This window comes from Henckelia pumila, chromosome 2, assembly GCF_033568475.1.
Source record: "Henckelia pumila isolate YLH828 chromosome 2, ASM3356847v2, whole genome shotgun sequence".
Classification (NCBI taxonomy): domain Eukaryota; kingdom Viridiplantae; phylum Streptophyta; class Magnoliopsida; order Lamiales; family Gesneriaceae; genus Henckelia; species Henckelia pumila.
In genome coordinates this window covers 14817838-14889926 of record NC_133121.1, presented here as the reverse complement: position 1 = coordinate 14889926, position 72089 = coordinate 14817838, and the positions used below count along the sequence as shown (strand labels likewise).

The 72089-nt window shown below is 34.5% G+C and overlaps 6 protein-coding genes across 9 annotated transcripts; 4 read left to right on the top strand and 2 right to left on the bottom strand.

The window, feature by feature from the left end:
• Positions 1–5317: 5317 nt before the first annotated feature.
• LOC140882100 (protein SENESCENCE-ASSOCIATED GENE 21, mitochondrial-like) lies at positions 5318–6102 on the top strand. Its single transcript, XM_073287854.1, has 2 exons — positions 5318–5474; positions 5567–6102. The coding sequence occupies exons 1-2, from the start codon at positions 5413–5415 to the stop codon at positions 5784–5786; spliced, it is 282 nt and encodes a 93-aa protein (XP_073143955.1). The 5' UTR covers positions 5318–5412; the 3' UTR covers positions 5787–6102.
• A 6885-nt stretch (positions 6103–12987) lies between these two features.
• On the top strand, positions 12988–13675 carry LOC140882099 (protein SENESCENCE-ASSOCIATED GENE 21, mitochondrial-like). The gene is made up of 2 exons (XM_073287853.1): positions 12988–13142; positions 13244–13675. The coding sequence occupies exons 1-2, from the start codon at positions 13069–13071 to the stop codon at positions 13458–13460; spliced, it is 291 nt and encodes a 96-aa protein (XP_073143954.1). The 5' UTR covers positions 12988–13068; the 3' UTR covers positions 13461–13675.
• Positions 13676–21143: 7468 nt separating this feature from the next.
• LOC140877260 (uncharacterized protein At5g01610-like) lies at positions 21144–21584 on the bottom strand. Its single transcript, XM_073280801.1, has one exon. The coding sequence runs from the start codon at positions 21582–21584 to the stop codon at positions 21144–21146; it is 441 nt and encodes a 146-aa protein (XP_073136902.1).
• Positions 21585–27182: 5598 nt separating this feature from the next.
• On the top strand, positions 27183–29781 carry LOC140881661 (large ribosomal subunit protein eL19y-like). The gene is made up of 5 exons (XM_073287140.1): positions 27183–27354; positions 27807–27929; positions 28741–29054; positions 29415–29479; positions 29558–29781. Exons 1-5 carry the CDS (start codon positions 27243–27245, stop codon positions 29580–29582), a joined length of 639 nt encoding a protein of 212 aa, XP_073143241.1. The 5' UTR covers positions 27183–27242; the 3' UTR covers positions 29583–29781.
• A 2795-nt stretch (positions 29782–32576) lies between these two features.
• Positions 32577–36009, top strand: LOC140880474 (probable polygalacturonase). Of its 4 annotated transcripts, none has more exons than XM_073284957.1 (6): positions 32577–33178; positions 33826–34124; positions 34218–34338; positions 34447–34621; positions 34720–34790; positions 34988–36009. In XM_073284957.1, the coding sequence occupies exons 1-6, from the start codon at positions 33163–33165 to the stop codon at positions 35665–35667; spliced, it is 1362 nt and encodes a 453-aa protein (XP_073141058.1). In that variant the 5' UTR covers positions 32577–33162; the 3' UTR covers positions 35668–36009. The 4 variants fall into 4 exon arrangements, with proteins under 4 accessions (XP_073141058.1, XP_073141057.1, XP_073141060.1 ...); XM_073284956.1 differs by having other exon boundaries at positions 32579–33174; positions 33822–34124; XM_073284959.1 differs by having other exon boundaries at positions 32581–33174.
• Positions 36010–39464: 3455 nt separating this feature from the next.
• On the bottom strand, positions 39465–41053 carry LOC140880476 (probable galacturonosyltransferase-like 7). Its single transcript, XM_073284960.1, has one exon. It carries the CDS (start codon positions 40665–40667, stop codon positions 39600–39602), a length of 1068 nt encoding a protein of 355 aa, XP_073141061.1. The 5' UTR covers positions 40668–41053; the 3' UTR covers positions 39465–39599.
• Between the last annotated feature and the right edge of the window lie 31036 nt (positions 41054–72089).

The window sequence follows — 72089 nt, the reverse complement described above, 5'->3', positions numbered from 1 at the left end:
ACCAGGAGGATATCCATTAATATTGAAACATTTATCAACCGTATGACCAGGATAATGACATCCAGAACACAGAGGTCTGTCATTAGGATATCCATTTCTTCCTCCCCTGTTGTTTTGAAAACTTTTCACAGCAGCAACATGCGATTGTTGGGTTGATATTAATGATAAATCCGGACCAAAATTCATATTTTTTTGTATGGAACGCTGTCTTTCCTTTTGCAATACTAATGAGAAAACCTTTGATATTGCTGGAGTCGGTTCCATCATCAAGATTTGAGCTCGTATTTGAGCATAAGAATCGTTTAATCCCATCAAAAACTGCATAACACATTCCTGATCTTGATAGTTCATCCACTCTTTCATTGAACCACAATTGCACACAGACACCGGTTGAAAATCCTTAAGTTCATCCCACAAAATTCTCAATTTTGTATAATATGAATTAGCATCCATAGAGCCTTGTTGCAGACCATTCAATAGTTTCTTAATCTGGAATATTCGTGGAGCATTACTCTCATGAAATCGATTACGCAGATCTCCCCAAATTTCAGAGGCAGTAGACATATACAATAGACTATCCGCAATATCACGACTCACAGCATTCAATATCCATGAAATTACCATACTATTACAACGAATCTATGCCCCAAACAACAAATCATCGGAATTAGGTTTCAGCAACGAACCATCAACAAATACGAACTTATTTTTGGCTGTTAATGCGGTAGTCATCGATCGATTCCAAGAGTTATATATAATTGTTACCTGTAAGCAGGTGTGATACCAATTTCATACCTGGATGATCCCCATTCTGCAATTACAAAGGACTACCGGTGTCTTCAAAAGGTGCTCGCGCAATCAGATTCGGCGGAGCTTTATTATTGAGAGCTTGCTGTCCTCTCGCCATTGCAAATACAAATCAGAGTAGCAACCTAATTCTCTGATACCATATCAGAATTAATAGAGCGAAAAAGAAAACCAGAAATCTTCATTGAGATTCAAACGGAAGAGAATTCCAAAATGCAATACAACCAAGTGTGATTGAATGAATCAAAAGTTACAGAAGAAACCGCCAAAAAGCTATTTATACATATAAGCAAAACAAGAGAAATGCAACTATTACTTCCTAATGTATAAAGGTGTGTTTTTATTATTATGTACTTTAATAAAGTTATTAATATTATTACTTATTTCATCAACTCAGACATTTAAAGCAAATCTATATTTAATAATAAATATAGATTGATGGATATAGTTTCAACGTCTATAAATCATTTTGAAAAAAACGGAGGGGGAAAAACATGACTGCAATCCATTAAATACTTAGCCCACCAAAGAAAATGGTTTGGGCCGATCAATAAAGTTGACCCGACGGTTCTTTGGATCGCGATCCTACTCAATGTAAAGCTATATGATCTCGTTCTTATCCTATATTTCTTTTTCATTTTTCATTTTTTTTAAATCTTCCCAGTTATTTTATGAGGTTAAACATGCATAAGGAATAGGATTTAATGAAAAATTTGAAGAAATGATTTGAAATTGAAATCCTAATTAGCCCTTCCATTCAAACCCATTATCAATTCATATACCTACACAACACGACTTGGTTATTACGAGTACATAAGTTTATTGTGAGGCAATCTCATGATCTATATCTATAAAACGGGTTGACTCAAACAATATTTACGCAGTTAAAATTAATACTTTGAACATAAAAAAAACAATATTTTTTCATGAGTCGCGTTGGGTCAAAGGTATGTCTCACAAAATTTGGTCATGAAACGATCTCATAATAATTTTGTGTGATTTATTATATATAATATAATAGAAATCTTTTGTTCCAGATTCAATGGTCATAATAATTCATGTGATTTATTGTTATAGAATCGAAGTCTTACTTCCAATGAATCAATATGTACAATATCTCGTGAATGATTACTTCCAAAACATTATTGTATGCAAGGTAGCTGCGGAGAAAAGGAAAAGAAACTCACCAAGGCCTACACATTTATTTGGTACGTAAAGTAAAGGAAAAAAGAGCAAGTTGGTGTTCCCTTGGATGTTGTGCATGCAGATAAGAATGAATGTTTGGTAGACTCCATCAAAACAAACAAACACCGTCTCTTGATAACCTCAAAAGCCAGTCCCCCCCCCCCCCCCAATGTTTAATGGCTTTGAAGCCTAAGGCCAATCTCTAAATATCGCCTCCAATCATGCATGGATCCCTTCACCGGCGTGGGCTAGCCGTGTCTCCACGGAACTAGCCCTTCCAAGCCAGACATATTCACATGTCAGTTTGATCTGTTACGCTATTTTGATAAGTTAACAACTCATGATGCATTTTGAACGAGATGATTTCTTGAAACACATGAATTAAGATTTTATTTTGATGAAAAAATTCGAGTGTATTGATTTTAATGTGTTCCTTTGGCTCAAACTTAAACATAATACATTGCAAATTGCTAGCAAAAAAATATTGATTAATTTCAAATCTTTTACTTGAATTTTTTTTATTGTCTGATCACATCAGTTGGATAAAGTTTACGAGAGTTGTATAAATGGATTTGAAGTATCATCTCTCATTGAGACAGCTTTGGGATCGGAGTTATGTCAAATCCCACCATTTAACAAATTCATCCAATCCAAACACAAGATTTTGTAGTTGACACCCAACTGTGAACCGCATACATTTGTGTGTGAGATTCTTTTTGGCAGCCTCAATGAATGTGTTGCGCTTATGCATGCCTAAAAGCCACACATCCAACTTTACAAACATAAGGCTAACAATTCAAGTTTCTTGATTTTTCCCCGACACAGATGCATTAATTTCAGCAGGGTATCTATCTATAGTTTTTTGAAAATATATATATTATTGCGGTCCCAATTATATATATATATCTTTCTTCATTTTTTTAATTGTTTTTTTTACTCGAATATATATAGTTTTATATACATGCATAGTTAGATATATTTCTTCTATTCCTTTTCCTAATATTTTCATGTTTAATTTGAATTTAATTAATTAACTAACTATTAAAAAGATAACAAACCATTTATACAAATGCTCATTAAATATGGATAAAAATGAAAAGTTATTGGTATAATTGATATTTGCAATGAATTCCCTAATTTGTGTGAAAAACGAAGAAGACCTTCTTTAATCTTGTGTATGATTTTTAAATTGCATGGTACCACATGATTTCTAGGCCATCTAGAGAATATAAATATCCATCCATCTCGAAGTGAGTACATATAGTCGGACTAGTGTTCATTCGATGTATGCGAGGCCAATCTATATTTAATCAATGAATGCATGTGCACACAAATTAATTTAAAAAAAAAAAAAAAAAGTTGATTTGTGGGATTTCGGACAAAAATAACAATTTCTTTTCTTTTTTGCCTAGAAATGCCGTGGATCGGAATATTTCAGAAGCCGACAAGGGTCTCTAAACTTGTGAAAGAAAGCACAAATGAGACGCGGACCCACGGGGCGCCGCCTAAACTGATTTTTATTACGAGAAGTGGTGTGCATATGTCACAAGGGCCTCGCAATCTGCGGCACAAGCCAACAAACATCATGGGATTTACGCCACTAATGCATCTTCTTCGTATTCGGCACGGAAAATTTCATGTCACTCTCGTATTTTGTGAAGAAAAAATCTAAAGATATTTCTTAGAAACTTTCAAAAAAATTTAAAATTTTGTAAAAAAAAAATTTAGAAGTTAATATTCAAAGAGTAGGTCCATCACGTGTTTGAGCCTCAATTAAAGCCCATAGCCAAAAATTAATGTTCGAGTCTCATTGTAGGGAATAAGGTCGGCCCAAGAGAGCAGTGTTGAAGAAGAGGTGTGTTGGCTCCCAAGGGGTGAGGAAGAGTAATATCAAGTTGAACCTTAGTCATGGGGTCTCAAGAGTAAGTCAAAAGCTTTATGAAATGGAGATGTGAAATTAGATGTGAGAAGTGTAGAGGAAAGAAGTGGATGAAGGGCTCGCCTAAAGTGGGTAACCCTTAGGGTGGACGAGCCCTAAGAAGGTAAGCTTGGCTTTGTGTCTTGGCCTCTTGAGTTGTCTTTGGACGTCGAACCCTGAAAGAGAGGCGCGTAAACTACACGCTCGTGGTCTCTTATAAAATGTTCGTGGTCCCCAACCTTGCCTCCTATAAATACGGGTTTGCTCCATTCATTTGCATTACTTAACTTTCATTTTGAGGGGCGTCCAAGTTATTTTTTTTTTATTCGTTCACGTCTATAACTTGAGCGTCGAAGAGACTACGCCGGGGCACCCTCCCGGCCCCCTTCTACCACTGTTTGCATGATTTCAGGTTCATTTCTAGACTTGAAACTTTGGGCTTGAATTAGACTCGGGCCATCAAATTTTAGTGACTATCAAAAATGCTTCCTATAATTTTTTTCAAACACTATCTAAGTATATTTGAAGCCAACTCTACTCTTATTTTCTATCATCCACTCCACTGGGATTTGTTTAGTTTCTCCTTTTATGTTTACATCCCATTCAAAATGGTCTAATTGCAATCTTTATAATCGTCACAACAATCAATTCCCGATCCACCCATTACGCATAAAGATAAATTACATAAAAATAATGTCATCTAGAAATCGGATATATTCTATATGTAAATGGAGAATCTTTTAGTGATATTTCTAAATATATTGATAAAGTTTCTGTATATTCTTACACTCTTATTATCTCAATTAATTTGATATTTTTTTGTAACTTAATATAAGCTATATCATACTTATATTATAAAACACGTGATAAGGACTTCTGAGAAACTACTTTTGTTACATGGCGTAACATTATCAAATTTTCAAAAAAAAAAATCTTATTAAAAGCATGTTTTTATCTATATTTGTAGTTTTAAATTTTCAAATCACTGTATATATATAATAGTATTACAATTCATTAATTTAAACTTAACGAAAATCATCATATTTAGATAATTATTCTAACTATACAAACACATAACATGAAAGTGTTGGATTTATAATAATCTCGTTATCATCACATCCACAAATTAAACTCAAATATTATGATAAAAATATGATAAATCAAATTCACAATCACTTGTTTTTACAAAGGTACACAACATGCATTGTAAGTAGCCAATTGTACAACAAGTGACAGCTTGGTTTGACTCCTGCTCAATCAAATTGCCTTTTCGAGTCTCACAAGAACCCTGTTTTGACCCGGCCCATTATTATTATTTTTATTCTATTTAATTTAATTTTTAATTTATTTGAATTTGTTTCTCCTATAAATAACGCCGCCTCCTCCCTCGAAATGTCCATACAGCAACCCTAAACAAGTAGAAAAAAACAGAGACTCGTCGCCGCTCTAGAAACTTCCTCCATATTCAATAAGAAATTTAATCAAATATCTTTCGAATCTCAATGGCTCGCTCCTTCTCCACCGTTAAGAATGTCTCTGCTCTCCTCGCCAGCAAAATCTCACGGTAAATCTTTTTTTTTTCTTGACTCGATTTCGATGTACATATGCTTATGCGTATTTTCGAGATTGTTGAATGTGTCTTCGTGAATATCACAGGAGGGGATACGCTGCGGCGGGGGCGTCTCAGGGTACCGGCGTCTCCAACAGCGGGGCGAGCGCGAACGTGATGTTGAAGAAAGGATCCGAGGAACCGAGCAAGATCTCATGGGTGCCCGACCCGGTGACCGGATATTACCGACCCGAGAACCAGGCCAAGGAGGTGGACGCGGCGGAGTTGCGCGCGATCCTTATCAAGGACAAAACCAGACGAAAGTGAATCAGAGATCGAGTCTGCGTGCGTTAATTTTTTGGAAATCCGTGGTTTTTAGCGCGAGAGAAACATGCGAGCTCTGCTTCTGGTGGTGGAGGGAGGGAGGGGGTGTGAAGTGCAATTACTGTTCGTTGTTTGGTTAGGATGAAATAGGAAAAAGGGAATAAAAATCTAGTTTTTACAGGCTTACAGTTGAGTGAATCTCGTCTTACTTTTTCATTTTTATGGTAAATCTCTCTCTTCTTAGATATTTTTGATTTTATTTACATGATCAATTTATTTGTCTTTTCTTAACATATATACCAGATATATTTTAAATTTATCTTTAAATATAGTATCCAAAACCATCTATACAGTAGAAATTTGCGGGTGAAAATTCGACTTTACGACCGAACATGACCAGTTATTGTATGTTTTGTTAATATAAAGTTGCAAATAGAACACATATATGACATATATAAAGTGTTAATTAAATTATCACATGTTCTGGAACCACGTTTTTGCCGCACCGGCCTAGCCCACACGCTGTAAGCGCGTAAATTTTCGTTTCCGCCATCTCAACCCAAAATCAAATCCCCAGCGGTAAAAATCTAAACAAATAAAGAAACATGCACGTCATTTTTTTAATTTTATTTTTAGAATATTACGACCGAACAGACAGAAAGATTGAACCCAACGAAATACAGGGCATTATCTTTCTGAACTTACGCGGAAAATAGTATTTAGAGTTATTATTATATTGAGTTATTAATTTTGGAATTGAAACAATGAACTATTCACTTATGATAAATATTTTTATGTTTAATTTTGTATTAATATAATTTGGATTGGATTGGATTGAATTGTTGTTGAATATTGTAGATTATTATTAATCCACATGTGAGTCATTTTCACTTATCAAAATTGTGGATTTAAAAATTTGTATTTTTTCTTTAAAAAAAAGATAAAATTGATAAACTAGAGTTATAAAAAAAAAAAACCCTTCCTCCCAATTAATATTTAGAAATTAGTTAAATCAAACAAAATAAAAGTAAAGGAAAAGAGGACCGAAACGAGGGTATGTTAGGATTTATGTGGATTTTATTCACAAATATTGTTCAAGATTAAAGATGATAAATCTAATGAAATCATAGTTGAACGACGGGTCTTAAGATTTTGATAAAATTATTTGTTGTAATTAAATAATGAATGAGATTGGATTAATAAGTTCATCTTATGTTTATCAAGTCAATTACACACCCTACATATAGGGTTTTCATTTGATACCAAAACAATTCAATCGTCCAAAAGATGTTAAACAAAAGAAATGAAATATGACTGGTTAATTAATTTGGTGGCTCTCGAAGCGCCAAGCACTAACAACCGGTTAGCAAATAGTGGTGGCCAACAAAATCATACATACGCGGTGCAATTTTGCAAAGTAGAATTAGGAAAGCCAAATTATAAGGTGATTTTCTTTTGTATTTGAAAAAGACACACAACCTAATAATAGCTTTTAGTGCGTCCAGGTGTTGTGTTTTTCAAATCAAAATCCAAAACAACTATGAAAAAAGTACCGTTAGTGGTTGCCATTTGACATATTCATTGGTCTCGCCGAGTGCTTTCGTGGCAATTTGCTACTGTTAATACGCTTTATTTTGCGCCATTTGTCCTACAACTTTCTTCGTGAACAACTTTGCCACATGATATTAATTCTTGATATTTTTGCGTTAATTCATTTTTATGTAAATAATTTAAAATATTATATCAAAATTTTAAACTTTTAAGATGATTTCTTGAAAAAAAATAAAATTTTAAAAATAAAATAAATGTTTACGGATCATAACTTATTATTATGTACCTTTTGGTTCTGTTAAAGGGGCGCCAATCTACAAATTAACGATCCCAACCAGGCCTTTGAATTAACCTATAAGCATTCTTCGTGTTTTTTTAAGATAAAAAATGATTCCGTCACAAACAAACGTGTATGTGTCCATATATAAAAACAGGTTTTGGCTGATTAACAAATATATACTCTCTATCAAGGCACGCAATTAGTTCAACTAATTAATCCTATTAATCTTAATTCTTATCTAATCATGTGCAGTCAATTTCAATAAGTCAACTAATTTTCGATCAAGAAATTGCAAGTAGCCAACTCGCTGTTATAATTTTTAGGATGATCCACCTTGCTTATCAGTCATCACTTGTGTGTATATATAAACACACCTATAATATAATCTACTAGCTAGTAACCATCACACATAGTTACGTGCTCATGTAATCATAATTATTTGAAAAAATAAATATTTTTAGTTGGGCTATTGGTATGTCCATAAAAATATAGAATAAATATATATATATATATATATATATATATATAAAACACACCATAAACCGCTTCCTTTCACTATCTCAATTTTTTTAATTTAAATATTTCTCTCATTTTTCCTCTTTATTTTTGTATTACAATCATTTTATTTGATAATTTTAATTGAAATATAATTTTATTATAAAAAACGAATTATTTAGCATGCAATGCCTGAAACAAGACGCTAGTAGTACATATATATGTGTGTGTATGGACGGGCCATGTGGACGTAAAGAGAAATTTTGGGTAACTAACGATCAGAATGTCCTTGTCGTACAAACCGTCAGACACCTATAGTAATTTACTTTTGTTAGATTGTGAAGCATCTGGCTAGGCTAGCTACTCCCCCAAAAGAGTTTTCCTGGTATTAAATCCCAACCGCAGAATCAAAATAATCAACTAGAACGAAGTTATCAAGGACTGGAATTTCGATATGAGACTGATAGTCCAATCCAATCCCGAGCTTTAGCTAACCCTCAATATAAGCCAAGAAAGATAAATTAATGTGTGCCTATGATCATATATATCAAGGTGCATGTTAAGTTATAAACACGAGAGTTGTTTCATCCAAAAGATTTGTTTTTATTTATTAGGTGGTGTAATACCATGGATTTAGAAGCTACTCTTTTATTGGTTTAATATCTAACATAGGACAATTGTAACAGATCTCGTTGGTACTCTCATTGAGAGTTGGATTAAAGAGAAGTGTTCTATCCCAAAAAACTTGTCTATTGTGTTGTGTGACATCAGCAGTTTATAAGTCATTCTTTTATTAGTTTAATATCCAATGTTGGACAATTTTAACAGCTTGACAAACCAGTAAATCTTGAGGTCGTACAAGAACTTGCCTGAGACAAGGTCGGATGAACTAATGTGGGCCGAGCCGGTGGTTTGAGGTGTTCGAGGTTAATATGATTGCTAGGGGAGTTCAAGTGGAACCAAGAAGGCGGTTGAGCTGAGTAGGGCTTTCTAGAAGTAAGGATACTCGGAAGATGAGGCGAGTGGTAGATTGGGGTGAATGAAGGGCTTCCGAGGGAGGTTATCTTGAGCTCAGGACAAGTTGACACGAATTAGGGAGATGAAGGACCAAGCTATTTATTAGAATGAATTTTGCAAGTTGGGTTCATAAGATTGCTCAAGCTCTGTTGCCGCTGTCGAGATTGAGGATGCATAGAGTTCGATGATATACAGAGTTTGGGAAATAATTCAGAAGGACCTAGAAGGATGTGAATTGATCTTGTACTAAGGCGCGTTTATTTGGCTTGACAATGAATGAACTTATTAAACATAAGATTATTTATCATAGATGGAAGGTAAAACTGTAATTATTCTCTCAATCATTATTTCAATCCCAAAATTAATAACTCAAAGTAAACATATTATTGTTTATCCATCCATCATTATTCCACGCCCTTCAAAATCATTTTAATTGTTTTAATATGATTTATTCACATATAATCACATTTTACTAAATAAATATTCTTATATCCAGATAAGAAAATAATATTAGATAAATATTATATAAATTCAAACGAGAAACAAATCTTCCCACGATTCTTGATTAAGGTTTGCCGGATATTCTTGCATCTAGATAAGACGAGAATACTGGATAAAAATATTAAAATGATATAAATTCAAATAGAAAACAAATCTTCCAATGATTCTTGATCATCCTCCCATAAACATAATGTTTGTATGCCAAAGAGTTTTCTTTCGTGTCCTCACCTCATTTTTTAAATGATCACTCTCCAACCAAAAAGAGCGCAAAAACTTCTGAGACGGTTTCAAGTTTAATTTTGTGAAACGGATATCTTGTTTGGATCATGCATAAAAAAATGTAACTATTATGTCAAAAATATTATCTTTTATTAACTTTTTTTTAAGAAATATAAACCACGTGCATTTGTGTGTGAGATGGTTTTTTGGCAGCCAATGAATGCGTAGCGCTCATGCAAGCCTACGAGCCACACAACCCAACTTTACAAACAAAAGGCTAACCATTCACGTTTCTTGATTTTTTCAGCCACACACACGGAGGCTTTAATTTCTGAAGAGTGTATCTTTAGTTTATTTACAAAAACAGGTACTTTATTGTTGTGTAAAATTTGTAGAGCGTATGGTATCACATGATTTCTAGGCCACCTGGAGAATCTAATTAGGATGAATTAGAAATCAGTCCCTAAATCCAAACATATATATGTTTTCAGTCTCTTGTCAGTAAAAAATTTGTTTAAACTCCTTGGGCTCATTTTTTTTTCGGATGAAAATCGGTACAAAACATTGAAAATATGGTACGAATGCATGATATTCGAGCATTAATTGTTCAATATCGAGTACAAAAAATAAGATTTTGAGTATAAAATCTGAACATCATTACTAATATGAACTTTAATATATGTTTGAATACTAAAAAAATCATACAAAGTCGGTACAAAACAATGAAAATATGGTACGAATACATGATATTGAAGAACTAATTATTCAAGACCAGGTATAAAAATAAGATTTTGAGAGTAATTCGTACCATCTTTATTAAAATTAACTTGCAATATATGTTTGAATACTAAAAATAATAAATTTGTATCAAATCTAACACATTTGGTACTCAAAAATCATATATTAATACCATATTTTCAATGTTTTGTACCGATTTCCATCAAAATAAGATAAATGTGTCATTAATATCAATATTTTCTTAGTACTCAAAAATCTTATATTTGTACCAGATCTACCACAGTTGATACTCAAATATCGTGTATTTGTACCATATTTTTAACGTTTTGTACCGAATTTTATTAAAAAAATTACGTGGGCCCAAAAAGTTTAAACTATATTTTTCTGACAAAGGACTGAAGATGAAATTGTGTTTGGGTTTAGAAACTGATATCTAAATTACTGATCTAACTAATTAACCCGACTGGTGTTCGTTCAACGCACACGAAAAGGATCATGATTCATAAATACATGTGCACACAGATTAATAAAAAAGATTGGTTCGTGGGATTTTTCAAAAAATAGTAATAATGTTTATTCCCAAGAAATTATCTTCCATCTGAATATTTCGGAAGCCGACAAAATTATAACCAAACTTGTGAAAGTGAGCGCCACAAAATCCGGACCCCACGGGTCAAAATATATTCCGCCGCCTAACCAGATTTTTATTGCCTAACCAGATTTTTATTACCAGAAATAGAAGTGGTTTATGAAATCCAATTTTTTGGATAATAACCAAATAATTTATTTAAGAGTTTACATCTCAAAACATATGTATAATTAATATTATAGTGTTAACATGATAAATCATGAGTTGTTAGATCTTCTCTTAAAATAATATCCGTAAGATAAGTTGAACTAAACTCGAAAAGTGTCGTGCATACATCACAAGAGCCTCACAATCCACGGCCACAAGCTGCCAACAAACATCATGGGATTTTCCCCACTAAAGTCGCTTCTTTGTACTCCCTCAAATAACTGATCAATTTTTGTTTTTCCTTTTACTTTTACACCTATTTCAAAATAGTGTGTGTTTCAACAATACGGTCTCACCAATATTTATTAATGAAAATAAGACAAGTCAATACTGGTGAAACTGTCTCACATGTTTTAAATTCATTCAAAAAAATGATCAAATCTAGTGTTCAAAAGTATCCTTATTGATTTGGTTGAAACTTGTGAATTGTAAAACAAATTTAAAGGGTCGTTTGGATTAGACAACAAAAAAAAATTTATTTACGAAAATATATATACACTAGTACTAGAATAAAAGTCAACATGAGAGTGGACAGAAACAGAAGCAAAAGTAAAGTTTGGGAATTGAATCGAAGAAAAATTGTTACAACAATCAATTCCCGATCCTCCATTACACACAAAGAAATATAAATTAATGTCATCTAGAAAAACGTATCTGTTCTACATGTAAATGGAGAATCTTCGATATTTTAATACACATAAACAAATACATATTCTCAAATATTCTTATTCTCTCACTTTAATATATATTACTATTAATAAAACATGAAAATGGTAGAGTAAATAACTTTTGGTATTTTCAAGTGAATTTTCAAAAATAAATCTATCCAATAAATAAATATACTATTTAACAATTTCAATTAATTTCAAAATTCATAAACTAATTCTCATATATATTACCTACATGACATAATTGATTTCTAATTTTTTTTTAAAAAAATACAAATTTTATCATTAATTATTTTTTAATATGATAATTTGATAAACACACGCATTATGTGTGCAAAGCGCTAGTTGTTAATAAACTTAATATATATATATATATATATATATATATATATATATATATATATATATATATATAGTTCTTTTATGGTGCCCAAGACTATACGCCCACTTCATGCCCACCATGTACAATTCAACTCACCTTATTGTACATGGTGGACATGAAATGGGCATATAGTGTTGGGCACCATAAAAGAACTCTATATATAATAATAATAATAATAATAATAATAATAATAATCTTATTATTGCCACATCCATTTTGTCTATGTTCAAATTTGAATAATATGATTAGAAATATGATATATCAAATCCATAAACGTAATACGTGTTATTTATATATGGTGAAAGAGCAGCTTAATTATGTTGGAGATTATTGAAATCGGAACATGCATTGTAAGTACCCAATTTTGTACTTACGTACAACAAACGACAGCTCCATTGACACCTGCTCGATCAATTTGCCTTCTCGCGTCTCACAAGAACCCTATTTTGACCCGGCCCATTATTATTATTATTATTATTATTATTATTATTATTAATTATTAAAAAATATTTGAATTTTGTTCTCCTATAAATATGGCCGCCTCCTCCCTCAAACACTCCAATATCATATCATACCTGGAAATAACAGAGATTCATTCTCCATATTCGTTCAGAAATTTAATTGAACTGAATCTCAAAATGGCTCGCTATTTCTCCACCGCTAAGAATGTCTCTGCTTTCGTCACCAACAAAATCTCACCTGCAATCTCCTGGTAAATCCTTTTTCTATTATATATATATATATATATGTATGTATGCTTGTGCGTGATGATTTTGAGTTAAAGATTGTTGAATGTGTCTTGGTGAATCACAGGAGGGGATACGCTGCGGCGGCGTCGCAGGGTACCGGCGTCTCCAACAGCGGGGCGAGCGCACACGTGATGTTGAAGAAAGGATCCGAGGAACCGAGCAAGATCTCATGGGTGCCCGACCCGGTGACCGGATATTACCGACCCGAGAACCAGGCCAAGGAGGTGGACGCGGCGGAGTTGCGCGCGACGCTTATCAAGGACAAAACCAGACGAAAGTGAATCGGAGATTAATTAATGAGCCATCTTTTTAACTACTGGAGAGAGTGCGAGCTCTGCTTCTGGTTCTGGTGGTGGATTACAAATACAGAGACTAGTCCTTGTTTGGTTCGCATGAAATGTGAAAAAGGGAATAAAATGTAAAGATATATATATGTTTACAATATATGCCCAATTTTATTTATCATAATATGATAGTACAATATTGTTGTCGTTTATTACTTATTATCATCTTAAATTTTATTTAATCTTCACATATACATATACTACAAATTACAGAACCAGATACGATAGATATTGGCGGTTTAATTTGCAAAGCATTCAGAATTCGACCGAACTTGACCTGTACAAATTTGTTCCGTGTCAAAAATAATTTATCGTATATGTCTCTTGGATATAAATGGCAAATATAACGCAAAACGAAAAAGGGTTGATTTAATTGTTACATGTACTAGAAACTTCTCGGTTCAAAAATGACATAAAACGTGTCAAATAGTGACCCGAGGTTTGTTAAATAGTAGTGATAAATGGATCCCGAGCTCGAGATTTCATTGTGTTTGAGATCTCACTCTTTATTGTAAAAAAAAATGAAGAATTATGTCGTATTATTTCGTTTCTAGAATATTACCACGAAGAATAAAAAAGATTGTTTGATAATAAAGTAGGGAGGGACTAAATCGAGATACACCCAAAGAGTAATCACAAGAGGTGGTAAAAATAGATAAAATTGAACCACAGTATTATATATGTTTCTTAATTCTTGACTTACTCCAATTAAGTCTATGATTCCAAGTACATGTTAAATTATTTATATTTTTTATTCTTATTAATTAGCATCCTTTGGCATTTTTAGTAATGTAAAATAATATTTGTATCAACTATGAGATATTTAGATATTAATTATGTCAAATTTTAAAAAATAAATATTCCGTAAACCTTACAATTCCTTCACCCAAAAGAAGTTGAACAAATAAATAAAATGAAATATGGACTCCTTAATTTGGTGATTCTTGAAGCGCCAAGCAACCACCAAAAAGCAACAAATAGTTTTGGCCAACAAAATCATACACACTCGGCCGCCGGTGCAAAGTAGAATTAGGAAAGCAAAATTGGGGATTTTTTTTAGGTATTTGAAAAGGACACTTGACCAATAACAGCTTATTATGCGTCCACGTGTTGGGTTCTTCAAATAAGCCAAAATAATTATGAAATTTAGTATTAGTGGTTGCCATTGACAAATTCACTGGTCTCGCAAAGTGACAATTCCTCACTATTAATAATTTAATACACTTTATTTTGCGCCATTTGTCCTCGAACTTTCTTCACCAACAGTTTTTAGTTTTTTTTTCGAAAGGAAATAGCATATAATCAAAGGAAGAAATTACATTTGAAGACAGGTTAAGAACCTGTTTAACCCGATCAGACAAGGAACCAGCCGATCTAGCTAAACTATGAGTCGCTTGGTTTGCTGATCTATAAACAAAAGATAAAGAACAAAATGACAGTTCCGATGCTAAGGATCTACAATCTTCAAGTAAAAGGCCCAAACTAATTAGACCTGCCCAAGGGCCGGGGTCTAACCCAGATCCGGATCGTGGTCAACGGATCGGCTAATCGGGTCAACGGATTTGATTCGGAACCGTGACCAGACCGATCATTAGACGGTTTGGTTATGGTTTACAGGTGTCATACTCGTCGATCCGGTGGGTAAGTTCATTTTTTATATATACGTAATATAATGCAATCCGTGTGAGTGTGCTTGAATATGATAAAATGTAATAAATCTTTTGAAAATTAAAATATTATTTATTTTGTATTGAATAAATGAATCATAAATGTAATAGATTTTTTGTTGAGATAATGAAATATTTTTTAAGATTTTTTATAAGTTCAATTATGCAAAATCCAATGTTTTCATAATCGGACCGGTGATCGAACCGGTCTACCTTAAAAAAACGGTCCAACCGGTTCGACCGTTTTAACCGGACGGTCGGACAGAAAAACCGTTTATATAATATAATATAATTAATAATATCTTTTAAATTTTAAAAATCTAAAAGATGTATATAAATAAACAAAAATATCTTTATCATAGTTTAAAAAATAAATAACTATATAAATATATTCAAAATATTAATTATAGTTATATATACTATATTTTTAAAAATAAATTAATTAATTAAAAAAATATAATAATAGAAAAATAATATTTTTAACGAAGTACAAATTTCAAATAATCATGAGTAAATATATAATAAAATATTAAATTAAGATTTTAAAATTAAAAAAAACAATTTTAAAAAAATAAAAAAAATTCGAAAACCGGTTCAACCGGTTTTCAGGCCGGTTCATGGGACCGGTTCTTGGCCGGATCTTAGCCGGTTCGACCGGTTTTGACCGGTTCTGAGCGGTTGAACCGTTAAAACGGTTTTTAGGGGTATTTCGGAACGGACCAGTGACCGGTTCCCGGTCGAACTGGTCGAACCAGCCGGTCCGGCCCGGTTTTTAAAACACTGGCAAAATCTTTTTTTTTTTTAAAAAGATAAGGATCGATCTGGATTCGGAACCGACGGTTAACCGGACCTGGACCACCGGTTCCATGACTCGGACCGGAACTGGCCACGGACGGGCCGATTAAAGGTTGGTATTTTGCTGGCCCGGACCCAGCCCGTGGCCAGGTCTAGTAATAATTATGTTTTACATCAAATATTATTTTTAAAATCAATAATTATGTTCATCAAATATTATCTTGAAATTTTAAAAATTAAAGATGATCTGGTAATTTTTTATTTTCTCACTACAAAAAAGCATAGGCTTTTCGTAACGGAAAAACCATCACAAAACCTGATTTGGGATGGTTTTGCACGGTTTGCGATGCTCTATTAAACCGTAGGAATATTGTGCGACAGTTCAATTTAAAATCATCGCAATTGCGAAGATGTTTTATTAAATTGTAGCAAAAATTGTGACGATTTTTCTTAATCCGTGGAAAGCACCATCACAATATTTTTATATTATAATATTTTCCAATTATCACAATTGTTAATCTTCCTAGTCATGTTTGCACATCACCGTTCTATCCAGCAAAGACAATTATTTCATCACAAAAAAAAAAAAAAACATTCCACCAAAAATAACAATCAATTATAGTGTTCTATAATCACAATAGACTGGATTGAATTTATTTTTATATTTTGGGACATCCATTGCATCTATATATATCAGCATTACTATATATATATATATATATATATATATATATATATATATAAAGATGGAGTATTAATTCAAGAATTTGATACGCGGAAATGGACCTTTTGACTGGGTGTTAGAGACACCTATAAATTAATATTTGTATTAATATTCATTATAACCTAGCTAGCTAGCCAAAGAATGACTTATTCAGAAGCAATGCATATGCAGTATGCGTGCTAGTAAAGACATACATTTGTTTAAGCTAATTACATAATTAACAAAGAAGATAAGTTTAATTAGCTGATTCATATGATTTGCAGTCAATTTTAATAAGTCAAGTCATCGTCGTCGTTTTAAGGAATTGCAATTGCCAATTGCCTCATCATATTAATATTGTATTTGTGTTGGAAGCAAATCATGTGAAGCCGTCTCCAGAATATTAGAGGCTCTAGGCAAATATTCAGGGGATAGAACTATATAATATTTTTTAATTAAATATCAATACAATCATTTCATCATCTAAAAATCAAATGTTTTACTTTTTGTAACTAAATATAATGACATAAACAACAATTGAATCAAAATATAAAAAAATAAAACTAAAACAAAAAAAAAAAAGAACTCAATAAATACTCAAATTTAATGAGTCAGAGATGAATAAGAATAGTTATAAGAATCTCCAAATTAAGAAAGTATAAATAATATATTTTAGTCACAACAAATCTGACAAAAAAATATATTATAATTTAAATAGTAGCATAAACAAGGAATAGTTATAATCTAATTAAGTAAAAATAATTTTCACTGTCGAATAAAAAAATTACAAGAATTTAGTTTATCGAGATTAAAAATTAAATCAATAAAAAAAATCAATTGCGGTACAAAAATAGACAAAAATAAATCAAAATTAAATCAATAAAAAAAATCAATTGCGGTACAAAAATAGACAAAAATAAATCTCATCTAATTCAATAAATAAACAAAAGATGATTAGCCTAATTTGAATACCCTAACTCATCTAAGATGATTAATTTAACGAAAAAATAGATTTTTGTTTAAATAAAAAGATAATTTTTTTACTAAAGAAATGATGAAAAAAAATATAAAAAATTGACAACGATTTCGAATTTTAAACAAAATAAATAGACTCACATAATATTTTAAATATAAAAAAAATACTTACAAATTTTTTAAAAAAATTTGTTTTTGAGACCCCTGCCAAGAAAAAACCCTAAGCAACTGCCTAGACCGCCTTCCCCTTGGAGCCGGCCTTGAATTGTGAACATACTTGTTTCTTGCACAAGCAACGACTATTTTAATTTACATAAAATTATATTATATATGTAAATAATGTAATCAATTAATGTAGAATTTTTAGTCAGACCCCATAAATTCAACAACATATAATTAGCTACATTTGGTGCGTCTATTCATTAGAAAACATTTAATTTATTATATATTAATATATATTTTATTTCTCTCACTCCGGTCAATACGTAACCCTTATTTTATTAATTTTTTTTTAAAAAACCCTTATTTTAATCAACCTAAAAACAGTACATCAAATGTAAATATCTAATGGTTAACGATGTTAATATTGCTAATACGAGAAACCACGAGTCATTAGATTTTCATCTCTTGAGTTGGTGATGAATGTAGCGTTTTGTCTCACGGTTATAAATAAGTTGGGGCCGCAAAATCTCGTCAAATTTGTTAGTTTAATCCTCATCATTCGTGGAAAAATTAATTAAAAGTGTTCACTAAATATTTTTTTTCTTCACATATGTCTTTCAGCCATGTTTGACATCATTCAAACTTCAGTTGTTTTAATTCATTCTTTTTGAGTTTAAATTATTTTAATCATTTTGTAGTTAGAGTTAACGCAACATTGATATAATATAATATAATATATAAATTATTGATACGCGGAAAACAACCTTTTGTTTGGCTCGGTGTTAAAGACACCTATATTAATATATTTAGCCAAAGAATGACTTATGCGTGCCCCTAAAGACATACATATGTTTAAGCTAATTAACGTAATTGCATAGAGACATAATGATTCAAAGGGTTTTGTTCATGTCACCCGCAGGGTACTACCCTGCGGCGATGTGTAATCCCATGATTGGTCAAAATCAGTGGGTCCCATGTAAGGCCCCACTGATTTTAAACAATCAAAATCCACCACGCCACCCACAGGGCATTATCCTGTGGGTGACATCTACTTAACCGATTCAAAGAAGATCATTTTTTAAATCAAATTTAGACGATGTTTATAACCTCTAAAAAATTAAATATTTATAATTTTTTTTCTTACAGATTTATTAAGAAGAAATCTATAACAATTATTTTTAGAATTTACAAACTTAATAAGTTAATAAGTCAAACAATTGTTGTTGGCGCAAAATAATACCCGCAGGCAGCATGTACTAAACCCTACATGTTAAAATAATTGTTTCTTGCACAAGCGGTGATTATTATTTTATTCTCATTACATAAAACTATATATATATATATATATATATATATATATATATATATATAATGTGCAATTTTCGGTCAGACCACATCAAATCAACAACGTATAGCTACAGTTCGTGCCTCAATTCTTTAGAGAACACTAATTAATTATATTATGCATCTTTTGGTGGCCGCGAATCTTTGCCGCTCTTTAAATAATACCTCAATCGTCTATTTTGAATTAATTTTGATAACGTATTTCTCGTATTTTAATGAATATTTGCAAATTCTAAAAATAATTGATTATAATATTTTTATTAAAAATAATTATAAATAAAAAATTTATAATTACTTATTTTTAGAGTTTTCAAACACTGCCTAAACATTTAATTTAAAATCTGGATTGGAAGAATTTGACTATGGGCATCATGCTTAAAAAAATCCCTGACCAAAATAAATTTAATTAGAGAGTTATGTGTATTATTATTTTTTTTGGGAGAACGAGCCCGACTTCTAAGTTTCCCAAACAGTTATTCGCCCGGGATAATTAAGCCCACTCCAGTTCCAACTCTCAATGAATATACTTGGGCCCAGACAATTGAGCCCATTATTGTTTTGGCCCAAAAACATGAATGTGTCGATAATATATATCCTCGTTCAAAATGGTGTTACATAAATTGGTAATATAACCTTTTATTTTCACTTCATTTTTCTTTTTTTTAACCGCCCATAACACAAAATAATTCTAATTTTTTTAAGACCACTTTGGCACTTTAAAACAATTTTCGAAGCAAATTGATTCATAGACCTCGTAATTCTGCTAACTGTTTTCATTTTAATTTAACACAAAACAAGAGTTCTATAATTCCATTTTCGATCCATACACGGCTTCACAAGTCGATCATTTCTATCAGACGATCTCGATCTAAACTCACTCATAAAAAAGTATCATTAATATAAAAAATATTGTTTTTTAAAAATTGTAAATAGCCTCATCGACCACCCTTCTCATTCGTTAAGATAGTGTCACCCAGAGCCGTTCTTATTTGGAGGTCGAAGAGTCGTCCGACTCGGGCCCATTTTTTTTCGGGACTCATAATTTTGAAAAAAAAATTATTATATAAAAGTGTAAATTGATCTAATATAAATTAATTATTTTTAGGCTTTTTTCATTCATATCTCAAGAAATTATTTTTTTTTTGTCTACTGCCTAATATAAATTTTTTTTATTATTTTTGGGCTTTTTGATAAATTTATTTATGAATTTATTATTTCTATGTCTCTTGATAATTTTTTTTCAAATATAAATTATTTTTTTCGTGCCCAATAAAAATAAAAAAACCTTTTTATTTCCTAATTTTATTATATATTAATGTAATTGGACCAATATAATAACATATTTTCTGACTGTTGTTCTGATATTAATGAACACGATTTATTCTCGGAGTTGACATTCTTGAAGTTCTCATTACCAAGAGAAACAAAACCGACAATGGATATAGTGAATTACTTGGAAAAAAAATTGATGAATATTTCTCAAATACTCACATTGCTTATAAAATCTCGTTGACTATATTTTTTTATAGTTATAGGTGCAAAACAAAATTTATCAAATTTAAAGCTTTTCAAAACATATCCTCAATAAACGATGTTATATTATGTGAAAAGATTGAATAAATTGGTTATGCTATTAACTGAGAAATTTTTTTTTTAACAATTTGATCAATATTGTTAGCGCTAAACTGTTAGACGAGTTCTTTTATAGTAATCATTTTGTACAGAATATGAACGCACATTATGATTTAGAGGCCTCTTTTAAATGTTAGACTCAAACCAAAAATTGTTAGAATCGGCCCCCGAACCCGAACCCAAGCCCAAACCCAAATTACCAGGACACAGGTTGTTCTACTATGATACGTTCTTATTCCGCACAGTGATCAGAAAAATATGTTGCATATAATTAAGGAAGAAAGAAAAAACCTTACAATTTCATCGCGAAGAAAGAAGTAGCTAATACGAATTATCTCGCCTTCAATACAATCCCAACCCATATCCACATTGCGGGCACTCGTCGAAATTCCGCGCCGGGAAATTAGCGGACGCGATCCCCACCGAAAACTCGAGGTTTTCGCCCTTCCGGTTGACCCCAACAACCCCCAGCCACATCACCACCACCTTGACGGTCACGCCGCTGAGCTTCTGGATCCTTCCTCTGGATATCACCCCCTTAATCACGGGCTGGTAACTGAGCTCGTACGAATCCTCCAGCTTGAAGCGGCAGGAGCCGTTGAGATTAGCCGAGAATTCCCCCGTGGCGGAGTTGAGGCTGTAGCCGACGGCGCCTTCTGGCAGGAGGCCCGCCGGGAAATCGTACTGCCGGAGAACTTGGTATGCCGAAGGAACGGTACTACTACTAGCGGATATTAACACGAAAAGGGAGAGGTAGAAGATGATCATTTCCCGAAACGCCATTGATCGATCGGTTATTTAATATATCTCTTCTTCTTCTATGGTTTAGTTTATAATTTCTAGTGTGAAAGATTAAATTGTTCACGATGGTGGCCTGGGTGTCTTATTGCATGATGCTGTACGTGTTTCTTTCTGCACACGTGCATGCTTTTGCAACTTTCAATAACACTGATTATATAGCTAGTGAAATATTATATATACCTTTTATAGTAAATATAATCAAATGATCCTTTGGTGTAATTTTATGTATTTTGGATCCATTCTTATACTATCTCCAGCGGTTGACATTAAAATAGTGACACATTTATATTATTATTATTGTGTTAAATATAATGCAAATAATATTTCATCTCCGACAGTCTTCACCAAATTATCTCTACACCCAAGAAATATTTCAAAATATTTTTTATTTTTACATATATTTTATAATTTATTTTTATTATACAAATTAATCTGGTAAATTTAATTAAAAAGTATATGAATTCTTATATTATTTATTAAATAACATTTTTTAAATTGAATGAAATAACAACAAATTTAAAAAATAATATTGCATAACATAATTATTCAATAAACAAACAGTTACATGGTAAAAAAAAACACACTTACACATTCAACGACATTAATTCTCTGCATTAGAAAATGTTTCCCAAAAATGATCAATCAATGCATTTCGAAGGGCGATATGGGCATCCGCATTTCTAATTTTTTTTTATATCGACCAATAAATTGCTGAAATCGACTAGTTTCATTCTCTTTTTTTTCAATATCCGGAGTAGGTACTTTTGTCACATATTCGATCAGTGCATCAAGATTTCGTTCATCCTCAACTATCATAATATGCATTATTATGCATGCAGTCATTATATCATGCAAAACGACTTTGAAGAACTCCGAATGCACGTTCAACATCTTTTCTACATGCTTCTTGTTTTGTTGCAAAATATCTTTTTTTTTTTGGAGCACGTGGATCATGAATTGTTTGTACAAGCGTTGACCGTTTTGGGTATATATTGTCTGATAAATAATACCCCATATTGTATTCTATTCCTTGGAGAACATAGTGCATCGGGGGAGCAATACCTCTAGTAAGGTCAGAGAAAAAGATGAGATGTCTCTAACACATTAATATCATTGTTAGATTCGGGCATACCAAAATATGCATGTCAAATCCAAAGATCATAGTTCGCTACCACTTCAAGAATTATTGTTGGAGATTCACTGCGACCTGCATATTGTCCTGCTCAAGCTGTTGGACAATTTTTTCACCTCCAGTGCATACAATCTAGGCTACATAACATTTTTGGGAAGCCACGATGCTCTCCATTATGAAGTAATCTAGCAATGTCATTAGCAGTAGGCGATCTTAAATATTGCCATTTAAATATCTCCACAATAGCATGACAAAATCTTTTTACACATTCAATTGCCGTAGACTCACCAATTTTGATATACTCATCAGTTGCATCTGCTGGTAATGCCGCATATGCTAGTATCCGGAATGCATCCGTGACATTTTGAAGTGTAGTTAAGCCTAGTTTCCTGGCTGCATTTATTCGTTGCACAAAAGAACTATCATGATTTTGATCAGCATCTAAAATAAGAAGAAATAAACTTCGAGACATTCGAAATTGTCGACGAAACTTTTCTTCATTATATATTGGATTTTCAGCAAATTAGTCGTTGAAGAGGTTTTGAGCAGCATTTTCTCGATCACGATAGATTGTTCTACGACCAGGAACTGAGCCACCATGAGTAATATTGACATTTTGATGTCTTACACTTTCACATAGGATAATATTGTTATTGTGAATTTGTTGAGCTATCAATTGCTCTTCTTTGTCATAACTATCTATGAGATCATCAAGATCACCATTAGATGAGCTAGAAGAGGAAAATGGAAATAAAGGGCTGGAAACTTGTGAATTCATTTTCGTGGATATTGGATAAATTATTATTGCGTATGTTCATTATATAGACCCTCCATCATATTTTTCTTTTAATATAAAATGATGGATTATTATCTTATCCAGGAAATCTAATCCTACAATCTAGGTCTTCCATATGATTTTCTCTTAATTTACATCGTCGGATTGTTATCATATCCAGAAAATCCAATGATAAAATCTAGAGTGTCCATCAAAGTATCTTTAAATCTACACCGTTGGATTGTTGTCTTATCCAGAAAATCCAATCATACAATCTATATCGTCCATCATATTTTCTTTTAATCTAAAATGTCGAATTATAATATTATCCAAAAAATCTAATCCTACAGTCTAGATTGTCCATCAGATTCTCTTTTAATAAATACCATAGGATTGCCATCTTAAGCCATAATTTTTTGTTATAAATATAAGTTATCTTGGAGTGCAAAATTATCCTTTCAAAATATCATTTCTTTTTGTTTCTTCTCTCTCAAATGGCATCCTCTCGCGGTGAGAATTATGCAATTGAAGAAGATAAACATCTTTGTCGTGTCTACATATAAATCTCATAGGATCCAATTATTGGACGAAACCAAAACAAAAATCAACTTTGGTCTCATGTGGCAGAAACATACAACTCAGGAAAAGCAAACTCAATGCCCGAACGAAGCCAAAGGTCATTACAGACTCGAATGCAAACTATGAACAATGCAGTTTCAAAATTGAATGGATGCATACAACAAGTTGAATACATGAACCCAAATGGTGCCTCTGATCAAGATATCGTTAGTAGTAGTTTGAATGCTTTATTTTTTCTATATTTATATCTTCTAATTTTTGGTATTATAATTTATATATGTAGATTGATTGTGCAAAATAATTAATGACACTAGATCGTAAATATAAGAAAGGGTTCGAGTTTGACCATGTCTGACCCCTTCTCAAAAATCTGGAGAGAAGTTTTCCAACTTCTCTCAAAGAACGCAAAAGACGTCTTCCCATTCTGATACAGTGCTGAAGTCACCCATATCTTCCAATAATCCTGAGTTATCTTCATTTTCTATCAATCTAAGTGATGAAAATGTTGGTGGTGGCTCATCATCAAAGAGACCAGAGGGGGTGAAAAAATCCAAACTGAAGAGAAAGAAAGATGAAGATATGTCTAAATTGGTCAGTACATTCCAAAAAAAAAAAAATCAAAAACTGCGAGATTTATTAGCTAATACAGCCACAAAAAAGAAGAAATCATTAATGTGCAAAAGAGGAAATTTGAAGTGTCTCAATGGCGTGGGGAAAATAAAATATTAATGATGGATGTTGATTCTATCTCTGATCCCCGTCGATGGGAGTTTATTCGCAAGAAACAAGAAAAAAATTATGCAGAAAAGAGAAGAAGAACAACAATCAAGATCTAATAATAACATCGACATGTTTGGACAATATTTGGGCGATTTTGGAGGTTCCGGCAGTGGTCTTCCGGATTACTAGATAAAATAATGTACCTTTGATTCTAGTTGTGGTTTTTAGTGATTTTATGTAATTTGCATTAATGTATTTCGGTATTTTAAATTTATAATTTCGTTTTATTATGTAATTTTGTTATAAAATTTTAATTATTCTATGTTAATTTTTTTTATCATATATGCCACGAATTATTTTAAAAGTAATATATAAAATATTATTAATGTTTTAAAAAAATAAATAATATAAAGATTATAAAAAGCAAAAAAAAAAACACAAAAATAATGAAAATTTGGACAGTTCAAAACAAAAAGAAAGAAAATGAAAAAATAAAAAAAAATTATATTGTTGTGAACAGTGCAACTCCAAATAAAAAACACTAAAATACATTCCACTGCAGGAGCATATTTTTGCCTTAATTTCCAGCAGCACATCAAAAGGGCAAATGCAGCCTCCAACGACCTTGGCGGTGGCATACCTTGCTGATCCCACTTATCTGGTTCAATGATGATGGTTAAAGAACATGTTTAGTTTGAATGACAAAAGATTATTAAAGAATTAGTAAATCATGAAAATTAAAAAAAAAGTTTGATTGAGAAAAATAATATGTGTTGTTAAAGTAATAGTACTGTGTTTGGTGATTTTAATCTTTGTACTTCTTTACCAAGTTATCCTTTCCAACCCATTTAAAATTACAAACAATGTTGGGTCTTAACTTTATTGTAGAAGGGTATTATGATAATTAATGTAGATGATTAAGAAAAAGAAATGCTAGCATTGGGTAGGGGAGGGGGTTTAACTGAGTTTATGAAAAAAATGTGATGCTATATGTACACGGAGGGTTACATGATGAGTTGCGTATTGCAATTGAAATTATATAACTATCTTTAATGTATTTTGGAAATAGTTTTTTCAAATAAAGTTGAGGAATAATTTCGTAATTTCAAATTCAATGTGTAACTCAATGTGTACATACATGTAGCATTTTCCATAGAAAAATGAACCAAATGATGTTTATTTTGGTTTAGTTGAACCTAGATTATGCGTTAGTTTATGCTTGATTTAATTAAAATCAATTAAAAATGATTATTATATTTTGGCTTAAAAAAATCATTTTTGTGTGTTTTTCTTATATCTAGATTATGCTTTAGTTTCTGCTTAACTTAATTAAAATCCAAAATCTTGTGATGTGATGATTTCGAGTCTCTAAAAGTGATTCTAGTAAAAACGTTATATAATGCTAAAATAATTATAATAACTTATTTATCAAATACTACAAAACTTTGATTTTTAGCTTTTCATTTTTGTTTCCAAAAACTATTATTATTTTTCTTATTTTTTGATAAGCTATAAATTTAATTTCTACAAAATCATAATTTTTTTTACAAACACTACCTAAATAACACAATCACAATTCCTCTCAATCACTTCTACCAAATAAACAGAAATCTACGTAAGATGTAATAACTTCGACAAAAAAAAATCTAAAATAGTATATTGCTAGAATTTATTCGTTTAACCAGTTATCATATAATTATTGCAATTTTTTTTTTTCTAATTCTATATTTACACCCAAGCCTAGGGGTGGGCAATCGGATCGGGTATTTTGGGTCCCGACCCGACCCGAAACCGATCGAGTACAAATATCGGGTAAATCGAGTTATAAATCGGGTTCGGGTAGTAATCGAACCTGATTAATATTTAGTCGGATCGAGTTCGGGTAGTAAAATGCTAACCGAATACCCGATTGGATACCCGACTACCCGATTATTATTAATATTGAAGTTCTTAAAATAGGTACACATGTTCATATTGATTTGGTTGTTAGTATGATACAATTATTTTTAGTTTGTATCCATTATTTATTTATTTTAAAACAAGTAATCCGTACTCAACCAGAACCCGGCTTAATCGGTTACTCGATTAGTCGAGTTCCCGATGTTATCGGTTCGATTTAACGTAGTATAAATCACTACCCGACCGATGAAATACCCAACCCGAATTATCTGAACAACTCGACCCGTGCCACCGCGGCCAAGTCAATTAAACAAGTCGTCGTCTATTTTGTGTAGCAGGTAGTGTCAGACCTGGAAAAGAATCTACCCGAGCCCATCAAAAGGAATTGGCCCAATAATAATAATAATAATAAAATAAGAGCCCAATAAAAAAGCCCAGTGCAAAAAACCCGATAAGAATACCTAGGGCAGATAATACAACGCTCTCGATCAACTTGTCCTCCACGACGGAGAATAGCGGCGGAGGGTGAGGAGAAATGGTGTCGCTCAAGCTACAGAAGCGGCTCGCCGCCAGCGTTCTCAAGTGCGGTAAAGGCAAGGTCTGGCTCGATCCCAATGAATGCAACGAAATCTCCATGGCTAACTCTCGTGAGCTCTCATCTCTGCAACACTCGCTCATTTGTTTTGTTCTTTACTAGTAACGTTTCATATTGTTAAATTCTCAGATTTTGGTTTAACTTCTATTTTGCGATGTGTGTTCAGTTGATTAACCTCCGGGCTCCTTGTCGGTTTTTTGTTAGTTCTAAATTGTGTACGCATAACTTGTTTTGTAATTCTATTATTTCGAGTGGTTCATGAAGGTTTATGCTAAATAGTCTTGTATGAGTTTCTAGCTTTGATTGTTAATATAAAAAAGTGATTGGTTTACTCCTTGGGCAATCAATATCGCGAGTTTCGATTGGAAAATGATTGAGACGCTCATGATTTACGGATGGTTCAAATTCTTTACTTCGCCATATAGTTCTTACATCATTTGTAGCATGTTCGATGAATGGTATATTTCTTTTGATTGCCATACATGGCTTTTTCTTTGTGTACAGGTCAGAATATAAGGAAGTTGGTCAAGGATGGTTTCATTATCCGGAAGCCAACCAAGATTCACTCCCGATCTCGTGCTCGCCGAATGAAGGAGGCCAAAAGAAAAGGCCGCCATTCTGGATATGGTATTGATTCCTGGTCTGGTCTATGTTGAATTCTGAATTCCACTCTTTTCATGTTGACTGGTCACTAGTGAGTTAATTGATATAGCTTTGCTGCTGAGGTCATGCAAATCAGTTTGATGGGTTATTTTGTTATTTACAAGCCCTAAATGTGAAGATTTTTCTGGATTACCTATACCCCTGCTTGCGCGGGCTCCAAATCACATGACTACTGTGAAATGTGCGCATTTGCGCTCCTTGAGCACACTTTAGATAAAATCTGCCTTTTTGTGAAAAAAATTCTGACAGAGAAAAAAGTTTGATTTCTCCTCTATTTATATAATATATTTTTTTTAAAAAAAGAGCAGAGGAAATCCTAACATCATGTCGCCTCTGCCCTTTGCATTCGCATTTTAATATTTAATATTTGGAAAATGAAGATGCAAATTTCAATATTTGAAATCTCATAATTCATATTTTTTAAAAATGATTTGATTTGTATTTCTTTGCATATTTTTTTATTATGTTTATTTTCGTATAGCGTATGCTTCTCTTTGTACTCAAAGCCCTAGGACACTTGAGAGCTTTAATGTACCTTGCGTTCTTAATTACTATGACCTAGGCTTTGATTGGTTTACATGCTGAAATATTGATTTTAATTATTTATGAAATTGAATTTAGAAGTTCAATACTTCGATTGTTTATGTTATATGTCCCTATTGTGAGTTTGCTTTTGCTCCCCCCATTTAGAAATTGGGCGCTTATGTTCCTCACAAGCCATTTACTGGGAGAAATGTGTTACCCTTCATTGAAGATTATTTCTGAATTATTTCAGGTAAACGCAAGGGTACCAGGGAAGCAAGATTGCCCACGAAAGTCCTCTGGATGAGGAGAATGAGGGTTCTCAGACGCTTACTTCGCAAATACCGGGAGTCGAAGAAGATAGATAAGCACATGTATCATGATATGTACATGAAGGTAAAAGGTAATGTCTTTAAGAATAAGCGTGTTTTGATGGAGAGCATCCATAAATCTAAGGCTGAGAAGGCTAGGGAGAAAACCTTGTCCGATCAATTTGAGGCCAAGAGAGCGAAGAACAAGGCTAGCAGGGAAAGAAAGTTTGCTAGGAGGGAAGAACGATTAGCTCAGGTGATTAGCTGATGCATTTTATTGAGTATAACACTAACACGTGGTTCATTGTTTGTATTTGGTTGCTTTGCGTTGCCTTTATATGAACCATAAACAGGACTCCATCCGAGACACTGAATTTGACGTGGAACTGTATTTTTAGTCTGTTGCATTTTATGGCTGGAGATTAGAGATAAATTGACCGAGTTGTAGTTCCATCTGTTTCATGGTTTTTAAGTTGTTATCTGTTCGATATTGCCTTTTTACCTGGAGAGGATGGTCTGCGGTGCTGTAATTTGAATTTTAATAATTTCAATGTGTATATGTGATTTTCTATGCATTATGAATTTGAATGAAACCTTTTTTTTGGTGGCATTACAGGGCCCAGGGGAGAAAGTAGCGAAGCCTGCAGCTGCGACTTCTGCTCCTACATCTCAGCCAACTCAGTAAGTGACTTTTATGTATGGTCGCAATCTGTTTATTTCAATCGTACTCGAGTTCTCACCATTTTAAAACGTGTGCAGGGTGACTAAGAAGTCTAAGAAGTGATCCTAGATGACCGATCCCATGTTTGGCAGCTTCATGTGATCTTTATGGTTTTGTTAGCACTGCGTTCTAGTAAGTTTCTGTCCGTGCCGTTTTGTTGTCGTAATCACATAACTAGGTGATTTTGAGTGAAAAGGAGTATTGGAAATAGACCAATTTGTTTTAATCATGGGATTTATTTTTATATGATTTCTTTACATCATTTATCGTTGGTATTTTTGGGATTAATGCTCTTGTCATGACAATCTTGATACAGCCCAACCTGAATTTCATTTGTCATGCTTTCGTCTGTTTTAATTTAATGAATGGTAGTGCAGTGTATTCTTGTCGTTCAGATCGTAAAGCATCTAGCAGGCCAATAACTTGAGGTTTAAGTCGATGGGACCAGGTGCCTGTTTTTTTTTTTTGAAACCAAAACAGAAAAACTAATATTATAACCGATTAAAGTCATTACAATCTTTAGCTGTAAGATCACGAATAAACGAAGGTTCATCATAGAAAACACAAGGTGCCTGTGTTGTATGGTGAAATCAACTAGAAAAGCCAGTATCATAAGTCGATTGGACCAAGCCCTGTTACTAAATAATTGTTTTGCCTGCGAAAATGGTGTAATCTTGGTGAACAATGTAGAAGCCGTAGAATGCAATAAATTGCACCATAACAAATAACCGTTATTCCTTAATAAGTAATGATTAATTATTATTTATTCCGAGGGGCCAATGCCTTTTCTAATGCAACAAGACTTTTTAAATTCACCGTGATTAAGGACTCAAGTTTCATGCACAACCGAGTTTCATGCACCACTCTCAGATTTCTATCTAGTAGAACAACGGGCTTGAAATGGAACACTCTTAATGCACTGGAAACTATTAGATTTACTGGACATTGATGAGATCCGTGTAGGCCAACGGTATTGTTTAGGCACCATCTGATGAACTACTGCTGTTTGGGTAAATCATGAGGTAGAGAGCAAATGCATATTTGGGTTCAATGATACAATAAGCTTGACTTGTTGAAGTATTGCGAGGTTATGATTATGGTTATGGAGGGACCAATTTATCTATTAGATGAAGTGTGTTTTTCTCACACACACGCTAGAAAATCTGGGGAAAAGAATAACATAAAGATAGAGATATTGACATATATTAGCTGAATAATGGATTTAATCCGCTAGATGGGACCAGCGGTGGATCTTCTAGACAATCGCCGGCAAGCTGCAACTACGAGTATTCACCATCCTTGATTCAATCGTTTGCCTCGCAGAGATGAATTAAGCGGATGGAATCGGAATGTTTTGGTTTGTCATGGAGTATTAGTATTATTATTAATATTATTTTCCTTATTCTTTTATCAATCTACATTTAATAAATTAAAACTTATACAATTTTTTTATCTTGTTAAAATCTTTAATAGATAAAGTTAAAGTGCGATTTTTTTTTTAAAAAAATAAAACTACATTCCAAAATTCTTTTTTAATTTGCATAAGAATACACAAAACTAAATAAGTAGAACGAGTCCATTCCATATAACGGAATGGAACTTGAATGGAGTTGTGATTATAAAACAATCGATTTTGATACTTTTGCAAGTCTTCCGTGGGTGGCATCTAGTTATTTAAAATCACAAAATTAAACAATACAAGAATCATATTTCGCAGATAAATATATAAAGAAGACAATAGCATAATAAGTGAAAGAGAGAGGGGGGATGAAATGATGTATTGGAAGAAGTGTACATGTGGTAGGTGGGGCTGGTGCATTCTTTTTTTTTTTTCCCCCCAAAAGTGGGGACATACCACCACAGCTGTGTATTTTATGCTTCATTCAACGATTCCATAACATAGTCAATAGTTTTGTGATTAGTTTGATGTAACTCAGGCTTGTGCTTAGTTTACGATAGTGTGGCACGTTGAATGCATGCTTTTCTGATCAATTTTGTTTACAGATCGATCCAGAAATGTGAACGTATTGTTTGTGGTTCCATTTTCGATTTTATCGCCCGACAATAAGCTGTCGATACGTTAGACATCCACATCACTGTGCTTCCAAGTGTTTAATTTGACAGCCAATATGTACAACGGAACAAGAGCTCCCATTATTTTTTTTTATTTTTTCACATTTATTTTTAGTTCACGTTTTTGCATTACTTGACCTGAATGTAACAGTGTTTTCGCTGAAAACACTCTCCAGCTTCCTCTATACCAGTCTACCACCGTTCCAAATTGTTTGTCCCAAATATATAAGTTTGCGCTATATTTAATAATATTTTTTGTTATTTTTTTAACTAATATACACGTATTAACTACATATTGTACAACACAACTATTTGTTGGATGAATTAAATAAAAACAATTTTTTTTAAAAAAAGTACATATAATAACGAGAGTATTTGGTATATATCAATTCCAAAATTACGAGGTAGACAGGTCAGGTCAAATCCCATTGAACACATGATGGAAAGCTGGAATTAATTTATCATCACCTGAACAAACCTGATTTTCTATTACATCGCTATTGTTAATTAAAAGATCATGAGAGGCTTTGCTTCCACACTCGTACGGACATCGCTATAATTATATTTTCAGTCATAAAATGTTCTATAGAAAATTCCTTCCCTTTTAATGTATATACTAAAAATATTTTTTGACAGTACAGTAGGAGGATCGAATATGTGAAAACTAAATATTTTCAAAATGATTTCGTTTCCGATTTTTTCGTCCCAAAAACATTCCTTTCAAGCTATTTTGTAATTTTGGATAATTGGCCTAAAATATTTTTTGTCATTATTAGCCATAAAAAAAATGTAAATGAGATAATTATTAAATAAAAAAGGGAAGAAAACAAGAGAAGCAATGTGAGGACAAAAGGGGTTAGGCTAATGGGGTGGGGTTGTGCTCTGGCAAATACACTCATGCCAGCCTTGCATTTCCTCATACATCATTCACTTCTTGCCTGGATCCTATTCTCTCTTCCACTCTTTTTTCTTTTTTTTTTTTTTTTGCCTAAAAAAAGAATTAATTAATCCCATTTGTCTTTTTTTATTTTATGTTCATGTTTGTTAATATTTTTGTTATCTAGCTATATAATTCATTTAATATGAGTTTCAGAAAAGGAAAATGAAAAAAAAAACAAGAAAAGAAGAAGTCGTCACTCGTCAGCTTAGTGTCGGCAAACAACCAATGGGGGGATGGGGAAAAAAAAAAAAAAAAAAAAAGAAGAAGGAAGAATTACGGGGTGATTAATGAATAATGTTCATAATTATGTAAATAAATTTTACTTGCTGTTGATTGAAACCCACCTTCTATGCAAGTAAAGCAAATTCCATTTTTATGATGATGTGTTAACAAAAATTATTATATGTGAAGTAAGAGCTGTCTATTTCTCATTCTGTGCTGTCCTTTTCATTTACCATCCGTTATTTTTTTGTTTATTTTCTCCTCCTTAATTGCCACTCATCATCATTCAATCACAGTCCGTTCCCTTTCTTCTTCCTTCTTTCTTGCTTCCTTTCCGTTTTTAGCTTAGTGTGGAGTCAAAGCTTCTTGGGGAGGGTGGCTTCGAATGAGGGCTTGAAGAAGAGAGACATGAAGAGGCTAGTAAGTACGTTGTGATTCGTATTTATGCTTTCTTTAGTTGATTAATGTAAGTGTCTTTTTTTTTTCTTGATTGTGGGTTTCTTTGATAAGTTTCTTGGATCCAGTACTGGTGTTTTTTGCTTTGTGTGAATGTGGGAATCCTGCAAAAAGTAAATCTTGTCGGTGAATATGTGTTGGGTTAAGCTTTAAATTTTGGAACAATACTATTTCCAAGATTATGAATCTTAACTTGAACTGCTCTTCTGTTGTTTTTGCTTATTTATTTTCTTTGATCGGATTGTTTTCGCTCTTCTTTGTTTGGTGAAGTGTCTATTAGTTTACTTCAGTCTACATTTTGCTTCGAATTGGGCTTGATCTTCAACGTCCTGAGTAAGGATGCTGGTTGATCTGTCTACATTGTCTGTAATGGACGCATAATTCTTGGACTCTAGATCTAACTGTGCTTTATTTGTAAGTAGCAGTGAAGGGACTAGAGTTTTTTTTATCAATGATTCTAGTCTAACAGTAATGTTTGTTCTCTTATTCTGTAATGTGGCTGAATGTAAACAATTTATTGGAGCCTGATTCTTGCAAATTTCAAGCTTGTATCGACTATGGATTTAAGGTTTGACAAGCTATCTGTTTCTTTGTTACTCCTTTATTCTCAGGCAGTTTTGCTTCTGCTCCTGGTTTCGAGTTATGCAGCAGAATACAATGGAGAATGCAAGTCTACTTGGCCGATGATTCCCAGACCTCACAGTGTCTCTGTTTCGGAATTCGGGGCAGTAGGAGATGGGAAAACCTTAAATACTTTAGCATTTCAAAATGCTATTTTCTATCTGAGGTCCTTCGTTGACAAGGGCGGTGCACAACTGTATGTTCCACCTGGCCGTTGGGTTATCGGATGCATCAATCTCACCAGCCATCTTACGCTATTCCTCGAAAAAGATGCCGTTCTTCTTGCCACTCAGGTGATCATGGCACTATGAAAGATCATATCTTGCTTTCATGACAGCAGCTTAGTTGCCTGGTAATCTCGGAATATTTAACTAGTGTCTTTGCAGGATCATAGCCGTTGGGATGTTGTTGGACCCTTACCTTCTTATGGTCGGGGCCTTGAGATACCCGGTAACAGATATGGCAGCTTGATCACGGGACATAATTTAACTGACGTGGTTATAACGGGTAGTGAAACTATGCCTGAAACTGATCCATTTGCTACTATTTGTGTTTTCTCACCATTAGCAGCATTGCCATTCTTATAGTAATTTAGTGCTCTTACTGTCTAAACAGGCAATAATGGAACTATTGATGGTCAGGGCTCGGTTTGGTGGAAACAAGCGGATGCGCATTCCTTAAATTACAGCCGACCACATTTAATAGAATTGATCGGCTCAGACCATGTTTTGATATCGAACTTGACCTTTTTAAATGCACCTGCTTGGAATATACATCCAGTTTACTGCAGGTGTGTGTCAGTTATAAACGCATGAAATTCAATATTCCATGTTTGAAATGCTTTTGATTGCAAGATATATTTTTTTGTTTCTCTGTTCTGTAATGCAGATACTTGCTGGTTCAGAACATTACAGTATATTCTCCGCCCGAGTCTCCACGCACCAGTGGGATAGTTCCAGGTGTGTCAAATAGTTCATGGCTCGTGCCGCCCAGCGTGGATTTTGATTTTGATTTTGAATTGATCCTTGCTGATCTTAGTTTATCTGATTATGGCATGTCTCACCTTTCATTCTTTAATATTTTAATGTTAGCATATATATATTTCTTGTTGGCTACTGTTGAACTCAGAATCTTAAATAAAACTTTTCAACTCTAGATTCTTCTGAGCATGTGTGCATTGAGAACAGCAACATTAGCACGGGATATGATGCGGTTGTGCTTAAAAGTGGTTGGGATGAGTATGGAATATCATATGGGAAACCAACCAACAATGTTCATATTCGGGGGGTTCGCCTAAAGTCGTCTTCAGGATCAGGAATCGCACTTGGCAGCGAAATGTCAGGCGGCATTTCAAATGTATTGGTGGAGCACCTAGACGTGCAGGACTCATTGACAGGAGTTCAGCTGAAGACAGCAAGAGGAAGAGGCGGCTATATCGAAGCCATATATGTATCAGATGCTTACATGGAAAACGTACAGGAGGGAATCAAGGCAACAGGCCAGTTTGATTCACATCCGGATGACAAATATGATCCCGATGCTCTGCCCGTGGTTAGTGAAATTACCTTCAAGAACTTTGTTGGTGTAAATATTAGTACAGCCGGTACCTTTCTGGGAATAAATGAATCTCCCTTTACTTCTATATGTTTATCAAACATATCATTCTCAATCTCATCCAATTCATCCACATCGTGGGTGTGCTCCAACGTTGAGGGGTCCTCGACCAATGTGTTGCCGGAACCTTGCCCTGAACTCCAGAACCCAACTTCCAATTCATCAGACAACTGCAAGTTCTTCTCCCTTTCGTATCCGAATAGTCAAGTGGCAGTCTTATGATCCGCCGCGGCTGAACCTCTCCATCATTCATTCATTAATCTGTACAATAAGAAACAGCGCTTCCTCTGCCAATTCAATATACCAAACCAGGCAAAAGCCAAAATGCTGGCCAAGAGAAAGAGAAGTCAACTGGGTAATGTGTACAGTGTCGGTTTCTTGATTTATGTGTAAGAAAAGTTTTGGTAGAACTCAGATACTTGTTTGCTTGGAGCATCATTCATTTCATGTCCATTAGTTAGAGTCATTTTGTGTACAATGTAAATTCTTCAACTGGAGATTGATTGGTTGTAAACTGTGATGAAAAAGGTGTGATTGGGTTTATAAATGGATCAAATTTGTTTATTTTACTTTATTTTTTTTGTTTCGGAATCATCAATAATCCCTCTAGTGTATGAAGAATATATACATTGTTCATCATTGGAATTTCGATGGCCGACCAATAAACGCATTATTATTTGTGCACCAACGTTTGCATGAGTCCCATTATGTCTGATCGGTCTGCTTCTGCGTATCAACATGAAGGAACCCACAAGAAGCACAAGAATAAGATTGTCTTCTAAATCTTGCATGCTTTATTCTCTCGCACATTCTTCATGCTTCACCATATGTTTACATTCACCAACTTTTCCACATCGCGAATCATCGTCTTTAGAAACTGGATTCTTATGTCACGAGTGCGTGTATATACGGTTGAATAATTTCAACTTTCTAGTGTTTGCAAAAAATTATGCTTTTGCAGAATTGATTAATTTATAGATTATAAAAAAGTGAAAAAAATAAAAATTGGGTAGTGTTTGGAAATCAAAAGTTGGGTAGTGTTTGATAAATAATTGATTATAGTAATTTTAACATTAACCTTTTTACTAGAATCAATTTTGGAGAATCATAACCACTATATGACTAGCTTTTGAATTTCAATTAAATTAAGTAGAAGTTAACACATAATTTGAGTTTAAAAAAACACATAAGAGTGATTTTTTTAAGTTAAAATCTAACAATCACTTTTTTTAGTGATTGCAAACACTCTTTAAGTTGGTTGAATCTGTCATTTGATGTCAAATTACCTCTAAAGTTATACCTATCTATTCTTGACATAGATGTTCTTTAATCCATCTTCAACTACTTTTATTGAAGGAAACTCACTCGAATGCTTGATCATATATAGTTTGACTGAACCCAAACTCATCTCGTAAATTATGAGCTAAATCACTGTTTGAGAAAAAAAATTAACTTATTTCTTGGTAAACCTTGATTCATACGAGTTACTTTGAATGAGATGATCGCTAAAAGCGACAACTATATAAAGATTTGAAGACGCCATAATGATCTCAAATCTCAACTTAAACCATGGGAAGACTCAGCCATGAAATGGATTTATAGGTGTAAACGAATCGAGCATGTTTCAAAAATATTTCATTTACTTCCAAAATTATCGAATTTGAGTCAAACTCAAACATATTCGAACTTATTTCGAGCTGAGTTCGAACCAAAATTATTTTGTCCAATATTTCACTGGCTATTCGGGAGCTTCATTGATGAACTCTCTCTTTTCCCTTTTTTATTTTTAAAAAAAATATTAAAAAAAGATATATAGGCTGGGCTTTTACAGTTGTAGGGGGATCTAACATTTTAGTATGTGACGAGTACTACGAGGACATGCAAATACATTTAATTAGTAATTTTTCGAAATAATATGCAGGGCAGTTCCTATTTGGAGGTCGAAGAGTGTCCATTTTTTTTTGGGGCCCATAATTTTTTTAAAAATATTTATTATATAAAAGTATAAATTAATCCAATATAAATTAATTATTCTTGGGCTTTTTTCATTCATATCTCGGGAAATTATTTTTTCTTTGCCTACCGCCTGATATAAACTTTTTGTTTATTATTTCTGGGCTTTTTGATAAATTTATTTATGAAGTTTATTATTCCTATGTTTCTTGATAATTTTTTTTAAATATAAATTATTTTTCTCGTGCCCAATATAAACAAAAAAACATTTTTATTCCCTAAATTTATTATATATTAGTGTAATTGGACCAATATAAAAACATATTTTCTGACTCATAAGGATTGTTCTGGTATTAATGAGCACGATTTATTTTCGGAGTTGACATTCTTGAAGTTCTCATTACCAAGAGAAACAAAATCGACAATGGATGTAGTGAATTACTTGAAAAAAAAAATTGATGGATATTTCTCAAATACTCATATTGCTTATAAAATCTTGTTGACTATACTTTTTACAGTTGTAAGTGCAAAACAAAATTTCTCAAATTTAAAGTTTTTCAAAACATTTCCTCAATAAACCATGTTATATGAAAAGATTGAATGAATTGGTTATGCTATTAATTGAGAAAAAAATTCCTGAACAATTTAATCAATATTTTTAGATCTAAACTGTTAGACGAGTTGTTTTATATTGTACATGATTGATCTTATTACTCAATTAAAATAGAAATATTTTGACTATTGCACATTTCTTAAATCGCAAAAATTTGTTATTAGTCTAAAAAAATATGAACACAAATTATGATTCAGAGGCCTCTTTTAAAAGTTAGACTCAGACCCAAAAATTGTTAGGATCGGGCCTGATCATATGTGTACTAGTAGAGGTGGTAGCGAGCCCAAGCAAATGGAGTTTGGTGTTGTAGGGTTGGGCACTACCAAGATTGAGAAAATTTATAGAAGCCAATTAAGTTCGCCCAACCAATGATTCTTTATTCCCAGTTTGGTCCCCTAACTGGGTTTTTTGTAGCTGTAAAGTTTAGGCACTTTTTGGGGGCATACATTTAATTTTCTACCTTCGCACGCCAGATGGTATTCTACTAGCTTTTGGCACCAACTTATCCCATTCAAAATTCTTTCCATTTCTCTAGATTTGAAAATAGATTAATATTTTAATTACTCCATGTCATGTAAATAGTATATTCCCGTGGACAAACCTGCAAAATGGACACTTGTCATCTTTGAATTTGCTAAAGCCTAATTCCAATTTTATGATCACCAAACGATCACAACTTTCATCACCCTGTATTTGTTTTTGATTCTTTTAGTTGTGGGGACGGACACGAGACATTACCAATACATATCGACACAATAGCAGTAATTGGTTTCAACATATTCGATAGCAGTTTACAATCATGTATTCAGGAGTTATATCAGTTTTAGATCAACCTTAATGGTTTTATACAACCTTTTGCTTTGAACGCTCGCTAGAACATGAATAATGCATTCAATCAATCATCTTCATGAAGGCAACGAGACCTCACGTTTAGGGTAGTATCCAAATCATGCATCTGATGGTCTACATCTCAACACATGGATAGATGTGGCAACGCATGAGTCATTAGTTACACGGTTAGGGCAATACCTCATCAAACACTGGTATTTGGAGTTCTTATTACAATCTCTATGGTCTTACTACAGTTGACATATCTTTGAATATGAAATCTGTTTTTGACAGGACTAATACTAGACATTTTCATAAATAGAGGCATTTTGCCATCGTCATTAACATATGAGAGTTCGATGAATGCAGGATCAACTTGTGCATACAAATGTTGCAGTTGTATTTCATATAATTGAGTTCTACCAACATAAGCATGCAGATTGTTTTAACAGTGATAGATGCACACAGACAGATAGATGCTCGAAAACTATTCGAAATGACTATAAACTAACAAACAATATAGACAGATAGATGCTCGAAAACTACCCCGAAAGGACTATAAACTAACAAACAATATTATCAAACTTGAGAATGAACTAGAAAGTCATCGCCGGATTCCCAATAAACTCGACGAAAATCGCCATCTTTTTTTTATTTTTTTATTTATTTCAGGAAGTAGTGATACAAAACGTAATGGTTAATCCAGGTAAATACTTTGAACAAAATGAAATGGAAAGAAAAGAAAAGAATGAGAAAGAAGTTAGTTCCTGAGATCGAAAGGAGACCACAACGAGTCCAGCGGGCATGGCTCATTGGAGTCTAGCCGGTGCCACGGCTTACCGCTGCCGCTCCAGTGTAGCAGGCTCACTGGACCAGGATGCAGGTCCCTGCAGCTCCCGCGCACGTTGTCCCCTCCCAAACCATGCTGGTTCCACCGGTGGTCGATCGGAGCCACGTGACCGGCGAACACCAGCAGATACGGCGGCAGCGACCCCAGCTCGTAGATCCGGTGAGGGCTCGTTTTCTGTATCTCCATCCACCGCTCGATCAAGCGGGTGTAACCGGACCTCCTCCAGTTTCCCAGATCTATCACCATCACGCCCGTGTTGAAGTAGCAGGGGCGGCGGCCCGAAAACACGCCGGAGAATCCCGACCAGAAGTGGCTGGTGAAGTATTTGGTGAAATTGGCGTGGCAATACTCGGGTGCTCCGATGGTCTTCCTCCCTAAGCTTGTTTTCCATAGCTTCGAGATGTCATCGACCACCACGAGATCGGAATCCAGGTAAATGACCCGTTTCACGCATGGCTCAAGGATTTCCGCCAGATAATTCCTCGCATAATTCAGCGGCTGTTCAAGGGCTTGTCTCACGGAGCTTGAGATGAGGCCCCGAACCCGTTCCGGGTCGAAGTAATACACTCTGAATTTCAACTCGGGGAAGGTGGAACGGACCAGGGTTTCGAGACCCGTCTCAGAAACCAGGAAATGGAAGAACACACTCTCCGGGCACCGGGAATGCCGGAGAATCGAATGCACGGCGGCGATTGAACCTCGTAGATATTCCACATCAAGGGTTATCGCTACATGGACGAGAGAAGGATCGCAAACACTGAATTGCCCTGATTTTAAAGAGTGGCACTCATCGGCATTGTGGAATGGCGGCACCTTCCGGAAGGTGAATTTCCCCCAATCGTTAATGGGTCTGAGATATGAATCCACTTGAGAAGATCTAATAGCTTCCGCTGGATGAAAAGATCGCAGAGAAGGAGAGAGTACCATAATCGCCATCGCCGCAGATAAAAAACCCGAAAATCTCATAACCCACTGCATTTTTCCTTCGTCAAATCAACTCCCAACCCTTTTTTCCCTGAGTTTTCGACGGAACTAAACAAAAAAGAATGAGGACAAAAATCCAAAGGCAAAATTTCTGATGACTTTAGAAAAGGAAAAAAGATTGAACAAAATGTGCTTTGCTTTGGGGGAATTTCTTGCTTCTTTACGTGTGGACGAAGCGAGGAAGAATCAATCCATGAATTGGGAAATGGGATTTGATCTAATATGCACCGACGACGAGCGGTGGCATTTACTGGTACAAGCAAAGATTGGCGCTGTTAGAGAAGAAGTGTTTGTGGGAGAGATTTTTGCCTTAAATATTGTTTTCTCTCTTTGTCATTATCCATACCATTGTCAATTACAAATCACATCACCAACTCTTTTATTTGATACATGTAATCTTTCCTCACAAATCAAATAGAATTTATACAATGTTTGTTAATAGATGGAAAGATATATATTGAACATTAAAAGGTCAAATGTAAACATTAGTGAAATCACAAGATTGATAAAACTCGAAAAAGAATGATTTATTGACTCGTTGTGTTTTCAAATCTTGTATACACACATTCACATGTTTTTAAATTTTAAACACACATCTTTGTCCATACGTTTCAGAAGTATATGTGTTCAAATTTTAAAAACATTGAGAACTAATAGTCATGACAGGTTTTCAACTATCACGTGCGTATACAATTAACCCAATGTCAAAAGCTCGAATCTGTTGAGGGGCATTAGCGCAACCCTTAGAGCCCATAGCACCGAACACTCGTGCATGATCGACTCTTGAACTTCTTAGATATATACCTACAAGGAACTCCTCATTTTCTGTAGAAATATCGATCGTGTAACATTTTTTTGGTCTACGTATATTAAATAGACAAGTTTAAGTATTAGATTGTGTTTGTATCGATACATTATTTCATTTAACTTGATTGGATTGAGAAATTGGAGAATTGCAGTGACCTGACTCGGATCATCTAATAATCAGAAACATAAGCATGCAATTAAGCTTAAACAAAAAATCATAATCAGAGTTACTGTGAAAACTTAAAAAATCTAACAATCCGACGAAATACAACTGGAGTAAACAACGGAAACCCAAAAATAATATACAACCCAATCAAAACAATAAATACTGAATAAAAAGCTTAATATAGAGACCTCTGGTGACCCTTGCTACCAAGTTCTGGTCACCGACCAACCACTGATCTCGCTCCTGGTCTACCTGCAAATAGGGCTGTAAACGAGCCGAACCGAGCTATAGAAAAATTTTAGTGTTCGAGTTCGAGCTCGAGTTCAAATTGAGATATTCGAAGTTCGGCTCAAAGCTCGAATTTTTTTATTTTCGTCTTGAGTTCGATTCGATAGAGAGTTCGAGTTCGAGTTCGATTCAAATATATTATATAATATTTATATAATATTATCTATATAATATAATATTATTTATAATATATATAATATTTTATATAGTATAACATATATAATATTTTATATAATATATATTATATAAAATATTATATATGTATATTATATAAAGGTTCGCGAGCCGGCTCGCGAACTTTAGAACAAAAGATTTTAGGCTCGAGTTCGGCTCGTATAATAGTTCGAGTTTGGCTCGAGTTCGGCTAGAGTTCGAAAAATTCGAATCCGAATCGAATATTTTTTCGAGCCGGCTCGAAAAGTTTGCGAGCCGGCTCGGCTCGTTTACAGCCTGTAAGGACCCGATTTTAATATGTTAATTAATTTGTGTGTTAAAAATATGTATGAATAAATATCGATTTATAGACGATATTAAAATACATATTTTATTTATAGAGCACACAAGAGTTGAAATAACTCGAACCGAGTCAAAATTTAATCCCGAATGAATAAAATAAGACACATATTAAACAAATGCATATCTAATAAAATGGATATACATACAAGATAGATATATCTCTTTTCCTCGATTTTCTCTCTCCTCCAGATTCATTCTCTGCGTCGTCTTCTTCGTTCTTTTATTTCAACAATTTTCCCGTTGCTTTAAATGCTCGTATCTTCTTCGTTTTTGGCCGGATTTCAAAAGTAAATATAGTTCTGGAATCCTCGCGACGTAAGCTTTCTTTTGATACCAATATTGTACGGTTTTCTCGCGTCGCTCGAAGCTCGAATTCCGACAGCCGCCTGCTTCGCCGCCGATCGCCGCTTGCTGCAGGAGGAAGGTTATTCAGGCTAGTTGGAGCTTTATGTCTTAGCTTTGAGGTTTTATATCGGATTTGATTGAAGGTATTGACTATTTTTCAGAATTTATTTGGGATTAATTTCGAATTTTCAGATTTTTTATATTGGGGATTTTTGAATTTTAAGGTGACTTAAATCGCTATTTAGATGTTAAGATGTGTTAGAATTGATATATATAAATTTCAGAATTTTTGGGAATTTTTTGGAAAAATTCAGAATCTGAATATGTTGGTATTTCGACTTTTAGAGTCGTTTATTCGATATTTGGACATTGATAGGATGATTTAATATGAATTATGAATATTGGGAAATATTAATTTGGATTTTTAGACTTAGTTCCGATAATTCTCATATTTGTACAAAGGAATAGGAATTAATATGAATAAATGATGTTTCCACAGGATTGGACTATTCAAGAAATACGTGAGATATTTCTGTGGTAATTAAGTGTTGATTGAGGTACGTATGAGCTGCTTATATTACGACGCCTATAATAGCATGTAATGATATTTAGTATTTTGTAATGAGTGATAACGTGCTTTATGTGCTTATGTGGATTATATGATTGCATTCACTCATTTATAATTTTTCATAGCACGTTGAGCCTTGACTCCTTTGATTGCTATTGATATTGATGTCTTGAGATGTATTGAGTCATCGATGGAGTGAGTGACATTATTTAGTGCACTCCTGAGTTAGCACGAGACCGAACGGGTAGCAACCGTGCTCTCGATGCTACGTACGACACTCCTGATGACAGCATGAGGTCGGATGGGTAGCTCCTGTCGCCCTCGATGCTACGTGTGTGGATTAGCAGTGATGATTCGAGGTCTGCTGCGTTTCTGGCACGGGTGGCCACTGAGATTATTGTGATGCGATTATTTGGACTCCATTTGGTATCCTTTATTCTATTGATACCTCTCACGCATTGCATTGCATGTCATTACATTGTACTTGATTTTATTCATGTCAGTTATATTTGTCGTAATTTTTCTAGTTCGTCGTACTGGGGTTCGACCCCTTTTTTTTTTTTTTATGTTGTGGTTGTTTGTGATTCCATAGCAGGTTATCCAGGGGGATTTGATGCATCTGGTGGAGCATCATCTAGTGGTACCCAGTGAGTCGAGCGTGAAGTCGAGTTCCTAGATATATGTATATATCAGTTTAGCGAGTTTTATATTTGCCGGGGTGATGCCCTGTGTATCTGTATCGATAGTTTTGGACTTTGTTTTGGATTGTTATTTGTGTGATCGAGCCTTGCCGGCTCTGCATTTGTTTAGTCCTGGCCAGTGCGGCTATAGATTTGTAAATTGGTGTTGTGTCTCTATTTTCGAGTATATATTGCTGGTTGTGTTGTACAGGTTTTTGGGATGTCCTATTTACGAATAGGTCATGCCGAATTTTCTGTAGGCCCAAAACGCAAATTTTTAACTCGTTTTCGCTGTTTACATTAGTTAATCCTGGTTGTTTGATCATTAAATATTAAATCAGGACACGGGCCCTTTCATTTGGTATCAGAGCATAATCTGGGATATGATCGAATTAGAGTTTAGGACACTCGAGTTTAGACACTAACAAAATGGTTGCGTATGTGTGTGACTACTTGTTCTTACGTGACTTGTTTTGTTTGATTTGAACTTATCTGATAGAACCAGTAGTTCTTGGCTTTCCAACTTAGTTTATGAATTCTTATTAGAACTCTGAGTTCCTATCATAGTTTTCTGTTCATTACGTTCTTTCTGCCCGTGTATTTAAATCCTTGTGTCTTGTAGAATGGCACCGGAAGGAAGAGGTAGAAAAGGAAAAGAAGTTGTAGAAGAGTCTGCAGCGGAAAATGTTAGAAATATTGATGATATTGTCAGGGGAAGACGTGGTCGACCAGCTGTTCAGCCTCCGAAAGATGTGGAATTAGAGGTGGAACAACAGCCACGGGTAAATCCTGATAAGGGAAAAGCTGTCCAGGCTGAGGCTGATCCAGTGACCCAATTAACTGAGAAAATGGGAGGAATACGATTAATAATTTCTCAATTTCAGGAGTTGCATCCTCAAAAGTTCTTTGGCAATGATGGAAGTGAGAAAACTGCTAGTTGGTTGAAAAGTCTCAATAATATGTTTAATGGACTAGAGTATCCTGATGAAATTCGATTGAAGTTAGTTCCATTTCAACTTAAAGATCGAGCGCAACTTTGGTGGGAAACGACGACATAACACTTTCTGCTTCTGGTGAAAAGATTACATGAGAAGTATTTCGTACTCAATTTGCACAGGAATATGCACCACCATCATACTATTCTGCTAAGGAAGATGAATTTAATATGTTGGTGCAAGGAAATAAATCTGTTGCTGAATATGCTTCTCAGTTTTCTGCTCTTCTGCCTTATGTCCCACACGTTGCAAAGAATGATCGATCAAAACTTTCACACTTTCTGAAGGGGCTTACACGAACTATCCACACGTTGGTAACTACTGGAACTCCATCAACTATAGCCGTAGAAAAGACAAAAAAAATATTGAAGCAAGTCTACTCAGGGGTGAACCACAATCAATTCCAGCATCTGTTCCTCAAGGAGCTGGAAGCAGTTCACAGACACCGATGGGTTTACCTCCATATCAGCCTACTCAGTATTCTCAGCAAGCGAAGAAGCCTTGGTTTAAACTGCGAGGAAAACAATTTAAAAAGAAACAGCAGTCCAGTTCATCGAGTTCCAGTGGTAGTCGTGGTGGAAGTTCAGTTGGATCGACTAGTAGAGTGTACTGTGATAGATGTGGTGGTAACCATTTGAGTGCACATTATACAGGATTTTCAGGGACTTGTTTTATCTGTGGTTAGGTTGGACATTTGGCCAGAGCGTGTCCAAATGCGAAAAGACAACAGTCTCAACCACAACAATTTGGTCAGTTTCCTGGAAGACCATCGTTCAGGCCATATGCTCCTGTACCGCAATTTTCTCCTACACAGCCTTATGTTCCGGTACAGTCAACTCAACAGCCTAGGTATCCATCTCCTCAGAGTCAGCAGCGTTTTCCAGGGCCACAGCAGGCACAAGTGCATGCCATGACTCAGGATCAGGCACAAGATGCACCTGGGGGAGTTATTGCAGGTATTTGTTATATTTTTTAGTATCCTGCACGTATCTTGATAGACACAGGAGCATCTCATTCATTTTTATCTGTTACATTTGCTGATAAGCATGAGATTGCTTTTACTCCGTTATTGGATACTGTGTCTGTTGCTACTCCTGCTGGTGTTTTCTTGATGTCTGATGAGATAGTTTTGAATTGTGTGATTAGATTTGAGGATAAGATCATGATAACCAATCTAATCAAACTAGCTATGTCTGATTTTGACTGTATCTTGGGTATGGATACGCTGATGAATTATAGAGCTACTGTTGATTGTTTCCATGGAATTGTGAGATTTAGACCGTATTATGGCAATAAATGGAATTTTTATGGTACTGATTCACAATCTCGCATTCCATTAGTATCAGCAATGGAAATATTTAGATTATCGTCGATAGGAAATGAAGGATTTATGATTTATGCTCTTGATGTGACGAAGGATGAGAAATTGAAAGTTTCAGATATCCCTGTCGTTAAGAATTTTCCTGATGTATTTCCTGATGAGATTCCGGGTTTTTCATCTCAGAGGAAAATAGATCTTAGCATTGAGTTGATGCCAGGGACAAGTCCTATTTTCCGAGCCCCATATCGATTAGCTCCAGCATAATTGAAAGAACTCAAGACGCAATTGCAAGATTTGCTGAAAAAAGGTTATATTAGACCAAGTGTGTCGTCTTGGGGTGCTCCAGTATTGTTTGTGAAGAAGAAAGACGGAACTATGAGAATGTGCATCGATTATCGACAATTGAACCAGGCTACTATGAAGAATAAGTATCCTTTGCCACGAATTGATGACTTGTTTGATCAGTTGCAGGGTACATCTATGTATTCTAAAATTGATCTTCATTTCGGATATCATCAACTTAGAGTTCGAGAGGAAGATGTTCCCAAGACAGCATTTCGAACGCGTTATGGACATTATGAATTCTTAGTTGTGCCTCTCGGGTTGACTAATGCTCCAGCGATTTTTATGGATTTAATGAATCGTGTGTTTCGAGAATTTATAGATCGATTTGTTATCGTGTTTATTGATGACATTTTGATTTATTCTAAATCAAGGAAGGAGCATAAAGAACATTTGACATTAGTTCAGCAGAAACTCAGAACATCACAATTATATGCTAAGTTTTCTAAGTGCGAGTTTTGGTTGGATAGAGTATTATTTCTAGGACATGTGATATCAGCACAAGGGATATCTGTCGATCCTAGTAAAGTTGAAGCTGTTCTTAATTGGTCTAGACCAACCAATGTCTCTGAGATTCGTAGCTTTTTGGGTTTGTCTGGATATTACAGACGTTTTATTAAGGGATTTTCTGACATAGCAAGGCCTATGACGATATTGACTCAAAAAGATCGACGTTTTGTGTGGACTAAGGAATGTGAATCCAGTTTTCAGACTTTGAAAGAAAAATTGACTACGGCTCCAGTACTAGCATTACCTTCAGGCTCAGGTGGATTTGTTGTCTGTACAGATGCTTCTTTGAATGGACTGGGTTGTATTTTGATGCAAAATGGACGCGTGATTGCGTATGCATCTCGTCAATTGAAACCACATGAGACTCGTTATCCAGTTCATGATTTAGAATTGGCTGCCATTGTGCATGCATTGAAAATATAGCGTCATTATCTGTACGGTGAACAGTTTGTGATTTATTCCGATCATAAGAGTCTGAAATATTTATTCACACAGTCTGATTTGAATATGAGACAACGTCGATGGTTGGAACTGCTTAAGGATTTTGACTGTGATATTCAATACCAGCCATGAAATGTGAATCAAGTTGCAGATGCTTTGAGCAGAAAAATTCATACTAAGATGTTAACATCTTTAACTATATATAAACTTCATGAGCATTTGGGAACTTCAGGATGGACTTATCGAGCTAAAGGTAATCATTTCATAGTTTCATCTATTCAAGTTGAACCACGAATAATTTCGAAAATCAAAGCTGCACAGAAGACTGATCCATACATTCATAATTTGAAAGAATTAACTCCAGCCAGTCAGTTAGATAGATTCATTGTTGCTTCTGATGGATGTTTGCGTTATAATGGTAGACTTGTGGTTCCGAATTTGATAGATTTGAAAGAAGATATACTACGAGAAGCTCATTGTAGTCGACATAGTGTACATCCTGGAATTCGAAAGATGAATCATATTTTGAAAGCCCATTATTGGTGGAAAGATATGAAGAAGATATTTCTGATTTTGTGGCTAAGTGTTTGACGTGTCAACAAGTGAAAGCTGAAAGAATGAGACCAGGTGGTATGTTACTTAGTCTTGAAGTACCACAGTGGAATTGGGAACACATTACTATGGATTTCGTGACACACCTACCTCGATCTAATCGTGGTTGTGATGCCATTTGGGTTATTGTGGATAGATTGTCTAAATCTGCCCATTTTATTCCATATGATCGTACTTGGACATATACGAAAATGGCGAAAATGTACATTGATCAGATAATGCGATTGCATGGTGTGCCAGTTACTATAGTACCAGACCGTGATCCCATATTTACTGCCTATCATCCACAGACAGATGGTCAATCTGAAAGAACTATTCAGACTCTTGAAGATTTATTACGAGCTGTTGTGATGGATTTCAGTGGTGGTTGGCAAGAATCTTTAGCTTTGGTGGAATTCTCTTACAATAATAGTTATCAAGTATCTATCGGGATGACATCATTTGAAGCCTTATATGGCAGAAAATGTAGATCTCCGATATGTTGGGAAGAAGTAGAAGAACGACAGTTGTCAGGACCAGAGTTTATCCAAGAGATGAAAGAAAAAGTTGAACTGATCCGGAAAAGAATGAAAGCAGCCCAGGATCGTCAAGCCAGATATGCTAATAACAAACGTAGACCTTTAGAATTTCAAGTTGGAGATTTTGTTTTATTGAAAGTATCACCATTTCGTGGTACTATGAGATTTGGGCGTAAAGGAAAATTAGCTCCTCGTTATATCGATCCGTACGAGATTGTTGAGAAGATTGGTATTTTGGCGTATCGTTTGAACTTGCCGCAGAGTTTGTCTGCGATACATGATGTATTTCACGTATCTATGCTGCGGAAGTATGAACCAGATCCTTCTCATATCTTGAGGGCTGATGATGTGGAGTTGGATAGTTCCCTTAGCTATGTTGAATATCCAGTGCAGATTCTTGATCGTAAAGAAAAGCAACTTAGGAATAAGACGATTCCTTTAGTTATGGTGGAATGGAGTAGACATGGGAGAGAAGAAGCTACATGGAAATTGGAGTCTAGAATGCGTCAAGAATGACCTCATTTGTTTGACAATGTGTTGAATTATGCCATGTACTCTGATTTCCCTATGTACTATCAGTAGTAGATGTTTGACCACTTGTATATAAGTTTGATGTGTGTTGATTTCGAGGACGAAATCTACTTTTTAGAAGGGGAGAAATATAAGGACCCGATTTTAATATGTTAATTAATTTGTGTGTTAAAAATATGTATGAATAAATATCGGTTTATAGACGATATTAAAATGCATATTTTATTTATAGAGCACACAAGAGTTGAAATAACTCGAACCGAGTCAAAATTTAACCCCGAATGAATAAAATAAGACACACATTAAACCAATGCATATCTAATAAAATGGATATACATACAAGATAGATATACCTCTTTTTCTCGGTTTTCTTTCTCCTCCAGATTCCTTCTCTGCGTCGTCTTCTTCGTTCTTTTATTTCAACAATTTTTCCGTCGCTTTAAATGCTCGTATCTTCTTCGTTTTTGGCCGGATTTCAAAAGTAAATGTAGTTCTGGAATCCTCGCGACGTAAGCTTTCTTTTGATACCAATATTGTACGGTTTTCTTGCGTCTCTCGAAACTCGAATTCCGACAGCCGCCGTCGTTCGTCGCCTGCTTCGCCGCCGATCGCCGCTTGCTGCAGGAGGAAGGTTATTCAGGCTAGTTGGAGCTTTATGTCTTAGCTTTGAGGTTTTATATCGGAGTTGATTGAAGGTATTGACTATTTTTCAGAATTTATTTGGGATTAATTTCGAATTTTCAGATTTTTTATATTGGGGATTTTTTAATTTTAAGGTGACTTAAATCGCTATTTAGATGTTAAGATGTGTTAGAATTAATATATATAAATTTCAAAATTTTTGGGAATTTTCTGGAAAAATTCAGAATCTGAATATGTTGGTATTTCGACTTTTAGAGTCGTTTATTCGATATTTGGACATTGATAGGATGATTTACTATGAATTATGAATATTGGAAAATATTAATTTGGATTTTTAGACTTAGTTCCGATAATTCTCATATTTGTACAAAGGAATAGAAATTAATATGAATAAATGATGTTTCCACAGGATTGGACTATTCGAGAAATACGTGAGATATTTCTATGGTAATTAAGTGTTGATTGAGGTACGTATGAGCTGCTTATATTACGACGCCTATAATGGCATGTAATGATATTTAGTATTTTGTAATGAGTGATAACGTGCTTTATGTGCTTATGTGGATTATATGATTGCATTCACTCATTTATAATTTTTCATAGCACGTTGAGCCTTGACTCCTTTGATTGCTATTGATATTGATCTCTTGAGATGTATTGAGTCATCGATGGAGCGAGTGACATTATTTAGTGCACTCCTGAGTTAGCACGAGACCGAGCGGGTAGCAACCCTGCTCTCGATGCTACGTACGACACTCCTGATGATAGCATGAGGTCGGACGGGTAGCTCCTGTCGCCCTCGATGCTACGTGTGTGGATTAGCAGTGATGATTCGAGGTCTGCTGCGTTCCTGGCACGGGTGGCCACTGAGATTATTGTGATGCGATTATTTGGACTCCATTTGGTATCCTTTATTCTATTGATACCTGTCACTCATTGCATTGCATGTCATTGCATTGTACTTGATTTTATTCATGTCAGTTATATTTGTCGTAATTTTTCTAGTTCGTCGTACTGGGATCCGACCCCTATTTTCTTTTTATGTTGTGGTTGTTTGTGATTCCATAGCAGGTTATCCAGGGGGATTTGATGCATCTGGTGGAGCGTCATCTAGTGGTACCCAGTGAGTCGAGCGTGAAGTCGAGTTCCCAGATATATGTATATATCAGTTTAGCGAGTTTTATATTTGCCGGGGTGATGCCCTGTGTATCTGTATCGATAGTTTTGGACTTTGTTTTGGATTATTATTTGTGTGATCGAGCCTTGCCGGCTCTGCATGTGTTTAGTCCTGCCAGTGCGGCTATAGGTTTGTAAATTGGTGTTGTGTCTCTATTTTCGAGTATATATTGCTGGTTGTATTGTACAGGTTTTTGGGATGTCCTATTTACGAATAGGTCATGCCGAATTTTCTGTAGGCCCAAAACGCAAATTTTTAACTCGTTTTCGCTGTTTACATTAGTTAATCCTGGTTGTTTGATCATTAAATATTAAATCAGGACACGGGCCCTTTCATTTGGTATCAGAGCATAATCTGGGATATGCTCGAATTAGAGTTTAGGACACTCGAGTTTAGACACTAACAAAATGGTTGCGTATGTGTGTGACTACTTGTTCTTACGTGACTTGTTTTGTTTGATTTGAACTTATTTGATAGAACCAGTAGTTCTTGGCTTTCCAACTTAGTTTATGAATTCTTATTAGAACTATGAGTTCCTATCATAGTTTTCTGTTCGTTACATTCTTTCTGCCTGTGTATTTAAATCCTTGTGTCTTGTAGAATGGCACCGGGAGGAAGAGGTAGAAAAGGAAAAGAAGTTGTAGAAGAGTCTGCATCGGAAAATGTTAGAAATCTCGATGATATTGTCTGGGGAAGACGTGGTCAACCAGCTGTTCAGCCTCCGAAAGATGTGGAATTAGAGGTGGAACAATAGCCACGGGTAAATCCTGACAAGGGAAAAGCTGTCCAGGCTGAGGCTGATCCAGTGACCCAATTGACTGAGAAAATGGGAGGAATACGATTAATAATTTCTCAATTTCAGGAGTTGCGTCCTCAAAAGTTCTTTGGCAATGAAGGAAGTGAGAAAGCTGCTAGTTGGTTGAAAAGTCTCAATAATATGTTTAATGGACTAGAGTATCCTGATGAAATTCGATTGAAGTTAGTTCCATTTCAACTTAAAGATCGAGCGCAACTTTAGTGGGAAATGACGACATAAACACTTTCTGCTTCTGGTGAAAAGATTACATGGAAAGTATTTCGTACTCAATTTGCACAGGAATATGCACCACCATCATACTATTCTGCTAACAAAGATGAATTTAATCTGTTGGTGCAAGGCAATAAATCTGTTGCTGAATATGCTTCTCAGTTTTCTGCTCTTCTGCCTTATGTCCCACACGTTGCAAAGAATGATCGGTTAAAGCTTTCACACTTTCTGAAGGGGCTTACACGAACTATCCACACGTTGGTAACTACTGGAACTCCATCAACTTATAGCCATAGAAAAGGCAAAAAAAATATTGAAGCAAGTCTACTCAGGGGTGAACCACAATCAATTCCAGCATCTGTTCCTCAAGGAGCTGGAAGCAGTTCACAGACACCGATGTGTTTACCTCCATATCAGCCTACTCAGTCTTCTCAGCAAGCGAAGAAGCCTTGGTTTAAACTACAAGGAAAACAATTTAAAAATAAACAGCAGTCCAGTTCATCGAGTTCCAGTGATAGTTGTGGCGGAAGTTCAGTTGGATCGACTAGTAGAGTGTACTGTGATAGATGTGGTGGTAACCATTTGAGTGCACATTGTACAGGATTTTCAGGGACTTGTTTTATCTGTGGTCAGGTTGGACATTTGGCCAGAACGTATCCAAATGCGGGAAGACAACAGTCTCAACCACAACAGTTTGGTCAGTTTCCTGGAAGACCATCGTTCAGGCCATATGCTCATGTACCGCAATTTTCTCCTACACAGCCTTATGTTCCGATACAGTCAACTCAACAGCCTAGGTATCCATCTCCTCAGAGTCAGCAGCGTTTTCCAGGGCCACAGCAGGCACAAGTGCATGCCATGACTCAGGATCAGGCACAAGATGCACCTGGGGGAGTTATTGCAGGTATTTGTTATATTTTTTAGTATCCTGCACGTATCTTGATAGACACAGGAGCATCTCATTCATTTTTATCTGTTACATTTGCTGATAAGCATGATATTGCTTTTACTCCATTATTGGATACTGTGTCTATTGCTACTCCTGCTGGTGTTTTCTTGATGTCTGATGAGATAGTTTTGAATTGTGTGATTAGATTTGAGGATAAGATCATGATAAGCAATCTAATCAAACTAGCTATGTCTGATTTTGACTGTATCTTGGGTATGGATACGCTGATGAATTATAGAGCTACTGTTGATTGTTTCCATGGAATTGTGAGATTTAGACCGTATTATGGCAATAAATGGAATTTTTATGGTACTGATTCACAATCTCGCATTCCATTAGTATCGGCAATGGAAATGTTTAGATTATTGTCGATAGGAAATGAAGGATTTATGATTTATGCTCTTGATGTGACGAAGGATGAGAAATTGAAATATATTATATAATATTATTTAAAATTTTAACAAAATAAAATTATATTATTTAAAAATAGGCCGACCCCGGGTCAGACCCGCTGGGTCGGCGGGTTTCATAATGAAAAACCGCCGGTCCGGTCACGGTTTTGGGTCAAACCCGTTGACCCGGTTAACCGGCCCTTGGCCATGTCTACCCGCTGATGTCAAATTCCCTAACCCAAGTACAACTCTGCTACAAGCTCCGTGGCACGTCGTTAGTGCCTGACCTTCGAGAATATAACTCAAAACACTCAAGTATGGGCTAATGGTTTGAAAACCCTTCAATTTGCATCTAAAAATTAGGTTTGGACGCATATTTATAGGTCAGGGATCGGTAGGTCTGATCTGGATTTGGAAGCTCTGATATGTGAATGAATTCCACGTTTAGAGAGCATTTTGACACCTTAGACTGCAGGTGACTTCGTGTATCGTCCGAAAATTTGCTACGTAAACCCGCATGCATAACTAGGGGATTTAATAATTTTAAAATAAAGTAAAAAGGTGTTAAATGACTTTTATGTGTTATTATGTTAATTATGTGATTTATCTTCATGTTTTAAATGTTATTACGACGATTAAACCGCTATTATGAAATTTAAGATTTCTATGAGAGAAGTTAATTTGAGATCGCGTAGTCGGAACCGTGGACGAACGAAATATTGGACTTTCATCCAAAATATTTTATGGGATTTTATAGACATTAAAATATTATTTTAAGGTATTATTTCATGAAAAATTTAGTATTTTTAAGTATATATGTATAGTATCTCATTTTGCCCCAAATTAAGCCATTTTAATGACTTTTAAGGACTTTTAAAAATCCATTTATTTATTAGTTCGGGATTTTCAGCATGTTATCAGACTTATATTTTTATTTATGAGTTTTTAAATGTATTTTATAGTATAATTATCATATTAACTTAATTAGTGTAATTAAGTTTATTTTTGCCTAAACTTAAACCTAAACTTATCCCTAAACCCCGTTTCTTTCCCCTTAGCCACCTCCCTCATCAGTTCTTCACCACCTTCATCACGTTCCAATAGAGAACACAAAACACACACGATTTTTTTGAGGTTTTTCGGCAAGGTTTTACGAGTCGTTCATCCCGGCAAGCCCGATACGCGTCGATTTCTTTGTTTTGTCCAAATATTCAACAAGGCACGTTTTGAATCCCTTCTTGCTCACCGTTTAAATCTTAGTACATTGATTTTAACATGATTGATCTGTTAATGCATGTATAATGTGGCGTGAATGAAAAATCTTACAAGATCATGCATGTGTTTCACATTTTTCTGCATAGGTCCAGATTGCCTGTTGTTTTCTGATTATGGAAAGATCGAAGCTGCTGATCCATGTATTTGGGTCATCCTAGGGTCCTTTAGGGTCAGGTTTGGTGGGTGGAAAGGATCTGGAGTGGCTTGAATCAGGCATGAAAGCCGCTGGTATAGGGTTGTGCGCGCAGGATGAGCAGTTTTGGGAGATTGGCTCGTTTTCGGTGCACAGGGCGTGTTTTAGGGTGATTCCAGTTGGGTTAGAGCCCCAAGACCTTGGGGAAGCTAGTCCAGGTGGTTTTCCGGCCCGTTATGGCCGGATATGGGCAGCTGAATGGCCTGAAATCTGAGTTTGTGTTTTGCGCGCGAGCAGATTATAGGTTGAGGAAGAAGGGGCTGGTTTCGTTGCCATAGGTTGAGTTAGGGGCTGGGGTTGGTCTTGTTGGAACCTTCTAGATGTGGGCTAGGTATGGGGGTGGTGCTTTGGCCGGTTGTGGCTGGAGCCGGGCGACCGAAGCCTATATAGGGCTGCTGGTCGCTGGTCATGGGACAGCCCAACATTTTGCTATTTTTCGGGCCGGGCTCGGGTTTTAGGTCTGGGTCAAGTCTAAAAATATGATGGGTTAAATTATTTTGGTCCAGGTTTGGGTTAGATCATTTGGGCTCAGTTATTTTTATTTTAATTAATTAAGAGTTTAAGTTGTTAATTAATGAGATTGGGCTTGGCTAAAAAATTTTTTTGGGCTAGTTTAATGGGCTTAAATAATTAATGAAGTAAGCCCACTAGTTTGTCATGGGCCGCGTGATCCATGAGAATTTATTGGGCCAAGTTGTGTCGGGTTTATTAATTTTAACGGTCTAATCTCTAGGTTAATGAACTAGTTAATAATTTATTGGATTAATTTTAAGTTAAATAGTTTAATGGGCTTAGTTAATGTTTTAAATGAGCCTATTAGTTTGACATGTACCTGGGGGTCCATTAGAATTAATGAGTCAGGTCATGTTGGGATTAATGCTTATTGGGACAGTTTAGAAATTTTTGGGTTTAAGTCAAGTGGTCAGTAGCTCGAACAAGTCCTTGGAAAATAAAAGGTCCGTAAATATATATTTAATTCATGCATGTATTTTATTAGTTATATAAGGATGATTTTTAAGAAAATAAATTAAATATATATTTACGGGCAAATTTTCAAGAAGTAAAGGAATAAATGAGAATTTTAAGTTCATACATCAGTAAGAATTTTTATGATAAGTTTAAATGTATGTTAAGAAAAATACATTTTTATGGAAGTTGAAGTGAAGGTGGAAAGTGATGTGGTTGGAGACCGGGATACCTGGGCCAGGTGACCTTCCTGATAATGTTTATGTATGATGAGCTTATGGATCCAGCTGAGAGGGCTGGTGAAGTGGCAGCACAGAGGTGGAAACCCCACCGCCGCTTAGTATGAGGCCACCGACATGGATACAACCTGTTGAGAACTAAAAAATCATGATAATTCATTTTTATGAGATTTATTAAGTATGATGATTAAGCAATATAATTATTTATTTCATGTATACGCATATAAATTTAAGATCATGCACGTATAATTATTATTCACGTATTTTATATGATGTGTGCTTGTATGTGGTTTCATCTTGTTATTTAAGGATAGAACGTGCTGAGCCTCTAGGCTTACTAGATTTAAATGGTGCAGGTGAGCAGAATGTTAATGAAGTTAATGTGTTTCCGACTGATGGCGAAGGCGTATGAGTATCCAGGGGGCTAGTACCCGTGACCATCGATCTATTATGATATTTATGTTGAGATTTAAAATACGTATTTCCACACACGTTTCATTATTTTAGATTTTTGAGAGTACGCATGGATTTTGGATTTAAGTAATTATTTTCTAAGTTTGCATGGATTTTTGTGTATGATTATTATTTAAGAATTTTATTATGGAATTTTTATAAATTATTATTTAGTAATTAATTTTAAGTATTTAATTGCATGCGTGTACTTTTATTGTACTTATTGTGTTTATGTATATTAAATTAAGGAAATTTATTTTTAAGTATGATGTATATATATGTATGAGCATATATATATATATATATATATATATTTATATTCATTATTTTATAGTTAGAGAGTTTAATAAAAAAAATTCAGTAAAAGTTATAGGACGTTTCATTTGGTATCAGCGTCATGGTCCTTGGAGGGTGACCAACCTACTACACGGAGCTCAGAAGCCGCACTGTCAGTCTGTAAGTTTTAAATATTTTAAATTATGTTTTATGCATGGGACACATGATTTTTGTTTTAAGGATTTATGAAAATGAAAATTTTAAGTGGTGGCAGTCTTAAAGTTTAAAAACACTTAGTTATGCAATGCGGTTACGTGGAAAATTTATGGAAACTACAGTATGTATCTCAGATGTGTTACACACGAGGATGACTAGAATGATATGTTTAGAAAACTAAGTTTGATAAATTATGAGATGTAAGTTTGACATTTAAATTTATAGATTAAGTTATGATTTTTAGATTTAAGTTTGACAAGTTAGGATTTTTGAGATTTAAGTTGAATTTTAGATATGCAAATTAAATTATGTTTTTGGTTTTAAGTTTGAAAATTATTTTGAAATAGTTTAGTCATGTGCTATTAGAAGACTAAGATAATCAAATTTCGAGGACAAAATTCCATTTAAGGGAGAGATAATTGTAACGTCCCGAAATTTGCTACGTAAACCCGCATGCATAACTAGGGGATTTAATAATTTTAAAATAAAGTAAAAAAGTGTTAAATGACTTTTATGTGTTATTTTGTTAATTATGTGATTTATCTGCATGTTTTAAATGTTATTACGACGATTAAACCGCTATTATGGAATTTATGATTTCTTTTAGAAAGGTTATTTTGCGATCGCGTAGTCGGAACCGTGGACGAACAAAATGTTGGACTTTCATACTAAATATTTTATGGGATTTTATAGACATTAAAATATTATTTTAAGGTATTATTTCATGAAAATTTTATTATTTTTAAGTATATATGTATAGTATCTCATTTTGCCCCAAATTAAGTCATTTTAATGACTTTTAAGGCTTTTAAAAATCCATTTATTTATTATTTCGGGATTTTCAGCATGTTATCATACTTATATTTTTATTTATGAGTTTTTAAATGTATTTTATACTATAATTATCGTATTAACTTAATTAATGTAATTAAGTTTATTTTAGCCTAAACTTAAACCTAAACTTTTCCTTAAACCTCGTATCTTTTCCCTTAGCCGCCTCCCTCATCAGTTCTTCACCACCTTCATCACGTTCCAACAGAGAACACAACACACACGATTTTCTTGAGGTTTTTCGGCAAGGTTTTACGAGCCGTTCGTCCCGGCGAGCCCGATACGCGTCGATTTTTTTGTTTTGTCCAAATCTTCAACAAGGCACGTTTCGAATCCCTTCTTGCTTACCGTTTAAATCGTAGTACACTGATTTTAATATGATTGATCTATTAATGCATGTATAATGTGGCGTGAATGAAAAATATTACAAGATCATGCATGTGTTTCATGTTTTTCTGCATAGGTCCAGATTGTCGGTTGTTTTCTGATTATGGAAAGATTGAAGCTGCTGATCCATGTATTGGGGTCGTCCTAGGGTCCCTTAGGGTCAGGTTTGGTGGGTGGAAAGGGTCTGGAGTGGCTTGAATCAGGCATGAAAGCCGCTGGTATAGGGCTGTGCGCGCAGGATGAGCAGTTTTGGGAGATTGGCTCGTTCTCGGTCCACAAGGCGTGTTTTAGGGTGATTCGAGTTGGGTTAGAACCCCAAGACCTTGGGAAAGCTAGTACAGGTGGTTTTCCGGCCGGTTATGGCCGGATATGGGCGGCCGAACGGCCTAAAATCTGAGTTTATGTTATGCGCGCGAGCAGATTATAGGTTGAGGAAGAAGGGGCTAGTTTCGTTGCCATAGGTTGAGTTAGGGGCTAGGGTTGGTCTTGTTGGAACCGTCTGGATGTGGGCCAGGTATGGGGGGTGGTTCTCCGGCCGGTGGTGGCCGAAGCCGGGCGACCGAAGCCCATATAGGGCTGCTGGTCGCTGGTCATGGGACAGCCCAACATTTTGGTGTTTTTCGCGCTGGGCTCGAGTTTTGGGTCCGGGTCAGGTCTATAAATATGATGGGTTAAATTATTTTGGTCCGGATCATTTGGGCTCGGTTATTTTTATTTTAATTAATTAAGAGTTTAAGTTGTTAATTAATGAGATTGGGCTTGGTTAAATAAATTATTTGGGCTAGTTTAATGGGCTTAAATAATTAATGAAGTGAACCCACTAGTTTGTCATGAGCCGCATGATCCATGAGAATTTATTGGGCCAAGTTGTGTCGGGTTTATTAATTTTAACGGTCTAATCTCTAGGTTAATGAACTAGTTAATAATTTATTGGACTAATTTTAAGTTAAATAGTTTAATGGGCTTAGTTAATGTTTTAAATGAGCCCATTAGTTTGTTATGGACATGGGGGTCCATGAGAATTAATGGGTCAGGTCATGTTGGGCTTAATGTTTATTGGACCAGTTTAGAAATTTTTGGGTTTAAGTCAAGTGGTTAGCAGCTCGAACAAGTCATTGGAAAATAAAAGGTCCGTAAATATATATTTAATTCATGCATGTATTTTATTAGTTATATAAGGATGATTTTTAAGAAAATAAATTAAATATATATTTACGGGCAAATTTTCATGAAGTAAATGAATAAATAAGAATTTTAAGTTCGTGCATCATTAAGAATTTTTATGATAAGTTTAAATGTATGTTAAGAAAAATACATTTTTATGGAAGTTGAAGTGAATGTGGAAAGTGATGTGGTTGGAGGCCAAGATACCTGGGCCCGGTGACCTTCCTGATAATGTTTATGTATGATGAGCTTATGGATCCAGCTGAGAGGGCTGGTGAAGTGGCAGCACAGAGGTGGAAACCCCACCGCCGCATATGTTGGTTTTAAGATTGATCAATCGCTTAGTATGAGGTCACCGACATTGATCCAACCCGTTGAGAACTAAGAAATCATGATAAGTCATTTTTATGAGATTTATTAAGTATGATGATTAAGCAATATAATTATTTATTTCATGTTTATATGTATTTAAATTTAATATCATCCACGTATAATTATTATTCACGTATTTTATATGATTTAAATGGTGCAGATGAGCAGAATGTTAATGAAGTTAATGTGTTTTTCGACTGGTGGCGAGGGCGTATGAGTATCCAGGCGGCTAGTACCCGTGACCATCGCTCTATTATGATATTTATGTTGAGATTTAAAATACGTATTTCCACACACGTTTCATTATTTTAGATTTTTTAGAGTACGCATGGATTTTAGATTTAAGTAATTATTTTCTAAGTTTGCATGGATTTTTGTGTATGATTATTATTTAAGAATTTTATTATGGAATTTTTATAAATTATTATTTAGTAATTAATTTTAAGTATTTAATTGCATGCATGTAATTTTATTGTACTTATTGTGTTTATGTATATTAAATTAAGAAAATTTATTTTTAAGTATGATGTATATATATGTATGAGCGTGTATATATATAAAAAAAAATCAGTAAAAGTTCTAGGACGTTTCACTTCGGAAGCTCGGAACTGGGATCGGAAGCTTCGAACCGCCAATTGTACAATCCATGATGCGATCATGGATGGCTCGCATGCTGATAAAGTGACTAAGGATCCGTTGGAGATGCCATGAGGACCGGTTACGAGAGGCCGAGCTCAGAAGTTCAAGGAAGCACTTCAATCCTTGATGTTGAAGTCGCAAGAGGGCGTTGGATTTCTTGATATTCAATTCGGAGGTAGTTATCACCTTATTGAGGTCAAAGGAGGTCAAAAAAGTGAAGAAATTGAAGACCTTGTTCGCAGCCCAGGCGCGCCCGCGCCCCAGACTCGCGCGCCCGCGCCCTTATTTTGCGAAGAAGAAGCGCGCCCGCGCTTACGGATGCCAAATTGACGAAGAATTGTGCGAGCTCTCGGCGCGCCCGCGCCTTACAATTGGAGCGCCCGCGCCTAGCCCTAGCGCGCCCGCCCCGATTATTTTACATGCACCGAAGGTGTTTTGTGTGTGTGTTCGGGATTTTTAATATTTTGGCATTATTTTGCTTATTTTAGGTCTTTTATTCCTACTAGGAAACTTTAGGAGATATCTTTGATATCCTTTTGATTTATTTTGCATTATCTTTCAATATTTTGGGTTGTAATATAAATACTACAACATTCATTATTTTAAGAACAATTAAGATTTTCAGATTATTGAATTATTCAATACAAAATTCTCTCTAGAATTTTATCAAAGCTTTTGCTTTACCCAAAATAAAACTTATCAAAGTTTTATAGCTTTGTGGCGTTTGTCAATCGATTTTCAATTGGGTTGTCAAAGACAGGTTCCTTTGAAGGTCTAATTGAATCTTTGATTGTTTTCTATCGTGAATTCTCTGTTGCTAGTTACAGGTTCAACTAGAGGTGGAGATTCCAAAATTCTGTTACTTGTTTCAAAGTTGGGACAAAACCTTTGAATTTTTTTGTTATCGAATTGAGGTGCGATTCATTGAAATCGTATTGCCTTTCATACAGAAGATTCATATCAATCCACCTTGACACCAAGTTCTTGCTGAGTTCGGAAAATCCGAACTGGTTCGGAAGCTCCGAACGGCTTCGCTTTTTCCGAACTGATTTGGCTGCTTTCGAACTATCCGAGGCTCCTGCAACCCTCCTTACCATTTTCGAACGTTCCGAGCCTGATTTTCTAATTATTTTCACCAAATAATGAATCCTTAATCACATTTTGCACTTTTAAAATTATATACGTCATTTTCTAACATGTAAAATGAAACTCGGGTTACTACGAGAATGAATTTCAAATTAACTTCCACTGTGTTTGGTGAACTGGATTTGGTGTTTCATGGGATTTTATTTAACTAAGTGAAATCCTTATAAAATTGATCGGATTTTATGGGATTTCACGGGATTTGGGTTTATAAAAACAATAAAATATTTCTAATAATAATTTTATAAACTTTAGTTATAAATTAAGTTTTTCTAACATTTTTTTTACAAAATATCACTTTTCTAAAATTTATGCTATTAAATTCCAATATGTATTTTAACTTTTTTTCCAAACACCCAAAATAGAATTTGGATTACATGAATTTAAAATCCAATTCCAATTCCAAATTTTATTTTTTAGGCATCCTAACATATTCTGTCAAATTATACAATTTAATAGTAATGGTAAAGAACTTCAAATATATCCAAAATGTGCCATTTGAAATACATCATTCACATATTTATCTGAATCAAACATCTCTATCCAAATTAAATCAATCGATCCCTCTCAACTTTAAGTGTATTTATTTAGCAATAATTTCCAAATCCAAGAAAAGATCATTAAATTTTTTAACTAAATAAGCCAAGCATGCAACTGATGCAAGTGACAAGAAACCATTGAGTTGCATTTATTACGTGGATCTTTTGTGTCAAACAAACGAATTTTCCCAAACATAGGCACCATGATTAAGAAAATGAGCAGATGGTGCATGCAAAGTGAGGAGGAACCATGCAGACGAACCAGAAACTATATTTTCAATTCATCAGAGAATACAGCCGCAAAAGCAGTCATTTTTTCCTTAGCAAATGACAAACCAATCTCCAACCCTCCTTCATACTCCCTGGATTTGCAAAGTCGGCGGACCCACCGTAGGGCAAAGGTGGGCCATGGCCCCTCCAAAAATTTTTGAATTTTTTTAGTATATATTATATATATTCGGCCCTTCAAGTGAATGAGTGTATCTTTTGGCCAATTGGTAAGCCATGTTTTAAACTAGAAGAAATGCTCAAGTTTGAATCCTGCCAAAGTTTATTTTCCTTTTAACATTATTTTTTATTAAAATATGTAAATTATTGTTTTAAATATATATATATATATATATATATATATAATAAAAATTTGCAAACTAATAAAAATAAAAGGTCTATTCATACAAATTAATAAAAATAAAAAGTGAAAAACCCCTATTTATCTATTTTTCTTCTTCTAAATTTTCTCTAAAATTATATAAAATAAGAAATTTCAAACTAATAAAATAAAACTTCATCGTGAAGTGAAACTACATATGCTTTCCTCTAAGTTTATATATAAAAATAAAAATAAAATTTGAAAATAATAAAAACAAAAGGAAAAATGATTTTCATTTTGAAAAGTGAAAACTCATATTTTCTAATTTTTTTCTATATATGACTGCAACAATGGCTGCTACACAGATATTGAAATGACTGTTTATATTGATCAAGTAGAATATGTGGTTCAACATCTTCTACATTATTGCAAAGTCAAGACTCCTAACATTTGGATAGTCTCACACCCCAAAGATTTCCAGCAAAATGAACATGTATGTATATTTTTGAATTTTGTGGAATTTTTTAAAAAAAACATAATTTACTATATAATTTGATCTCAACATATTTTGCGAAAGTCTAAAATCATTCATTTTACAGTTCTGATTGGAGTTCATGGATGATCAAGACATTCGAGGTAGAGTTATTTCAGCAGTGTCCATATGCATTAAATGATAAGATTATAAATTCATATAGAAAATATTTAGCAACATCTGTATGATATGATGAATAAATTTTATAGATTTGCATTGATTTTGTCGATGTGATGATCTCTCGAATGGATGTTGATGTGATGACCTCTTGAATGGATGTTATATATTTGAAATTATTTTGTCGATCTGTTTGTGTAGTTGAAGGAAGTTATTTTTTATGAATGATTTTGTCGAAAATGGACCCACGCGAATACCCACACGACGAAGGTATGTGTGTGGGTATCATATAGCCGACTGAAACATGTGTTAATCGACCGATTAAACACATTGAACCAACTGAAATACTTTTACTAACCGAATGAAATATAAGCATAAACCGACTAATAAAAAACATTGAACCGACTGAAATAATTATATTAACCGACTGAAATATAAGCATAAACAAACTGATTAAACACATTTGAATTTTCAATAAACAAATTTTTTTTAAACACACGCAGGGGGCACGCGTGTGTTATCCGACTGATTAAACAAATTGAATAAACTGAATATATATATATATAAGTATATTGCTGAATGAGAAACCAAATCCTACTATCATGACTAACAAAAAATTTGATCATTTGCCAATACAAAGTATTAACAACATGTTCATACAGCAAACTCCACAAAAACCAATCATTATGCAATTACAACATTGAAAACAAAAAACTAAACAACTTGTCTACACATCGGTCTGTCTCTTAGGACATTTTTTTTCCGATAATGGCCAGATTATGACATACACCATATTTTTTACTTCGCTTCCGGCCAAACTCTCTAATAAAAGGTATTCTTTCTTTTTGTGATCTACCATGTTTTCTCTTGACATCGGGGGGAAGTACATCATATCTAAAATTATATGAAATGTTCCATTCATTTGCAATCGGCACCGGATATATGGTACCAGCATAAGAAAGTGCCCACATTTGAGATGAGTAGTAGGGCGAGCAAATGTCATACAAATCTAATTTTGCCCCATAAATTGTTGCAATTGCATGAGCACATGAGATTTTATCAACTTGAAATATTCGACAACTACAAAATTTATCAGATAAGTTAACAACTTCATCCTTCTCATCACCATATACTTGATACTCAAATGCATTAAGTTGAGATGCATTAGACGTTGTGACAATGTAAAATTAGCTCTCAAGATAGCCTCTGTCGATGGAGTAAGTATCGTCATAGCTGAACTTGCAGCATTTCGATGCTTGTTGAACAACTTGAAAGTTAATTTATGAATTGCATCCAACAATACTACAACAGACAACTCTCTTTCAGTTTTAAGTTTTGAATTTATTGACTTTTGTCGTCATTATATTGTATCTAGCACCAGGGGAATGAGCTCTGGACCATTTGTCAGGAGATGAATGTCTTTCAAAATACGAAGCAATGTTAGGATACATTTCTTTCAAACATCTGTAGAACTTATCAAATTCAGACACTTTGTATGCATATGTTGTTTTCATAAACAAATCAATATATCTTTTCTGTCAGAAACTCTTTTAAGATTTTGTGAAAGATGTCACTAGCAATGTACATGTGACGCATGCTCATATACAACACGAACAACATTAATAATAGATATATGTCTATCAGAAATGATTACCAAGTTAGGATCAATATGAATAAACTCCTTCAAGTTCTGCAAAAAACAAGCCCACGAATCATCATTCACAGAATTAACAATGGTCCATGTTATAGGATACTGATGAAATTCACCATCTTGGGTAGAAACAAGTAAACAACCTCTAGATTTGTACTTTAAAAATGTCTCATCAACAGATATTACTTTTCTCATTCTACGAAATCCATAAATGCATGTCTCATATGCTAGAAACATATATTTAAATCTACCTGTTGAATCTGTCACCAAATCAGTTTTTGAGTCTTTATTCACTTGCTTAATCATATGCAAATACGAAGGCATAATCTATAACTTTCTTCAGGATTGCCAAGTAGCTTATCCAAAGCAACTTGTCTTCCTCTTCATGCTTTGAAATAACTAATTTCAACACCTTTATTTTGCATTATCGTAATAATGGCTTTTAGTTCAAGCAGCTGAGTTAGCTAAGTTGTCCTTTAAAATTTTCAACCAAAATCTTTGCTACAAAGTCTGAAGTTGTTTGTCGATTCATTTTTCTCCGATATAAAAGGTCGCAAGTATGGATCTTACTATAAACACGTATAGAGAATCGTGATGAATTCTCTATTTGTGATGCACGTATTTTCCAGCTGCAACTCCATGTCACACATCAAACATCATAAACTTTTTTGTTGGATTTTCGAACATCTATTTCAAAGGAGGCATTTAAACAAATCTTAAATAGCTCTTTTTGAAATTCATCCTTGCTTTCAAACTCTTTACCGACAAAAAAGTTAGACAAATCATTAAATGAATAAGTCACATTTCCTTTAACACCTCGTACTTGTGTATATTGTGTTGTACACAATGTATGCTCATCAACGTGATTCTCTTCATGATAAAAAAATTCAACTTGTGTATTCTTTGTTGTACACAATGTAAGCTCATCAACATGATTCTCTTCATTCACAAAAAAATCATGCTCAACTATTTCGATGACCACATTATCAATCTTTGTTGTTTCATACACCACATCTTTATGCTCATTCATTTCATTGTCTAACTCATTCTCAAAAAATATCCCTTCAAAATATTCATCATATGTTCTCTTATCACCACCTAATACTTCAATTTCACAATTGTCAACCCTCTCATCGTTAAGATATCTACAAACTTCAATATCTCTAGCATTGTCATTTTTCATAACTAGTTCTGAAATCACTTATTTTGATCATTTCAACATGAAGCAAAGGTCTAACATTTGAAACGCCAAAAAACGTATATGATGTCAATGCTCGTGAGCTTTTTATATATATTGGTCTCGGATTGCATCCCTCAAATTTTGGCAAGTAACTTAGCTTCAATAACATATCATGCCTATCCAAATGAAGTGATTCAAAAATTGCATCTTCAACATAGTCAATACTCACATTACTCTCATCAATAGATATAACATGTCATCCCGATTTACTTCAATCACACCATGAATATTTATGTTCATTGTTAGCCTTTCACTCGCCATCAAAATTAATTAAGATATGAATCGTATCTCAGTCCACAAAATCTGTAAATAATAATAATAATTATTATTATTATTATTATTATTATTATTATTATTATTATTATAATAATAATAAATAACATATTGAAAATTAACCAACTGATCAAATGCTATTAACCGACGGTAATATATGATTTAACCTACTGAAATATAACCAACTGATTTAATTTTTTCAACCGACTGAAATATATAACTTATCCGACTGAAATAAATGTTTCAACAAACTGAATGACATATCAAATTACTTGAGCAATGGATAACCCACAAATAGAGGTGTCAAAACGGGCAAGCGGGGCGGGGCGGCCCACGCCACAACCCGTCGTAACCCACCATTAGGCGGGGCGGGGCGGGCCGGCCCACCTTTTAGACGGGTTGAGAAAACGCCAACCCAACCCACCTATTTTAAGTCGCCGGGCGGGTCAACCCGACGGGCTAATGTGTAAATTGACGGGTTTTTGCGGGCCAACCCGCAACCCACCACAACCCATTATTAGGCGGGGCGGTGCGTGCCGGCCCATCTTTTAGGCGGGTTGTAAAATTGCCAGTCCAATCCACTAATTTTGTACGGCAGGACAGGCCAACCCGACGACCCTACCCATTTTGACATCTCTACCCACAAACATGAAAACTTAAATGACGAAACAAAATACCTTATATTGATCTTCCAATAATCCTATGAAAAAACATTTTGTAAGAATGAGAATGTCATTAAGCTTTGGCTTCCATCTAGATTTCTTTCGAGAGAAAAAAATGAAGAGGTTAAGAATGCTACAAAATAAATGAAGAATGAGAGTGAAAAATGGAAGAAAAAATATAAAATAGCATTGAAGTTGAAGGGAAAAATAGGGAAGAAGAAAGGCAAACAAGAGAATGAGGAGGAATCCGTTTCTTTTTTTTTTTGTGGGGTTTCTTCCATTTCTCAAGACCCACAAAACCAAAACCCTGTTTGAGATTAATTAATATTTAGAATAAATGTTAATTAAAAAAAAGTCTATTGACCAAACAAAAATTTTTGTGGAGCCTTTAAGTTTAAAAGAAATTTGTGTGGGGTCATTTTTGCAAATGACCCTACAAAAGTTTGACAAATTACAAATTAATTAAAATTACAAAATGTTTCATACTTGATAAATTAATCATTACGGCAACATGTTTTGCAAGTGCGTTCAACCAAATCATGACAAAGTTAATGATGCAACCTGACTAAGCTAATTCACCGACCACATTCTCTATTAATTGATCTTCTTTGTCCACTCCCATGAGAACTTTCAAGTAATTCAAGTAATTCAGCTAATTTAAGAAGTTGCTGTATTATCGTCATGAATAATGTTTCACCAAGACCCGATTTTGTAGGGTATTCATTGTGTCTTCGGGAATGTTTTCTGTGTCAGATTGAGATCTGCTTCTTTGTCACTCCCATAAGAACTTTCGACTAATAATTCAGCTAATTTAAGTCGTTGCTGCATTACCGTCAAGAATAATGCTTCACGGGGATCCGATGTTGTAGGACGATTCATTATGTATTCAAGAATGTTTTCTGTGTTAGATTGTCTAGGATCTTGAGACATTTTGGAACAAATTAGGTGTTCACAGTGGGAGAGATAAGAGAATACAGTATGAACAATTATAAATAAGATCATAAGAAATGATGTATTTATAGATTTTTTTAAAAATATATATATTAATTGAACAAAGGCTAAGCGGTGTCAAATTTCATTCGCTTAAATTTTATCAAGCAATGATAAAATTTTATTTTAAACAATAAAGTAAAATAAAAGAGAGAGCACGCAGCATCGTGCGCTGCAGCTTTGAGCCACTATGCATGCGCGTGGTGAGCTGCGGTGTGCTTGCCCTCAATATTTTTTTAAAAAATGGAATGTCCGGAACATTTCTGCTCAAGGGGCATTTGGAGAAACTGTGTTTCCCTAAGAACACACTTTAACACTGGTTTAGTCATAGCCTCATAATTTAAATTGGGATATTTTGAAGTGTTTAAATCAAATGGAGAGAAGAGGCACACGTTTGGAAAGCTTCCTAACTATTGGTCCGATCGATTTGATTCCAGAATAGCCTATTAACCAAACGGCACTGGGAATCAGGGATGTTATTCAAAACAGAGATTATTGTCATCTCATCTCCCAAGGAAAGCTTGGAAACAAAGTAACTGGGAATTTTCTCTACTCCCCCACCCAATCTTCACTTTACGCCATGCTAAGACCCAAGACCCAAGTGGAATCTCTACAGGAACTAGTCTCTAAGATTTCGCGCATAGGAGATCCGGACACAGCCCCAGCATTATGGGGATAGATGTAGATCGATCACCCCAATGGACAACCAACCACATAGAGTGGTCTCTACAAGTCCATAAAAGATCAATATCACAAGGAGTATAACCTTTTTCCAACACACACACCACAACTTCTTTCACCAGAAAGCTTCCCTACAACTGAAATCTGTTCCAAATCAAGTTTTCCAGTAGAAACTAACTACAATATGTTCAAAATCAAGTTCCAGTAGAAACTTTATATGCCACTGATTTCTGATCAGAATGCAGTGCAATATATGATTCAAAAAGACTATATGCTAAAATCAGTTAAGAAGATGCAGTCAATTATCAAGATCCATACTTGAGGAACGTAACACTTCCACTGAAGAGCTACGCACAACCATCAAATCTAACTAACAATTTGTATAAGAATATAAATCAAAATAAGATTACCAACAATTTCCTACGCATCAGCACCTTCAATTCTCCTCTTCTTTCTGCTCGAATCCACCTCTTTGTCCCTCCTCCTCTTGTTTTTCTTCTCCTTCCGCTGCGCATGGTCAGTTTTCGAAGCTATTTGTACAACTTCATCTTCAACACCAACATCCCTTGGTTTCTTTTCAATCGCTGCGCGTGAGCTGTCGGGATTCGGTTCCACCTTAGTTCGCTTGCTGTGGAATTGGAGCAGGTGATCGAAGGCTTCGGAGGTTCGTTGCAGATACATAGAGACAGCCGCAGAAGCGCCATTATCGACGGCGGCGAATCGGGACAGTAGCTTCGCTGCTCGAGAGAGGGACATGGGCCTTGTCCACACAACGTTTCCCGAGATCTTCCTCATTCTCAAATTTTGAATCCAAACGAACAAAGGTGCTGATTGAAGAACTGTGGCGACTGTCTTCCCCTTCTATATGGCCGCCGCTTCTTTTAGGGTTCACAATTTTATTTGCTTTGTATAGTTTCAAGAATATATATATACTAGCTTAGTTACCTCGCATATACGCATTATGTATGCAATGTTATGTACAAATATTATGTTTAGTATGTATATAATATAAATATTTTTTTCAAGTATTTGATTTTAAATTTTTTTTTTTTTGTAATTTGATAATTTGTGGGGTTTTTTAAAAAAAAAATTAAAAATGAACATACCAAAAAGACCACTAAGTTGATTTTGTTATATATATATGTATGGATATGAAGGAAAAAGATCATCTGTTGTGGAGAGAGAAACATCATTGGTGTTATGCATTGAAAAAGCCTTGATTTGCAATATTTTATGTGTGTAATTATTTAAACATATTAGAGAAGTTAATTCAATGCACAGTATCTGATGTTGTTTATTTCTCCACAGCAGATGATCCAGATCCGGATATGGATGATAATGGGTCAAATCTCGACCGGATGAAACTTGTACAAACCCAACTCATACTTAAATTTAAACGGATTGCTAGTTAAACTTATCAAATAATTTTTTTGATATATGTAATTTTTTATTCACGAAAATTCTTATAAAATCGTCATCTGTCAAAAATTTGGTAAAACAAATATCTTATTTGATCTGACGCATAAAAAAGTGTTGCATTTTGTTATAAATATAGATTGAATTGATTCATCTCATAAATATAAATCAAATTTGTTTTATAATAGAACTACTCTTTTTATTTACATCATCATAAGAAAAAATAAATAAAGTATTCAAGTCAAGACTCTTGTTACAAAATTAACTCGATCGAAATAATAAGTAAACGAATTAATCGAGCCAAATAGATCATAAATTAATTTTTTCCTTTTCCAAAAAACGTACATAGCCAACACCGTCCATTGGCAAAATCCATCACCATCCATTGTGGGTAAAACTCTCTCGACACCATACACAAAATTCAAAGGTAAGATAATAATAATAATAATAATGCAGCTGAGTAGCTGACAGGGGAGCCGAGCAAGCAGATACATCAACTACACAAGCTACCACCAAAACAAAGAAAGGCCAAATAGCTAATGAAAATCAGTGATTACTTCCATTATGATTCAAATATACAAGAGTCACATCCAAAGATGCATTTTTATATTTGTTATTACACGTTTTCTGGCCAGAACTCCCTAAAAAATGCCCTCTCAAATTCCTTCTCCTCCAACTGCTTTTCGAACTCTTGCATTTTCTTCATCTTCTTAGACATGCCCTTTGCTTTCTTTTTGGACACCTGAGAACATATATAGTATGTATTAAGCACCTTCATCAATTTCATTTCATTGTCATGTCTATGAATCCACATTCAACACAAAGAAAGTACACTAGAAACCTTAACAAGAATTTGTTACGCTTTACCTTCTTTCCACAATTTCAATGTCAACAATTGCACCAAATCCAAATCCTATTTGTAAACTAGTTATACTATATTGGCTACTGAATACTTTAATAAGCACGACTATACTTCCATCGAATACAGTCGCTCATATTTATGTTCTTCATTGATAATATCAAAAGAGATTGAGCCAACTAACCACTGAAACTATCTATTCTACATTTTCTTATTCAAGCTATTTGGTAATGTACTGTACAGGGAAAAAGAGTGAACAATTTCATATTCATTTTCCAAAATGGAAGTAATGGTTACTTTTGGTTCTTCCACATCGTGAGCTTTTGACTGGACTGCCGCCTTCTTTGGTTTATCTGCTCCCAATCCTCGCTTATTTTTCTTCACATAGGCCTGTATAGGTTCCAACCTGCCCTGTGCGAAAAAAGTGCAAATTATCAGAAAACTACATACAATTTGTAGAAGTTCCAAAAGAAAAAAAAAATACAGGCGTTTGATGCAAAAGAGAGAAGAAGTGGAGTCCTGTTCATGATTCGTTGTTCTCAATTCAGAACACAAATAGTTAACCCCAAAAAAAAAAAAAAACAATTTTACCATTCAAAATTTTATGAGCTGAATGGCGTCGACGCAACACTGACACTGTTGGTGTGTTAATTTGTGTCCCACATCGCTGCTGATAGTTTTAGTTTTTAGCCAAACGTAATTGGACAAAAAATATATGATGAAGGAAACCAAAATATTGTACAAACCCTTCGCTACTTGTGCTTGGAGACATAGCATCACACCCTCACAAACCTGAGGATCAGACATGCATATTGTTGGTCTTTAATACATAGAAAACCGGTCAAAAACAATTTCGACTTTAGACAAGGGTATGTTATTAATCATC

What these genes read in the sequence shown, in the direction of transcription:
- LOC140882100 (XM_073287854.1), top strand. Translation starts at nt 5,413, where the DNA reads ATGGCTCGCTCCTTCTCCACCGTTAAGAATGTCTCTGCTCTCCTCGCC. An exon ending in CTCGCCAGCAAAATCTCACG is followed by an intron (nt 5,475 to 5,566) that starts GTAAATCTTTTT and finishes TGAATATCACAG; the next exon opens with GAGGGGATACGCTGCGGCGG.
- LOC140882099 (XM_073287853.1), top strand. Translation starts at nt 13,069, where the DNA reads ATGGCTCGCTATTTCTCCACCGCTAAGAATGTCTCTGCTTTCGTCACC. An exon ending in ATCTCACCTGCAATCTCCTG is followed by an intron (nt 13,143 to 13,243) that starts GTAAATCCTTTT and finishes GGTGAATCACAG; the next exon opens with GAGGGGATACGCTGCGGCGG.
- LOC140877260 (XM_073280801.1), bottom strand. Translation starts at nt 21,584, where the DNA reads ATGGCGTTTCGGGAAATGATCATCTTCTACCTCTCCCTTTTCGTGTTA.
- LOC140881661 (XM_073287140.1), top strand. Translation starts at nt 27,243, where the DNA reads ATGGTGTCGCTCAAGCTACAGAAGCGGCTCGCCGCCAGCGTTCTCAAG. An exon ending in AGGCCGCCATTCTGGATATG is followed by an intron (nt 27,930 to 28,740) that starts GTATTGATTCCT and finishes GAATTATTTCAG; the next exon opens with GTAAACGCAAGGGTACCAGG. An exon ending in GGGAAGAACGATTAGCTCAG is followed by an intron (nt 29,055 to 29,414) that starts GTGATTAGCTGA and finishes GTGGCATTACAG; the next exon opens with GGCCCAGGGGAGAAAGTAGC.
- LOC140880474 (XM_073284957.1), top strand. An exon ending in ATACATCCAGTTTACTGCAG is followed by an intron (nt 34,622 to 34,719) that starts GTGTGTGTCAGT and finishes TCTGTAATGCAG; the next exon opens with ATACTTGCTGGTTCAGAACA. An exon ending in CACCAGTGGGATAGTTCCAG is followed by an intron (nt 34,791 to 34,987) that starts GTGTGTCAAATA and finishes TTTCAACTCTAG; the next exon opens with ATTCTTCTGAGCATGTGTGC.
- LOC140880476 (XM_073284960.1), bottom strand. Translation starts at nt 40,667, where the DNA reads ATGCAGTGGGTTATGAGATTTTCGGGTTTTTTATCTGCGGCGATGGCG.